General features: G+C 48.1%; 1 protein-coding gene and 1 long non-coding RNA gene across 3 annotated transcripts; one reads left to right on the plus strand and one right to left on the minus strand.

Annotated features, from left to right (window-relative positions):
* Positions 1–8793: 8793 nt before the first annotated feature.
* GPR20 (G protein-coupled receptor 20) lies at positions 8794–36612 on the minus strand. Its single transcript, XM_080581695.1, has 2 exons — positions 36477–36612; positions 8794–14099 (listed from the first exon to the last, which is right to left on the minus strand). The coding sequence occupies exon 2, from the start codon at positions 14082–14084 to the stop codon at positions 13017–13019; it is 1068 nt and encodes a 355-aa protein (XP_080437821.1). The 5' UTR covers positions 14085–14099; positions 36477–36612; the 3' UTR covers positions 8794–13016.
* A 20688-nt stretch (positions 36613–57300) lies between these two features.
* Positions 57301–68271, plus strand: LOC308190027. Of its 2 annotated transcripts, none has more exons than XR_013946783.1 (3): positions 57301–57380; positions 65261–65476; positions 67409–68271. It is a non-coding gene; the product is annotated as an uncharacterized lncRNA (long non-coding RNA). The 2 variants fall into 2 exon arrangements; XR_013946784.1 differs by lacking the exon at positions 57301–57380 and adding an exon at positions 58482–58650.
* Positions 68272–71038: the final 2767 nt, after the last annotated feature.

Consider the following 71038-nt stretch of genomic DNA (forward strand, 5'->3'; position numbering starts at 1 on the left):
CTTGTCCTTGGCTATGTGTGGTCCTTTGCCAGCTTTGGGCTGGAGCTCGGGGATGGAAGAACCCACCAGGGGTTTCTGTGGGATCCAGCACATGAAGGTGTGCATGAGATCACCCTCAAAGCTCCTCAGGCTCTTTCAGTGAGGGAAACAGCCCAAAGTATGTCAGACAAGAGAACAACTGGCATTCTGAAGTTGAAGGAGGTTAGTGCAGTTACCTAGTCTGGCCTTCAACTGAATGGGGCCAGAGACTTCATCTCCTCCCCATGGCTAGATCTTGGTGTGCCTTTGAGAAGGATAACCAGGCTTGTCTTATTTTGATGGAGACTCCACAAATTCCCTTAGAAATCACTTTCGGTGGGTGATTCCTCTCAAATGTAGTATGTTCCCCATGTCTTTACCTATTTGGATGCACTTCTGTGGTAATTCTCATCAGAAACTTTTCTCTCTTTCTTATACGCTTGCCAAAATCCTTAATCAGCATGGCTGGTAGAAAGGTATCAATACAAAACAAGTTTGATGGTGAGCACAAAATAGCAGCCTTACGTAGTGATGTGTACTTAAATGCACTGTAGAGATGCAACCCTGTAGCAAGGATTTGACATGAAAACCACAACATATAGGACTTTGGCAGAAGACTTTAAGGAGAGATTCATGATCTAATATAGGAGGGGGTTGTTCTTCTCCATCCTCCCAGCAAAATACGATTTCAGCCGTAATTTTCTGGCCAGCTGGATCCTTGGGATCTCTGTGGGGACTTCGGACTGTGTTCAGCAGAGGGCAGTGCTTGGTTTGGTCACTACTTGGCTGGCAGCGTCAGCCCTCTTAAAGAACTGCCACAGTCTGGGAGCCTTTCTCTGTGCCTGCGCTGTGAGCCTTTGCTGTTTGTTGAAATCCCTCTGCTGCAGAGTATCCGAAAAAGCTGTAGAAAGCAGTAGTGGAGGCAGACCCTCCCTGCCTTGCAGCAGTGCAATGCAGCAGAGATGGTTGTGGGTCAGCGAAGTCTTTTGGGGAAATTTAGCAAACCTCCCTCTTCCCACCCTGTGGCATTTTACAGAGCTAAAAAGGATTTCCAAGGAAAAAAATATATTTTTCCTTGACCTGGTTTAAATCTACTGATTTACTAATGCTTTTCTAGGAGTTTGGCATTTTGTTATCCCCAAGTGTTTAACTGAAATAAAAAAATCCTTAAACCTGCTGGTTGTGTTTATAAAATTTCCCTAAACAGTGTATGTAACCAGTACTGCTCATGTGAGCGAAGAATACCACGCAGCATCTCATCGTCCGGGCATCCTGTTCCCGTGGGAAGGGAAGAGACACGAGAAAATGGAAAAATTCCTGCAAAACAAGGATACCAGCCACCTGGACTGAGCAAGTGAGTCGTAGGTGGCCTTGGGAAAGTTCCTTAAACGTAATAAAATTGATGCGGGACTGCTCTGAGCTGCTCCAGAAAGCCTGGGAAGGGAATGCTGGGGGACAGCTCCTGTGACAGTCCCTCGGTGGCTGCTGGCACGTCAGATGATAGCTTTAGGATAGATTTAGGATCTCACCTCTGTGTGGGAAGGGCTGGATTCTGGTTCACTGACTGACACTGGGCACACTGGTGTGAGTAAGGCTTGAGAACAGAATGGCTGTAACACTGCTAATAAGGCAGAAAAAAAGCTCGTGGGGATCTGGGCAGACTGGGAGGAATATGAGTGGAGAGGTTCAATGCTTAGCCGTGGTAAGCCTGCCTGGCCTTGGCCCTTCATCTCACTGTGTGCTTGCCATGGCCCTGTGCCCTTCCCCACATTGGCTGAAAGATACGTGTATTTTTCAATGTATTCATTTAAAATGTAGGTCAAAATCCTACTCCAGAGCGAGCCAACCCTGCCGTTTGTGCTGACTGCTCTGGGACTGGGCATGGCCCAGCTGAGCACCTTTTAGGGCACAGAGGGAATAGGTCTCGATGGCACAAGTGGCAGTGTTACTATGACTTATGGGGACAAGGCAGAAAATCACAGTTCCTTGCTCCCACAGCTCTGCTTGATCCTTGAAGGAGAAAAGGACCAGGACTGATGGAAAAATTAACTGCGTATGTCCCAACTGGAATGAGCTTTGAGAGCCTGGAAAGACGGAGGGGCCCGACATGCATGGGAGTCCTGTTCTGATGTAACGCCCAGGGCCAGATCCTGCCCGGTGCTGAGTCCTCTGTTCCTGGCAGGAGAGATGAGCCACTTCCTAGGCCGAAGCCTAAAAGTCTGAAAAGAAGCAATAGAATATTTATGGCTGCGTCCTGACAGCTTTTTCTATTCTCCGGGCTGTTTCCTGTGATTTTACGCTCCACTAGGTGGTCAAAGAGGCTCCTCTGGACAGCTATTAAAGCGTATTTAATCCATAGAGGTGTTTTGCTGATTGCGGAGGAAAATCACCCTGTCGTGAATGGGAAGCAAATTGTGTCCTTGAGGGGGCTGGAGAGAGCACGAAGAGATCTCCTGCCCCTTTGGGCTTGCATTAACCTTGCTTTAATCAGAGCTTCTCAAGGTGCCGGGGTCCTCAGGTGTTCAGCCAGTTGTTCAGCTCTCTCAGACCCCAGGGCAGGGGACCGGGAGTGCTTTTTCTTTTGAAGGCACCAACTGCAGCACACAGCTGGAGCAGGTGGGAAGGACTTCCAGGAACAGTCCAGGACAGACCACAAACCCTTCACTGAAATCCTCCCTGGCTGCCAGTGGATTCTGGACCTGGGTTTGGGTGATGTCTGATTTACATCACACAGCAGGAATTTGCTGGTGTATTTAACAGCCCACAGACTCCTGCTGCCTTACACAGAGGAGAGGATTGCCCTGCCTGCAGCTGTCTCTGCCAGGCTCCTTGCCCTGTTTCTCCATCACCCCGTTCGAACTGCACACACACACAGGATACATCACCACCTATGCTTGCTCTGCACACCTACGCCTCTGTGCAGCTCTCCTGCCCTGCTTTCTGTGTCTCTCCCTTCTCCTCTCTTTCTCCCTTATTCAGCATTGCTATCAAGTGACCCTCCATGATACTCTTGGCAGAACCAATTGATTTTTCTTGCCCCCAGGAGCTTGCAGGACAAACAGCTGCTCTATTGATCACCAACACTATGCTGCAAGTAGCACACCCGCATCCCCTGTCCTGGCAGCTGCTCCTGCTGGCATTAAACGTGGCAGCTGTAGAGATGACGTGCAGAGAACAGCCCTCCGCAGTCCTCGTGGGCTTGGAAGAGCTGCACTCGTGGCTGCCGAATGCAGAGAACGTGGGCTTTGCAAAGCAGGACTGGCCAGGTCGTGTAGGGGCTGAAAGGATGCTGTAAATGTCAGGGATACGCATTGGTGCTGGCAGACACGGAGCTCTGGGTGGTGGGTAGGGAGACACCATGCTCCTGTGGTCCTTGAGTGCCAGCTGTGTCCCTCGGTGTCTGTATCACCCTCGTATAAAGGAAAGATTAAACAAAAATTAAGTCAATTGAGGGACTAACACCCATCTGTCCCTCATCTCCATCTTTCACTGATGCCCCTACCTGGAAAAGGCAGCTGAAGCGTCTGAAGAGACTCAGAAGACAGCCACCAGAAAGTCTGACCGTGGAAGTATACCTCATAGGAAGAGACAGGGTCATTTAATTTTTTTTTTTGGAATGCAGGAATGCATTGCTGTTTACAAATACCTTTTCTGGGACAAAGAAAAAAAAAATCTGGCATTGTGGGGTGTAGTAATCTGTTAGACAAAGACAAAGCAAATATCCGTGGTTGGAATGTGACGCTGCAGAGACAAAGAAGGTGCTTTATCTTTTGTAAACGTCAGAGAAATGTTGGAGCAAAACTGGAGGGTTGTCTAAAAAAGGGCTTAAAAACCCCCAAAGAAACCCTAAAAAGGGGTTCCAGTTTAAAAGGGCTGATGCTGGGATGATTGCATGAGGCTTTCTCGTCTCTGGTAGGCATGCAGTAACCTTAAGAAGAACTCCTGGAGGCTTCCAAGTCCTGCCAACTGTGGGAGGCAGCAGGGCTTTTGTGCCTAATTTTGATGTTGCGTGGATTTATATACCCTCCAGTACTTGCTGAAACCTCTGCAGGCCAGGTACGGCGTTAGCAGTGGCAGAACTGTTAGGATTGTATAGATAAGCCACCCAATAATTTGCTTTAATTATGACAATACCGATTTGTTTGCTTTACGCAGTGTTTGTCATAGGATGAAACATAGTTACCAAAATTATCGTGTAGACTGGTTTGTGTATAATAGCAGGCCAAGAGGTTAGAAGAGGAAGGGTTTCCGGGTTGGGTAGGAGGCACAAAGTAAAGCTACCAGATAAACAAACCATAACTTCTGTCAAGAGCCTATCAACAGATTCCCACCGCATGTGCTGCAAACGGGCAGCTGTACGGAGGAGTCCGTCTGTACCAGCGTCTTGAGCACCGCCGTGTTTTCCGAGTGGTGCTGGCAGGACGGCATTTCCAACTCTAAATAATATCAATCAAGAGAGGCCTGCCCTTGGGAACCGGGATTTGGGCAGTGTCTGAGCTCTCCAAAACGTCAAGGGGCTGGATACAGGGCTTTGGTGTAAGCTGCTGTCTAACGAGCCTCATGAATGAATTTATAGGGGTCCTTCTCTGGCTGGAGAGGTGCTGCCTGTGAGATCAAAGGAAGGATGAGCCAACTTCTGGGCTCCGGCCCAAGGCTTTTGTTCCATGCCCTGCTCTGATATGGACTTCCCCTGGGCAAATCTCTTGGGGGAATCTGTATAACTGACTTGCAGCAATCTTTTCTTCCCCTGTAGAGATGAACAACCATTTCTAGGCCTGTTTTAGACATCTGCTTTTGGAGGAGATGGAAGTAAAGCCACTGCGAGTAAAATCTTGGGTAGTATTTTGAGGTGCTTTAACCAGGTAAAGGAAATTTTGCTTGGTTGCTTTAAAGTCATGTCAGGAAAGTCCTGTTAGGGATTACTGAGGTACCAAGGGGAATACTAAGGGTCTGCTGCAAGGGAGAGAGGAGAGGAATTCTCAAAAATGCCTCTTGTGGGGCTGGAGCTCAGACTAGTGCTTGCTCTTTGGCGCTGCCCACTGAAAAGAGCAAAGGTGACATGGCTGGAGAAGGAGATATGTTTGGATTAGAGCTCTTGATTGACCTTTTGACAAAATAAAACCTATTCCAGCAGATCTGCCCATTCATGGTGCATTGTACATCTCTACATGGCTGTCAGCTGGTGTTTGCGTATACATCCCCTCATGATCCATAAAGGAACCAAACTGGATCACATTTGCCCATAAAGGCATAGCACTGCAGTCCATTCTGACCTCTGCCCACATTTATCTACAATAAGCTTCAAGTGAGCTCTCCAGAAAACTCCCTGAAGTGACTCCATTTCTTCCTTACAAGAGGCTTACATGCTGTCACGTACCTACTTGATCACATCTTGTAGTCAAGAGCACAACACTCAAAGAAAATCAGCAATTCATGCCCCATTCAGTACTGCAGGTGCAAGTCAGATGCTGAGGGGGTTTTACCCAGCTGGGCAGCTGAGCTCCACCACAGCCGCTCTCTCATTCCCCATCCTCAAAGGGAAAGGGGGAGAAAATACGATGGGAAGGGCTCAAGGGTTGAGATAAGGACAGGGAGATCGCTCAACAACTATTGTGACAGGCTAAACAGACTCAGTGTAGGGAGATTAATGAAATTTATTGCCTGTGACTAGCAGACTAGAGCAATGAGAATCTCAAAACAAACTAAAAACACCTTTCCCCTCCATCCACTCCCTTCCACCTCCTCCTCACAAACAGTGCAGGGGAACAGGGAATGGGGGCTGCGGTCAGTCCCTGAAGCTTCATCTCCGCCGCTCCTTTATGGCGTGGGCTGCCTACAGGCAGCAGCTCTTCAAGAACTGCTCCCACACGGCTCCGTCCCACGGGGTCCATCCCCCAGGAGCAAACTGCTCCAGCACGGGTCCCCCACGGGCGGCAGCTCCCCCCAGACCCCCTGCTCCTGCGTGGGCTCCTCTCCACGGGCTGCAGCTCCGGCCCGGGGCCTGCTCCTGCGGGGGCTCTCCATGGGCCGCAGCCTCCTCCAGGCCACATCCACCTGCTCCACCGGGGGCTCCTCCACGGGCTGCAGCGTGGAGATCTGCTCCGTGTGGGACCCGTGGGCTGCAGGGGGACAGCCTGCTCCACCAGGGGCCTCTCCACAGGCCGCAGGGGAACTGCTGCTGCGTGCCTGGAGCACCTCCTGCCCTCCTGCTGCACTCACCATGGGGGCTGCAGGGCTGCTTCTCTCCACATTTCCTCACTCCTCTCTCTCCCAGCTGCTGTTGTGCAGCAGTTTTTTGGTTTTGTTTTTTCCCTTTCTTACCTCTGCTTTCCCAGAGGCCCAACCAACGTCACTCATGGCTCGGCTCTCGTCAGTGGCAGGTCCCTTTTGGAGCTGACTCTGATCTAACATGGGGCAACTTCTGGGCTCTTCTCACAGAGACCACACCATCAGCCCTCCTGCTACCAAAACCTTGCCACGTAAACCCAGTACACGTGCTTCTCCACCTTATCCCATTGTTACATTTTTCCTTGAGGTCCTAGACATGTTCCATTTTTTGGTGAGCTGTTGCCAAGGCAGCCTTACATTGTCAAGACAACGAGGAAAGCAGACCAGAAACGGCTGCCAGTAGTTTAATTTCCCACTGTTAATAGAATTTAATCTAAACATCAATGGCAAATGTTTACCTTTGCTTTTCTGTGGCCTGGTGTTGAAAGGTGACGGACAGCACTCTGCCCTTCCTAATACGAAGACGTGGGTTTAATAAGGCAAATATAAGGGGACAGGAGCTGGGAGAGGGCTACTTACTTTCTGGTTGGGGTGGTAGAAGCTCCTTTCTGCGAGTTTTTGCTGAGACTGCCATGAGGTGAAGGTTTCTCCTACACATAAACTTGGCTTTATTTAATCTGAGATGCTCTTTTCTGATGCATGGGGAGCTGGAAAGGGCAGCCCTGTGTTGAGCAGTTAGCTCTACATATGGCTGTGAAAGAAAAGTAAAATCACTTGTGATAGAAATCAAACCCGTACCTAAATTAATCTGAGCTCTGACGCTACAGTCAAACAGCCTGAAGAAGGATAGTCTTGTGAATTAAGGCCTTGATATCCTGCCAGCACTGGCAGATTGCAAAAACGCTTAGGAAATTTCATGTCTCTGCCAGTGAGGTTTGGGTGCTTTTTGTAGCATCTGCTGGGTATAGGGGAGGGATGGAGCCAGACCTGAGCGAAGCCAGTTCTTCACCCATGGTAAAGGACTCTGCTGGTCCAATGTCCTCGTCTCAGCTTGGTATTGAACTGTTGTGTTTATGACTATATGGAAGGCCAGCAGTCAGCAGAGGAAAAAAAGAGCCTGAACAGCTTAGAGAGCAGATGACTTGTGGCTACATGTCCTGTGATAGAAAAAGACAGGCTGGCAGAGCTGGGGTCTGATCTCTGGGTAAGGCCTGGAGACCCGGGGACATGCAGGACAAGGCAAAAGGCAGGAGGGAACAGGATGGAGCAGGCTGGGGTCTTGAGGAGAAGGAATTGCACAGGGTGAAGAAGGGATCAGATAGATGGGGAGGGAATATTGCAGGGGATATTCTCCCTTGTTTCCCCCATCAGATCCCGGTAGACAAACAGTACCCCCTGCAAAGCACTGAGGTACTATGGTGACGTGACCACTCGTTTCCCATGCTCTTGGACCTGCTGCAATATCCCACTCTGCCTGTGCCTGGGGTGCCCCGTGGGGCACGAGACACGTGCTGTGATGGTGGTATTCCAGGTGGCACCATCCAGCAGAAACATAACCCAGCACTTCCCTTGGCAATCCTGCTCATCGCTTAACCAGTATATACAAGATGGATGCTGCTACTAGCCCATGGGCACACGTGGCATACCAGGTCCCTGCCTGTACCCCCTGCACCCTTTTTCCGTGGGTGTGGGGGACAAAAGCCCTCTTCATCTTTCCCAGCACACGGGAGCCCAACCTGTCCTCTACCCCAAGAACAAAACAGCTCAGACCGCTGCGGGGAGATCACTCTTGTCCCTTTGCTGGGCCTCACCTTGGGAAGAGGGTACAGTGCTCTGCTTTTAGGCTTTTTCTTCCTTAAATGGGAGTCTTCCAGCTCTGATCCAAGCACTGGAATCCTCCCCAGAGCTCCTGTTTCAGGACTAGCGATGCCCTGATGGGGAAAAGCAAGCCAAGCCCTCCCTAGTTTTCCTGTGTCATCCTATGCTGAATATCAGTTCCCCGTGTTCCCTGGCCGCTTTCCCTCCATTAGCTTCCTCGTCCTTGTTCTCACCAGCCCTCCCCTCTGCCGAGCTCCACTTGTTTAACCCATCTTTGCCCTCTCCTTCCCTTCCTCTGCTAATTCTTTGTCTGGGGCTCTGGTTTGTCTGCGATGTCATCCTCATCTTGCCCTGCCCTGGAGCAGCTGTGAGCATCAGACCTGCCTTCTCCTCCCAGATCCTTCCCCTGGTGACTCCTGCATTACAACTGGAAGGAGGCAGCCAACAGGGACATCATCAATGCAGGCAGCACGTCCTGGTTAGCCGTAATATGGGCAATTCCACTTCCCCGAACTTTCCTGTAAGTCAGGCTTGCACCTGCTAGCAATACTCAGTAATGCTGATTTGGAGGACTAACGAGACTCTTGTGCTCCCATCTGAGGGGCAGCAAAACCCAGAGGGATGAACAGGAGGGAAGAAATCGCCTTCAAGCAGCGCTGTGCTGGTTCCCCTTTGCAGTTATCAAGGCAGTTGTGGAGCGGGGGCAGAGCTTGCTCAGAGCCCAGGAGGAAGGCGATCTGGCAGACAACCCCACATGTGGAGGCAGGGGCTCCTTTTCTGGCACAAAATTGCAGATTTTCATCATTGCTGGGCCCAGCTGTGTTTGCACTGTGACCTAGGGCTGGCTATTCTGCACCTCTACAGACATCAGTGACTCAAGCAGGCGAGCTTGCTATTAACAGAGATCTCTTGTCCCAGGAATGGCTGAGACCCCAAAAAACACGTGAGATTTTGCACAGTATCTTTTTTTTTATTTATTTTATTTTATTTTTCTAGCCTCTGGGCAGCTGGTAGAAGAGGATATTTCTAATTCACTTCATAGGATTTGAGATGTGCAAGAGAACTACGGTACATCAAAGGGGAATGAACGATGTAATTCCCCTGAAAGGCTGGAGCTTTTTACAGAGCTCTTTATTGCTGTTAAGCTCTTTAGGGAACACTGTATTCTGTCTGCCACGGACTTGGCGGTGATAGCATGCTATGCAATGCCATCCAACCCTATTAATATTTCAGCCTTTGGCTAATGACTCAGATTCTCAAAGGCTGTTAAGTGTCTGATTTTGTTTGAGATCGTTGGGCATTCGGCATCTAAATCTTCAAATACTCAACATAAAAGCTCGCCCTGCAAAAGCCGTCTTGTAGGTGCTCTGCCTTCGCAGCCTCTGAGTGTATTTAATGGTGCATGGCGTTACTCACGGTGCCTGTGGAGGCTTTCCTATTGTATCCTGTGCAGCTTCTGATGTGCTGCTCTCATCAGAGGAAGGGCAGGTTGGGGTAGGAACAGGACTATTGCAATCCCGTTGGTGGTCGCAGAACCCCAGACTGGTTGAGGTGGGAAGGGACCTCTGGGGCCATCTGGTCCAGCCCCTGCTCAAGCAGGGCCACCTCCAGCAGGGTGCCCAGGACCACGTCTTGGTGGCTTTTGAAGGTCTCCAAGGAGGTGACTCCACAACCCCTCTGAGCAACCTGATCACGGGGAGGCAACCAAAGATGAGACCTGAGCAGAGGGATGGAGAGGATAAGGGGCAAGAGACTTGGCCCCAGCCTAGAGAAATCTGGGAGAGAACTGAAAGGGACTTCAGCAGCAATGAGAAATGCCAAGTGGAATGAGCCCAACAAACCTGTGCTATTGGAAGCTTATTTCCTATGATAGCCAAATTTTTGGTACTGATTTTCTACATTGTACCCTGAGCAGAAAATTCTGACTCTAACTAGGACAGAAGTTTGGCAAGTGCTGTACCCTGAGGAAAAAATGACATGTGTAAACAATATGGATTAAACGGAGAGCACAAAAAGTCGCTAATAAAATAGGCTAGTTTGTGAATTATTTAGCAGCTTGCCAGTTTTTGGAGACTGTGTTCTTGATAAAAGACCTGATCCTGCTTTGGAGCTAGGAGGAAATGGAAGAAGGACCATTGAAAGCTCTAGATAAAGCAACAGGCTTTACCAAGTAAAGAGAATTATTCAGTGTCAGATGGGTCTTATGGGGAGTGAATAATACACTGAAAGTAAAGGGAATTCAGCCTACTGCAAGTTAAGTTTACAGCAGAAAGAGAGATTCAGCTGAGACACTATTTAGGAACTTAAACATCTAAGCAAATAATCTTGGAGGTTTTATACTGGCCACAAAGAAACAACTGCACTAAGAAAGATGTTAAAGCATTTCTGTATATGGCAAAAACCCCGCTGATAGCAGAAGAAAGGGAGGTGTGAAATTGTAGCTTGTTGGAACAAAGAACCCAGAATAAGCTATGCACCCAGCCTGCACTTTTGCTCCAGTTTCTCTGAAACAGTCTTGGCAAAAGGCAGTAGTGTTAACAGCTCTGTATACATGAGGCACAGTTTCATTACAAACAAGTTAGCTGTAATGAGAACGCGGTCTGAGAGCACGTTGCGGGTTGGTGGGCATGAGTTTTGGGGGTCTGCATGGAAGTGCAGATCCTTGGAGCATATTTTCTCAAAATGAGGGGCTGGTGGAAAATGGTGGCAGAAATGCGAAGTGGCTAGCATGGCCAAGAAGCGAGAGCCTAATCTGTGGGTGCTGAAGCATCATTTGTCGGAGACCAGCCAAGAAGGTGACCTTGGCTGTTAGGTGCCTCATCAAAGTCAGTAATTTGCAGATGAATAAAGAAATAGAAGAGGCAAAAGGAAAACAGAGTACCATGGGAATACTCACCATGGCCATGTCTAGAATGGGAAGCAACGGCCAGGACAACAGTCTTACACCCCGTGGGATGTACCACTGTGTTGGTGGCTGCCATCCCAACCTCTAGGAAGGGAAAAGTCCTCTTCAGAGGAATAGAGGTCCCTTTGCTAAAGGGCACTGAGTCACCTGCATTGCTCAGGAGGCCTTCAGACAAGTCACATCCCCAGTAGTGACAAGCTGTGCCCCAGGACCCACAAGAGCCCGAGTTAATGGTCTGGCTGAAGCTGACCGTGTCATGCTGGTCCTCAAGGGGAGACCTGCAGGTCCCTCAGCAGCTAAGTGAGCACTGCCCATTTGTAGACTATAGATATATGGTTTTATTTCAGGCAAAGGACTCAGCTGTCCAAGCAGAAGTGTCTGTGCCTGGGGAGTGCTCTGGGATACTTGAAGATCATAGAATAATTCAGATTGGAAAAGCCCTCCAAGATCATCTGGTCCAACCACCCCCCTACCACCAAAGTCACCCACTAAACCGTGTCCCTAAGCACCACGTCCAACCTTTCCTTGAACACCCCCAGGGACAGTGACTCCACCACCAGGATAAGACTGTTGGCACTGTGCAGGACTTGCAGGAGAACCACGGTTTTGTGCAGCAGGAGCTGGAGTAGTGCGGATACGCTATCATGCCTACCATGGCACTAGGTATGGGCTTTTTGGCAGCTGAATCCTTCCCTGGGCACTCGTTGATGCAGCGTTAAGAGACATATGCGTGAAAGTGCCTGCACATGCAGGCAGTGTCTGGGTGCCTGTTATATCCCTGGGGACCTAGGCAATGTGGAGGTCAGGGTCACTCCTTTCAGTAGACTTGATGACTTCAGAGTAGCCTTCCAGATGGAGGGGGAGTAGCCATGACAGTGAGGAGAAATGGAGCAGCAACAAACATTATTGCCATTCACGCTGCAGGCTTTGCTCTTTTCCTAGGATAATTTTAGTATTGGCATTGTTTAATTGGTAAAGTCCAAATGAGGACATTTACCCACTATTGTGGACAGAATTTCCTGGCATCCATATCCCCACATACCTTTCAAACATGGCTCCTAAATCATCCTAGGGGCTTTATGCTGGGGTGAGTTTGGACCTGGATGCTTGAGATGGAATCTTTTTCTGTCCCTGGAAGCATCAGCCTTTAAATGACTGAGTGGATGAACCGATAGAGGGAATTAGGACTGCGAGCACTGGTTTCACAATGTGCCAGGAAGAAAACTCAGACACGGGTAGTATAGCATCACAGTCTGGTTCTGCTTTTCATCTTGGCTGTTCTTTAGGGAGAGAGAGCCGAGCAGCAGAGTTTGCTGGAAAGCACATTGGTTTTCACAGCTTTTTTTGTATGCTCATCTGCAATTTAGGGGATTTAGGGATCCAAATAAATGTGGAACATATCCTTAACCTCTCCCCAAGCCCAGAAAATGTGCATGAAAACATACACACCCACATATATTTTTTTCTTTTAGCTTAAATAGTGAGAGGAGACATTACAGCTTGACTTCACAATCTATCCCCTGAGAAAGTTCAGACTTTTTTCAGAAACAACTGAGTAGTTACTGGGGATAGGTGGGTTAGAATAATTCTGCCCCGCTCCATTGGCATTGAAAATCTTGAATAGCTCTGGAAACATCACTTTTATCCTTTACTCTTAAGCACATGCCCAAGACCTGAAAGCTTTCATAGAAAACAGAGGGATTTACTGCTTTCTAAGTCATAATAGGACTCGTAGTCGTCATTACAATGTCAAACAGGAAAAGAAAACCACAGAAAGGAATTCGTTGCTAGCAAAATGTCTGTATTAAAATACAAAGAAAACATTCCTGTTGGGAACAGTAATTAATAATCTCTCTTTTGTATTGGTACTAACCACACTGCAAGTTCTATTTTCCAAACAGACCACAATGTTTCTGAGGAATAAATTCCGCCACCGTCATTCTGAACCTCACCCTAAAAAAAGATGTCAGGCAATGGTACAATGCACCCTAGCAATGTTCCAGCATCATTATGCCGGCTTCCTGCAGCAAGTCCCCTTGGAAGTAGGTTAGATCTGGACACTGCTTGGTGACGGCAAGCTCACAGGGCTTCCTATTGTGTTGGAGAATGCGATGATTGCGTTGGAGCCCTTGGAGTTCTTGTTTGTGCCCAGAATGTCCACGTTGGCTTGCTCTGGCTCGGTTTTCCTGAAGATGTTTTTCATGGTTGACTGGAAGTTGTTGGTGACAAAGCAGTAGACAATAGGGTCCATGCAGCTGTTGAGGCTACTCAGAGTCACCGTCACGTGGTAGACGAGGAGGCTGACTTTATGGGACATGTTGGAGTTGATGGAGATGGCTACCTGTCGCACGTGGAAAGGAGTGAAGCAGATCATGAAGATGATGAGGACGGTGATAAGGAGTTGCACAGCCCTCATTCTCCTCTCCCGGCTCTGGTGCATGAGGCTGGGCTTGGAGAGAGCACACATAATCCTGGCAGTGAAGAAGATGATTATGATGAGGGGGAAGAAGTACTCACAGACCATCAGGACCAGAATCTTGGAGAGGCAGCACTGGGCAAACTGTATTGCCGTGGTGAGGATGGAGAAAGTCACTACGGTAGCAAAGATCCAGATGAAGACACAGATCCCCTTGGCACACGTAGGGTTCCTCCATTTACGTGAGGCCTCCACCTGTACGATCGCCAGGTAGCGGTCAACACAGATGCAGGTCAAGAAGAGGATGCTACAGTACATGTTGACAAAGTAGCCAAAGATATGAACCAAAGAACAATGCAGGCAGTCCCCTGCACTGTAGAACATGATGAGCCGGACAGGCAAGGAGAAGCCCACCAAGAGATCAGTAACAATCAAGTTGATGGTGTAAATAACAGAGGTGGTTTTTGTCTTGGTACGGAAGCAGAATACATACAGTGCCAAGCTGTTCAGGACGACACCCACCAGGAAAATGATGGCATTGACCACCATCAGGGCAATCGACAGGCTGTAAAATTCTCTGTACAGGTCTTTGTCAGGGTGGATGAACATGGAGAACAAGTAGATGCTGGAGTTGGGTTGCTGGGTGGCATTGATATGGTCAAGAGCTGGCAGTTGGGTGGAGGAGGTCGGCATGGTCATTGCCTTCTCAGCAAGCTGGAACAAAAGAAACAGAGGGTTATTGATGGATATATCACAGCTTAAGGCTCAGAATCTTGTCCTGAGAACATTTTAACCAATGTATTTGCACATCCTCAGTAATTATATGTATTGCTGTACTCTCTAGGCAGCTTATCAGTCAATACACTAAGTGGCAGGTTGGTACTTGCTAGGAAAATATCTGCTTTTATATCTGCTGTCTTCCGGTGGTTCCAGTGTTTTGGGGAAGATGTGCGATCCCCACTTCAAGCGTGTTTTGGGGAATCCCAAAACAGTGCAATCCCCACTTCAAGTTGCTCTTCCCCTGCTCTGTTCAAAACTGGATTTAAGACCTGAGCAAGAAGAGAGAAGTGAACTGTGGCAAGGGGGGCAGAGAGGAGAAGGGAAATTGAGGGGTTTGGGTCATACTTGGGCCGGCCACATGGCCAATGGCCCGGAGAAGTGGACGGGGTTGCTGAGGGTAAGCAGGGTGCATTGATGCACAGTCCATTTGCTGCTGTGGGAGGGAGGTTCAGACCAGTATGAGAGTCCTACCAAGTCTTACTTCCTGAACAAGGCACTCATCTTTTGAGTTCTTTCTTCATGGGAGCAGTTTCTTCCTAAATGGGGCCTCTATCTGCCCTCCCATGGGAGCAGGATAGTGCTGTCAAGCAGAAAACATTTGCCCAAGCTATTAGTATAACCAAAGCCCCACCCTCTGACTCCTAAAATATCCCATTCCTTCTCTTAACCAGGTGATCCCATTAGAGAGTTACATGCAGCAGCATCTTCAGGAATGGTGAGACTTTCCTAAAAGCAAAGGGTGGCTGAAGTTTCCAGGAAAACGAAAGCAGGTTGTGTGGCATTTTCTAGAGATCTGCACTCACAGCAACAGCAGCCGGGAAATTTCAACCAAGGGTGTCAGCCACCACTCCTGCCAGGGTCTGACAGTTTAATTTGCAAATCATTCCTGACTTACACACTATTTTAAACTGATTTGTATATTAAAAAGATAAAAAAAAGCCCTATATATACAGAGACTTGGCTGGTTTCAATAAAAATAAATGGTTGAAAAATGTCTGGAATATCTCAAAGCAGCTGAGCAGGACTGTGAGGTTAAAAAAATCAGCTTGAATCAGCAGAGAATGATGTTGAAAGACTTGAGTTATGAGGGTTTGAAATCCCTGTTACCGAAGAGCCAAGTGCGGAAGGGCGAGGAGACAAGGAGCCGCAAACACATCTCCCAGGGCTCGCAGGAACCGCGGTGTGCCTGGGCTGTGTGTCTCAATGGGGAAGGCTCGAGATGCTAAGGGGGTCCTGATATCAAGCTCCTCCAAGCCTGCCACATCCTTTGGCAGCTGATTTCCTATCTGCACTAACCCTTTTTGCTGCTTCTGGGGATCAGGAGGATGACCTGAGGGTGTCCCGTTGCCTTCAAGAGGTTTCAGGCTGTTGGTGGCCAGCCACCAAGAGCTTGTTTTTTGGGCTAATGAATCACAAAGTCCTGCTATCTGGAATTCCTTGGGCTGGACTCTCTTGAGTGCCGAGCAGAGGAGATGGATAATCTCCCTTGACCTCCTGGGAATGTTCGTCCTAAGGCAACACTAAGGGTGTTGTCACAAGGGTTTATTGCTGGCTCATGTGCATCTAGGTGTCCACCAGGACCCCAAGTCTTCTGCACAGCTGCTTTCCAGCTGGTCGGCCCCAGGCCGTCCTTGGTTCCTCCCATCTGGTAACCCTCTGCTGTCTTTCAGCTTTCCCCTGAACACAGTTGAACCAAGCTGGACACCTCACCAGTGCTGAATTGTTGGAGGCAATATGTCCCCTCGATCTGCTGGGCATGATCCTCCTGTTGTAGCACTGTCTTCACTTTGCCTTGTCTGCAGTTAGAACGCACTTCTTGCTGGCTTTTTTTCCAGCTTAAAATCCACTATAATCACAGAATCACAGAATGGTTTGGGTTGGAAGGAACCTTAAAGACCATCTAGTTCTACCCCCCTGCCGTGGGCAGGGACACCTCCCACCAGCCCAGGTTGCCCAAAGCCCCATCCAGCCTGGCCTTGAACACCTTCAGGGATGGGGCACCCACAGCTTCTCTGGGCAGCCTGTGCCAGGGCCTCACCACCCTCAGAGTAAAGAATTTCTTCCTAATGTCTAATCTAAATCTACCCATTCCCCCTTGTCCTATCACTACACTCCCTGACAAAGACTCCCTCCGCAGCTTTCCTGTAGGCCCCCTGTAGGTACTGGCAGGCTGCTGTAAGGTCTCCCCGGAGCTTTCACTACGCTGAACAACCCCATCTCTCTCATCCTCTCCATAGGAGAGGTGCTCCAGCCCCCTGATCATCCTCTTGTCTCTCATCTGGACTTGCTCCAACAGGTCTATGTCCTCCTTATGCTGGGGGCCTCAGAGCTGAATGCAGGCTCCAGGTGGAGCCTCACAAGAGCAGAGCAGAGGGGGACAATCCCCTCCCTCACCCTGCTGGCCATGCTGCTTTTGATGCAGCCCAGGATATGGTTGGTTTTCTGGTCTGCAAGCACACATTGCTGGCTCAAGTTGATATTTTTCATCAATCAAGACCCCCAAGACCTTCTCCTCAGGGCTGCTCTCAATCCATTCTCCACCCAGCCTGGATTTGTGTAATGTCCAGGTGTTTTCCAGCAGAGAAGTTCTGATCCTGTGCTGACGAATAGAGTCAGGATATGAGCAGGCAAACTTCTGGGGAGGACTGAATGGCCAAGGGGAGTCTGCTTTCCTGCTCCTTCTCACCTGGGAGAGGGTTGGGAAAGAAGCGTGTTTGGTAAATGGTCAGCCCTTCAATGAAGAGTCCTCATGGGATGCCATAGACAATCGTGTTTTTTCTGTATCATTCACTGAGGTGATCTTAAAGCAGACTATTTGTTGAGCAAAAGCAGAGATTAGGACTAAGAATTTAGGTCTGCCATCAAGCTCCCTCTGGAGATGTTTGCAGAATTGACTTTGCCATCGTGAGGTCAGCCAGCCTGGGGTCTGGTGGCTGCCCTAGTTTCTTGCCTCTCATCTAGTTGGTGGAGGTGGAGGAAAAGAAAAGCTGGGTTTTAGTATCCTTGAACTTGGGAGGATGTTTATAAGCAAATGGCAATTTGTCATGTTTAGGTAGCTGCTCAAATCCATGCCTCTGGGTTGCCCACTGGAATGGCTGATGCTCAATCATAAAAACCCTCCTGAAATCAAGCCCAGTCCCAAATTATCCTGCAGAACTGAGATCCTGAAGCCTGGTGTCAGACGTCCCAAAGAGCTGCTGGGCAAAGAGGAACAGCCCTGACTTCTGTCCAGTTTTGCACTTAGGACATCTCCATCAGCAACCAGATGTTGGAACATGTGTTTTGGGAGTGGCTGGGTTACCTCCCCCTGCACTGAACTCCAGCGGCAGCCAACGTCGCACACGTGTTCACGTTATTTTGTCTGGGTCTGACTGAGCCTGCAGACTCCTGGGGAAAAGTCTTGTCTCTTCTGACTTTGTGCCAAGGATGCTGATGGTAAGTAACAGGAAAAACTGGACCCAAGACTGGCTGAAGGCAGTGGAATCGCGAAGTGTGGCACCTGAGAAAGACGCATGGGAGGGATGTAGAAAGTTGGCCCGTTTTCTCATGATTTTCTAATATTCTCACCATCTGATCTGCTCTGTTTGTTTGTGTGGCTCTTTAATTACAAACACAAACTGAAACCAGCAGATGCCTGGATCTGCTCCCAGGCTTCCCTTTACAGATGCTGTCATGGGGAGAGCTGCTGAAGCCACTGCAACCGTGCAAAAGAGGAAATAAAGACTCCATTGCCTCTCGAGCGCAGCATGAGCTTGTATATCTGTGTTCATACAGGTAGGTGAGCAAGAGGAGAAGACAAAATCACCCATCCCACCCCTTAGGAGGCACTCATGGGTATTGACTTGCGTGTGCATTTGTCTTCCTATTGTAATTGTAAGGCGTTGGCTGTTTGCTCTGATTTTACTGCTTGCTGTTAGCTTGCTTGTTCTGCAAGCTTTTTCCTCAGTCTCAGATCCCTTTTCAGGAGCACCTGATATTCGTCTTTCATTTTTCTTATCCTGCTTCAGTGAAATAAGTAACTTGAATTGCCTTCAGATGTGCCCCATCCTCACAATGCTATTGAGGTATGTAGGGCACTTTAGCCTAATAGGAAAGTATCCCGTAAGAGTACTGCCCGTACACAGAAATGAAAATCATCAGCACATACAGTGTGCTGGCTTACATAGTCCCCTCTTCGACTGAGCTCCATGTGCAGTGAAATAAACTCCAGATATTGTAATCACCCAAAAGAATAACAGGCAGCACTTTGCCAAATTGTAATGGAGGAGCCGTGTTAGAGCTGATGTCTCTTCCTACTCTATCGCTGCCCCGCCTGGGCTCACAATACAAGCAGTTACATGAAAGTAACCGTAACAAATGTAAGTAATTCTGAAGATTTCCTCACTGGCAAGCAATGGAAAAGCTGCTCTTAGGCTGCAGGGGGAAAAGTCTTCCTCTAATCAAATTGTTGCTGATGGACATTCGGGTGAATGGCCTTTTACCTTTTTTTGTGGGATTGCTCACAAACAGCAAGGATGGAGAGCTTGACTGGCAAAGCAACAGCATTCTTCTGAGTGCTTTTAATGAGATGGAGCTGGACCAAACCCTTGGTTAACAGCTACTAAGCATTTTTCCATTCTGGGTCTCCAAGCCCTTGACAAAGGTACATTGCCCCTTTTTGCAGCAGGCTGAACAGAAAGGCAGCGTGACCTCGTGTCTGAGGAAAAGCGAACATTTCCAAAGGTTTCCAATTCTGCCCCCTTCCCTGCATTTCTGAATCCAAAACTACCCCAACCAGGTCTCCCTGTCTCGGCCATCAGAAATACTTATGCAGGTGTTAAAGTGGGGTCAGTTCAACTACGCATAACCAAGGAGTAGTCAGTGAAGGTCATGGATAAGCACATGAGAAGCTTTGCAGCCTCCAAAAACGTCTTTTTGCTATGGTACCTATTCACGGCGTGCAGCTCTAGCATGAACTCATGAAGAGCTCCAAGAACCGTAGTCATCTTTTCTAGCAGAGTTGATAACCCTTGTGCCACCCTGCTTCCTAAAATGCCCACAGAGATTGGAGCTGGACTTCTCCATGCCTAAATCAGCTCGCAGCTCCGCAGATTTCCATGCAGTCCCTGTTCCATGGAGCTGGCAGTCTGCAAAGTCCATGATGGGTAAATATCCTCCCATCGGAGTGCTGTCTGGACACGCCAGTTAGCTTGTGCTGTTATATTATACCTCTCAGGCTGGATTTTGTCTGGCTGGCCGTGAGTAGCATTTCCTTAAAAGTACAGCAGGCATCTGGGTAGGAACGGGATAAGGGGAGGGATGGAGACTGGGGGTTGACCTGGCTTCCCTCGTTCTGATAAAGGTCCCTGCTCAGCGCCGGGAGACAGGGACCTGCTCTGAAATACTTTTTCTTCGTTGCATGACGCAACCAATTCCATCGTTCTTGGGCCAAATAGGAAACAGATGGTCTCTGTGCTGAAAGCAGGACCTGCTGCCTCTTGTCTTGCTCGCTTGCTGCTTGGCATCCCTCTTGTTCACTTAGCACGGGCAGCTCAGTGCTACATATACCCCAGGAGGATATCCTTGGCCATCCTTTATTTCTTTCCACCCGACTTTTAGCTCTGCATCAGCCCTAAGCCTCACCCCCTGCTCGCTGAAATCAACAGGAGTTGCTTCCTTGACCCGGAGGACTTTTGGATCTAGCTCAGCAATTCAAATAACGGGATACAAAAGAAAAGGCAGGTCATGCAGTGGAGGTTTGTCCTAACCACTCTCCAAAAGGGTTATTTATTGGTGTGTGCAGATAGCATCTCTGCATACAGAGAGAGAACCAGAGAGCCACGCACTGGGATGGGAAAGATGAAAAGGACATTAGTAAGTGAGAGCAAGCGTTGTTTAGTATAAACAGCTTCAGCTTTCCTCATCTCCCTGTCCTGAATCTGACCATCTGACCTGGCAAACTGGCTCCTCCGTCATCCCCCTGTCCCCCTCACCCTGTCCTGCCTGCTAACCTTGGCATGGCAGCAGCATGTGTTTAGCTTTGCAGCCTCTCCGTGTTTAAAGTTCCCTAGGTGATTTATCATCCTATTTATAAAAGAAGGGTTAAACTCACTCTCTTTCGGTTTAAATTGTCTGATTCTCCTTCTGGCAAGCTCTCACTCAACTCGGGCTCAAACTGGCCAAATATGGTGTTTTTGTGCATGTTGAGGACCTTGCCCTATACATGGTAGGGCTCATTCTGTCAGCCTGGGGAGGGTGGGTTTGCTGACAGTGGGAACGGAGGGAGAAAGGGAGAGAAAGAGAATGAATCCAGCTGCCAACAGGGAAAAGCTGGTTCCCATCTAGCCCCCAGGCTGTGAGCTGATGTCTGGAGGAGAAAAATCCCACCCCAAAGCAGAAATGGGGCTATTCCCAGGGTGGGGAGGATCCCGTATTTGAGGGCATCACATCTCTGCTCTCACTTGGTTCCTGGGCACTGGTGAACCCCCTGGTCTGAGGGTGGCTGGACGGAGTGTATGAAACACCTGGCTGTGGGGGAATTGCAGTCGAAAACTGTCAAACCCAGTCCAGGGTAGGATTATTCCTCCTCCTCCAAGGCTGTGGAACTAAAAGGCGCTTTGGAGACACAAAACACACGGCTCTGTGAGGGTCGGATGATGACACCTGTTTTCTCATGGTTTCATGCCTTGCAGTGGCTCAAAGGGTTGGACGAAAGCTTTCCTCTGTTTAAGATGCTTATTAATAGCTTTTTCCCATGTGGACACCCGGCTGCCTTAATGAGCATTCACGTTCCAGCTATTCCCTTGGCTCCAGCACTTGTTTAACTTTCTCCTCTCATTGCTGCCTAATATCCTGAAAATTGAGGTGATCTTTCCCTGCTGCCAAATTTTAGTTGAAATTAGCCAACAGATTGAAAAATGCTGGGAGGACAGAGGAAGCCAGAGCTGAGAAACACACAACTAGGCACTGAGCACAGCCAGATTACCTTTGTTTCCTCTATTATGAACCTGCAAGGAGTTTACTAGCACTCTCCACCACACATCCTTTCATTTAGGTCTTCTTCCTTGCAAATTCACAATTGCTTTGGCATCGAAACATTGCAAACAGGACCGAATGGCTTCTTTTAGAGTGCTTTGCTTGCCTCTCATTTTTTTTTGCTTGATATTAAATATTTTCAGATTTAAAACAAATCATATATTCCTTATGGCAGAACCAGCCTGGCTGTGGATAGATGGTAGCTGATTGCCTGGTGCCAGCACCACTCAGCCACATCTTGACTGCCCTTGACTTTTGCAGCTCTCTAGTTGCTCTTGAGAATCAGATTTACAGCTGGCTGGAGAAAAAGTTTGCATGTCCTGACCCAGGCATGGCCAGATGCTGTCCTTTAGGCTACGTAATGCAATATTAGTTGGCAATCCTGGGATGCTGTTGAGCCATTTGCCTCCTGTCTGATGGGCCCAGCAAGACCACCCATGGTCCTCCACCTCCAGTGCCCTGCTATGGATGGGCAATGGGTGTTGCCATGAGTTGTGATTTGATTGGAAAGGTTGGACCTGGTGCTTAGGGACATGGTTTAGTGGGTGACATTGGTGGTAGGGTGATGGTTAGACCAGATGATCTTGGAGGTCTTCTCCAACCTTAATGATTCTATGATATTCTGTGATATTTCTACCCCACCCTGTTGTGTTCAATGCTGTTTGTGCACACGGGTGTACCCCACGCTTCCTAAAAAAACCCAAGGGCAAAATGAGGTCCTCTGTGAGCTGCCTGGTTCTGCTGGGGACAAGCAGTAGCCTGTGGGTACCTGCTCAATGATTTAGTCCAGCAGGTCATCCAAGCTGATGAAGGATCCCTGCTGGTTAGAGGAGGGGGAACACAACTAAATTCCTCTTCTTCCCGGAGCAAAGTGACTAGGAGGGAGGCTTCTTAGCTCGATTTGTCTGCTCTCTGCATTTGGGCTTGAGTTGACTGCTTAACACCAGGTGATGGATGGCCCGTCTGGGACACCCCAGAGACAATCTGTTTTAAACCTGACAGATCTGCATGGTTGTCCCCTAACCATGATCTGAGCATGCATGGAAAATATGGGACGAGGCTCCCAAAGATACACAGAGCAGGAAATTCACATGCTGGCGGAGTTCTGCACAGCTTATACCTCCTCTGTGCCCATTTGCAGCACTAATGCCTCAGACTTTGAAAGAAGGAGCCCAAACGTACAGGTACAAGTGAACAAAGTGGGATTGTTCATACAAGCTGCAGGTCTCCTGCCCCTCCAGACCCACACACGTGCACCCAGCAGTGATGGGCATCCAGAGGTCCTTCAGCACGTCTCTTACAAAGCTTGCTTGTACAAGTCACCTTAGAAGTGCTAATCATAGACTCATAAAATCATTAAGGTTGGAAAAGACCTCCAAGATCATCTGGTCCAACCATCCCCCTACCACCAATGTCACCCACTAAACCATGTCCCTAAGCACCATGTCCAACCTTTCCTTGAACACCCCCAGGGATGGTGATGCCACCACCTCCCTGGGCAACCCGTCCCAATGCCTGACTGCTCTTTCCGAGAAGAAATGTCTCCTCATTTCCAACCTGAACCTCCCCTCGTGCAATTTGAGGACATTCCTTCTTGTCCAGACGTCTCAGGACAACATTTAGATGTCTACAACAACTTATGGATACCGTAGCATATTTCACAGCCCTCTTTTCTGCTTTACCAGATCCTGGCCTTGGAGTGACAGAATTGCTGTGTTTTGGTGAATGCCCTATAAATCATGCTCTTAGCACTGCAAAGATCAATATCTTGTAGCTCGCCAAGGCTACTACCAAGTGCCATCTGTCATGAGGAAGCATGGTCTGACATCTCTGCAGCAGGTACTGAGCATTTTTAGCTCTGTAAGAGAAATCAGAACATGACTTCTTGCTTGGATCCCTCTCTGTCCTTAGTGGACTAGTATAGTAGGAGGGGAAAGTACATCTTTTTTTTTGGGGAAAAAACAAAACAACTTCCAAGAAGTTTTAAAATTCTTTTTAAAGCTAAATCTGGAAAGAAGCTAATGGGCTTGGAGTTTTGTAGGTCTAGCCAGTAGAGATGGATCTGTGCCTGTCTTCTTGGGAGGCTGCAACAGTACAAGAGAAATGCATTTGATTTTTTGGGGGATTAAAGTAATCCATCTAGCATTTCAAGGGTATCTGGGACACAGCGCTACAAATGTCAGTTTGGAATAAAAGCTGTCCTGGCTGTGTCCAAGGAGAGCCCTGCAGTGAGAATTACCATATAGGCACATCCAGGAACTTCACAGGCATGTACAAAACCATGATGGGAGTTTAAACTGAGCGACATCAGGCCTGTGATCTACCCCTTGTTTTGGAAAAGGAAGTTTTTAATTGCAAATTTAGCTATCTACGAATACTTTTCCCTCTTTCTGCCTCCCGCTGCCTGCTGGCTCTGTCCCGTGGCAAGAAGCCTGAGCAGGATGCTGGGGAAGAGCAGCAGCAGAGTTTTGCCATGGGGCAGTACCCGCGGCTCTGTATGGTACAGGACAGAAAAAACCAAGCTGAACACCCACGGAGTAATGGAGGTGATGCAAATACAGGTGGGGATAAGGGACTGATGGAAAATTCGGTGTGCTCGCACCTCCCCACGAGCAGCAGACCAGCCCAGCACAGATGCACCTCTGCAACCCAATGCTCACTTCAAGCCATGCTGCTCCCTTGGCTGAGGGGGGAAACTGAGGCATGGAGCCATGATTAACCCAGGGAGCAGACTTTTTTTGAGGAATCGCCCGATGGATTACCAGATCTTAACCCTTTGGGGACTGGCTGCTGTGGTTTCCCTCCCTAGGCATGTACGTCACTGCGCTGTGCAGACAGCTCCCCACCCAGTGCCTTAAGGGGTTTGCAAATTCTGGATTAAACTGGAAAAACATTGAGGTGCTGAAGGGTGCGTTGCTATGAAAGCAGAGAGCATTTCTGAAGAAGTCTGTTAAGGATCTTGGAGAGAATCTGCTTCTCCTTAGGCTGACCCAGCAAGATGATTCAGAGAAAGAAAACAGCATCTTTCCTAGAGCTGAACTTGCACCCTTCTGCACAGCCAGGGATAAAACATCCCCGGTCCCCCGAGCCAGGCAATGCACTGACCTATCTACTGGCTTCGAAAATCTGCACAAATTTATTTTCCCCAAATTTCATTACGCAGACACAAACAAAACAGCCCCCAACTTTCAGAAGAGCTAGCATAGTACTTTTAACTGAGGGGAAAGCCAGCACCTTTGCATGCCTTTCATCACCCCCCATCTCCTTGGAAAACACACAAATATCATAGTACAGCCCCCAAACCCCACAATGGGAAGCTCACGATGTGAAAAACCCCTTGCAGCCCAGAGCATCCCCATGGTGCAGCCCAGGCACCTTCTGGTGACCTTCCACACCTGCAGCAAGGGCAGAGCCATGAGCTCTACGAGTAGCTCATGCACGTATTCGACAAGGTGCCCTTTCCACCTCGCCCTGCTGGGGCTCTTTGCCATGATAACCACAATTTCCAGGCTTGGGGTCACATCTTCAGCAACTCCCTCCTGGCCCCCTCGCTGCCACCTCCCCGATCACTCACTCCCCCGTTTGGGACCGACATCCCAAAGCATCTGCTGGTCTATCCCTCCACGATGGACTGACTTACCTCTGGCCCGATCTCCCTTCTATGTTAGAGGAGCTGCCGGTAAGAAAATTTCCTCGTGGACCTGACTGCTATCACCCCAGGAAAGAGACATCTGTTCCTACAAGCAGAACAACTGGAGTGACTACAGAACATGAAGAAATGCCTAATCTCTCTTGCGCGCTCTCTGTCTCCCCCCCCTCTTCTAAATATAGCCTTGCAACTAATGGGAAAAAATACACACTACCAAAAAAAAAAAATATTTCCACTTGTCTTTTAGTGTTCAGAATTTCTCCCCGAACATCTGGCTCCTTGCCCTAAATCTCTCTGAAATTTATGAAGTGTTGGAAACGCTAAAGAGGGCTCCAGCCTTCCTCACTGTGCTAATGCCTGAACATCTCTAGTGAACTAATAGTGACGTTGCTGCCCACCCTGTCCCCTCCCCAGGTCTTTTTTCCTATGTCTCTGTGGGAACAAAATCTCCTTGCTGAGCATTCAGTCAGCTCAAGGCCACTGCCAATTCACCGAGCCACCACTGTGTGACATGGGAGGGAAATACCTCTCTTTTTGACTTCTCTGCATGAACTGGGGTTAGACAGAAACATCCCTGACTCTCGCAGGAAGGTGCTAGTCCAAAGACACAATGCCTGGGATGTGCTTTGAGCCAGCCCAGCTGTCCAGACCCTAAGAAAGGACCTGGCAGAGGGAGATGAAGGGTGACTTTGCACGCCTTGGTGACTTCTGGCTGCAGTCATTTGAGAGAGGGGTTGATCAGATCTGTCTGTGGACTAGGCTGAAGTGGCTGAGTGGAGGCTATTTGAGGGTGCAAATAGACAGCCTAAGGTTCCCTAGCACATTTGTCCATCCTCACACAGACCTCTCCTTCTGGTGCTAGAGTCACTGTAGGCATCAGATCCTGGAGCTGAGTTTTCCTTCACCCTTGGCCGCAGGAGAAGAGGTGAGATTGGGCACAACATAATGAAGTGTCACCTTGCTGAGATGGGCTCAAAGCACATGACTGGACCAGCTTTTGAGATGTCTCTGTTGACCAATACTCTGAGGACCCAAATCTCCCAAATCCCTGACCCCTCCTCATGATGGGATGTTTTCTGGTCTAGACTAGGTGCCAAAAAAAGCCATCTTCTGAGGGTTAGGCGTCAAAGATGCACAGATGTTGTTTCCACGAGGCTTTACAGGAGCTTTAGGGAAAAAGGAGCTTTTGGGAAAAAAAGGCAGAAAAAAACAGCGAAGCAAAACATTTCATGAAATGTAATTATTTAGAAGGACAGGGAGAATGGATAGGAATTTAGTGCCAGCCCTGGGCTGCTGCCTTGCCGCACCATTTAGATAAAGACCACACCGGTGCCAGCACAACAAACAGGCAGGATATGGCCCGTCACAACACAACAAGATCAACTGAGAGGCATTGAATTCCAGGTCAAGAGGGCAAATCCATAAATAGAGGAGAGGTAAACTCCACACATGCGTGTCTCGTTGGAGCACAAACAGTAGCTATGGATATTAGAGAAGGTTGACCTCATTTTCTGGAATTAGTTTTTCACCCTTGGATCTTTCCCAGGAAGTCTGAGCCGATCTCTTTTGTCTGGTTATTTCATTGATTTTCTATTTTGAGTTTCCTCAGAATGAGGGGCAGATTCTTCCCCCAGTTTCAGGAACATCCCCCTTGACTTTACGTGCTCCCTGATGCAGCCATCCCAGCCTTTCACGACTGACCTCCAGCTCAGGCACGTGCCTGGGATCTCATCTGCTTTTCACTTCCTTATGACTTGGAAAGCAAGTGTGATTGGAAGGCCTCCGTGAGTCATCTCTGGCTAATAAAATTGCCTTCACTTCCTTCATTCTTGGGAGCTGAGCAAGATGAAGAAAGAAAGAGAAGAAACCGACCAGCGTTGGGTGAGGAGGGTGAACTTGGACCCTATTGTTCTTATTGCCTATGGTAGCAAATGCTTAATTTTCTACTAGTGTGTCAACAAACCTGATATATTTAGGGAACAGCTCTGGAGTTACAAATACGAGACTGAAAAAAACAAGGAGACTTTTCTTCAGGATGAGGTATTGTTAGCTATGCTCTGTTCACCTGCTCTGGGACTTCCTGGCCATTCCTAAGTGAGGACCAATTTAGTTGTGTTCTCCTGTGTGATGCACAAGAGCTTTCTTCCCATCCCTCGTGCACAGGATAACGAGTACCCCGCACTCCCCCACTGTCCCAGCCTCTCCCTCCTTGCTGAATTTAGAGCTAGACTTGGAGTGGCAACAGCTGCAAAGTTTCAAGTTGTGCCTGAGATAGTGCAGAGCACGCCTTGTCGGGAAGCAGATGCTGCTCTTAAGGTGGAGGAGGTCCGTCCGGGTTCTGGGCCACGCTTTGGCCCAGACACTGTTCCCACACTCAGCTTTGGGAGGAGTTGTAACCATAGCTGATGAATGAAGAGCTTCCATCATCTCTCAGTTTTCAGACGTTCATCATGCTCCCGAAGGGAGGGGGGAAAGCAGAAAAAAAGGGAAGCTTTAGTAAGTGGAAAATTTTCGAGCTTGTTGGCTCAATATCATAGAATCATAGAAGCATTAAGGTTGTAAAAGACCTCCAAGAGAATGCAACAATATTAAATATTGGAGTGGATGCCTTCAGGGTGTAAGTGGAAGAAGGTATTGGATCAGCTGAAATTAGCACTTGGGATAACAATAGTCAGGGTATGGGAGAGTGCTGCTGGCCCATAATAACTGCTAGCAATCCCATAGCAGTGGAGATGAACGTGTCTGAACATGCCTGTTTTTGTCGGGATGTTGAATTTAGCCTCTGTTAGACTGAACAGATCCTCAGAAATTCATTCTTTTCTTCAGTGCTGAAGGAGAGCTTCTACCAAAGTAGGCCCTGGACCCAGACCTGATGCAACAGAGCCCAAAAAGTTGAGGAGCCTTTATTTAGGGTCATGACTTCATGGAGATACTGAAGGATAGGATCCTCACTGCATGGAGGACACAAGAAGAGTGGGATCTTCACTAAGTGGTCTGGGAAACCTCTTTTGATTAGCTGCTTCAGAGAACATGACCTCGCCTGCCCATAGCCCACCTCTCTTGAGCAATTTCCCATTTTTCCACCAACACAGGTGTTCATGAAATGTTTGTCCACTGTCTCACTCCTGCACCAGGTGGCAGGAGAACCAGAACGGGAAATGGGAAAAGGGAATGTCACAAACACAAGCCTGTCCTCAGAAGGCTGCTTTCAGGGGAGGTTGCCCAGTGGATGGAGATGCAGGGTTGATGAAGAAACGACATGGATGTGGTCCGCTCCCTGCCACGTGAGTAAATCCTTTACCACAGCAGGAAAAGTTAACAGCATGGAGGACAGCCTACATCCATTTTACCCTCCCCAACTCCTCTCGTAAACCACACAACATTTGGTTTAGGGTAAAATCTGCGGACACTGAGACTAGGAACATCCTTCTTTGCAGAGGGGCTTGGTCAACTCCATCGCACTTCATTGCCATTAACGAGTCGGACGTGCGTTCCCTTCCCCTGGAAGGAAAGCCTTGGACAGCAGTGTGGGAACGTTGTCAAAGGACGAGGAACAAAAGGCTGGCTTCTGTCCCAGCCCTGCTGCAGAGCCTCATGGTGCTGAGTGGGGTCCGACAGGTGCTGAGCTCCTGCCTGGTGGAAGAAAGCACCTGCCCTAACTTTTACTGCCCTCCCACCCCCCTGAGAAGTGAGAATAGCAGAGAGAAGCAGATATTTGGTGGGGACAACTTGTAGCCAGACAGATTTTGTGGGGCTGAGGAGGGCCAGGAAGAAACCCTGACTTCATCCCGTATCCAGCTCTGGTCCTGCTTGTGCACAAGGGTGGGAAACCTTGTGGGCAGGCATGGGAAGGAGCTCAAGATTTGTCCCTGCTGAGCTCCGTTTATTCATTTTGAGTCAAAACTGATCCCATCAGGGATGGGTGCAGCAACCCAGTGGCAGACACGGCGGCTTGGGTAGACCCAGCAGATCGCGCAGGGGCTTGGGGCTTGGGGTTGCTCCTTGCTTGGGTCTGTGACCTTCCCCCCTTCCTGCTCCGTCACCAGTGCAGAAGGAGAAATCACACTGACCTCGTAGGTCACAAGCACCAGCTTAGGAAAGGCAGCAGGGTGGGTTGTGAAGGCGGATCTTTTGCCTCCCAGAACTTGTCACTCTCCTGCAAAGCTGGGGCACAAACACTAAAAGAGCAGGGAAACCTGAGCTTTTTCTGCCCAGAGGAGGAGGACATCCGACCGCTTCCCCTCATCACGTTCAGCATCCCGTTACCTGCCTCTCAGCATGAGCAACAGAGGCTGCGGTGAACTATAAAAGACGATCCAGCTGCCCCTATAATTACCTCTCAGCAGGGCCCAGAGGCAGCTGTACCTACCTGACATAAGAGGCTCAGCAGACAGCAGTCATTTTTTCCTGCCAAGGCACTGCTCCGAAATCACAGGCACTTCCCAGCACCCGCTGGGCTGTCACTCAGCATCCTCAGAGCACAGCAAAGGCCAGAAGGACCCTTAGCCTCCGAACAGGCTCCCCATCGGCGTGTTTACACAGGGAGGGAGATCAGACAGTGACCGTACGGGGGCTTCTGCTGACGGGATGCAGCCGTGCTTTGTCCATTTGATGAGGAACAGGGAAAGAAAAGTGGTTCCCAAATGATGTCCGTGGCTCCCAGTGGGTGAGTCAGGCATGAGGGAGAAAGTGTGCAAGAGCCCGTTTCCTGCCTGCCTGCTGCATTTTTAGGAACTGACTTTTCTGAGCATTTCCTCCCCCTGCGTTTCTCTCCCCTGGTCATGGTGTTTTCGCTGAGCTGAAAAATGTGAAGGCATCTGCAGGGCACAAGGAGCAAGCCGCTTCTCCGGGCGACCCCAAGGTCTGTCCCAAATGACTGGTGTGGAGTACATCGGTCCTGCCTGTGTCCATTTATTGCATGACAAGGGGAGTAGAGCTGGATGTGCCCTGTCCTGCTATAGACATACCCTGTGAGGGGTCAGGATCCCCTTTCCCAGCCCAGTCTGCCCAGACCACCCCCACTGTCACACCAGTGAGGTTTGTGGCATGGATCCTCAGTCAAGGCACCGGCAAAAAGAGCTGGAGAGACCCTTCAGCAACCCAACAAAGCACGTCACATCTCAACCACCCCTTGCTATCCATCACCATTTGGGATCCCTTGCAAGGTCTCCCTCTAACCTTTATGTCCCCCCAACCCAGCTCTGGCCAGCAGCCACTTCTTGCATTTTTTTTTCTTCCTTGCTATTTTTTTCAAAGTTTCAGGACCTAATTGCCAAGAACACAACGTCCAGTGTCACAACCTCACCGCGGAGCTCTCCCCATTCCCAGCAAAGCAATCCCTGCTGGATTTGTTTGTCGCTGGGCGCACAGGGACACGGGTGCTTGGAGGGGAAAGCTACGCAGGCAGCCGGGGCTTTGGCATCACTTGGGCACACGTGCTCCAGAAGGTCAGGGACGGGCCCCGCGGAGTGGCTTTTGCCCAGCTCTGGCTCCAGGCCTATAGAGAAGGAATTAGGAGGACACTGGGCTTGGCTGCATGGGGATGTAGCTTCAGGGTGGTCAACAGAGTCCCCAAGCAGCTCTCGGCGCTCTGCTCTTGTGTTTGGGGTAGGAGGAAACACGGCATGGTAGGGCTGAGCCAGAAAACCTCAAACCGAGCTCTGGAAGTGGTATTCCAGAGGGGTTTTGGAGTCTCCCCCTTGGAAACCTTCAAAAGCCACCAGGACGTGGTCCTGGGCACCCTGCTGGAGCAGGGGCTGGGCCATATGGCCCCAGAGGTCCCTTCCCAACTCCAGCATTCGGTGAACCCAAGCTGAGCCCGTAGAGGCGGGGTGCAGAGGACGGAGAGGACATTCACAAACACACGGCAAGCAAGCAGCAGGGACCTTAGGGGACCCATCTGGTACCTCCACCTGCTCCGATTTAGCAGATGCTGCCAGGACCATCTGCTCAATGCTGGGCTCCTTCGCTGTGCAAGCAGCCGAGCCCATGCCCCGGTGCCACGCGGAGTCGCAGCAACCAGGAGGCAGGACGCCTGCGAGTCAGAAAATCTGCTCTTTGGCTCCTTTCTCCCCAAAAGGCTTTTACAGAAAATCACATCCCCTCCCTGCTCTTTTTTCTCTGCAAGCTGAACCCGTGCTAATCCTCTTCTCCCATCCCCTTTGTTCGCCTGCTTTGTGGAGATTGCGAAGAGCTGCCTTTTGTTAGAGGCACGCGGAGCTCAGTGATGTTGTGGTCCGAAACAGGGCAGCATAAATCTGGTGGATTATGGTAGGAAATTCCACGGGGATGAAAAACCCTATAGGAACATGAAGAAAAGAAAGGGCCCCATTTGGAAAAAAACAAAGCAAAACAAAACAAAAAAAAAAACAAAACAAAACACCCAACCCTGCTGCTGCTCGGTTACAAGTGATTCCTAAAATTGCTGCCTCTGGAAGAAGCTGGTACATTTGCTGATTTTTTTTGCCTGTTATTTTGGAGTTTTTATTTTTTTTTTCCCTTTGTGTTTTCAGCTGTTTGGAATTACAGCTCCTGTCCCTGCAGGCGGGCCCTGCTCCCACAGCAAGCTCTGTGCAAGGGGCCTTGTCGGGGAAAAGCTGCTGTCTGTGAAGGTGCCTCAGTTTCCCTATTATCGAAATGGCCCCTCTAAGAATGAGGTGCAGAAATACCCTTTTCCTGCTAATTTTTCAGGAAGCGAAGGAGGAAATTAGTATGTGATATGAGTTTCTTGCAAGAAACTGCAATGTCGTAGTCAGTTTTTCTCTTGGAAACCCATGGATAGGCAGCAGAATCCAGCAGGCGCTGTTGGTCCTGTTGGTGGGTTTTGCTATAGGATTGCTACAGGATTTCATCCCTCACAGGCGGCATGGGGGACCTGCAGTGGGCCCGGGTCAGGTGGAAATTTTGGGGAATGTTTTCTCTGCTTTGGATGAGGTTATGGACAGGAACAGGTCATCACTACCAGTTACCAAGGAGGTCTTCAACTCATTGAGGCAATGGGTGGTAGGGTGTATGGGAGACCTCCAGTTTGTGTTTTTGGCCTCAAAGTGAATTTTTTATCAGGAGCAAAAGCTCAACCTGTCACTGATGAGTCGTTCCTCTCCATAACATCATCTTGTTACTCATAGCTTCTGTCTTTGTTATTTTAGGTGGTGCTGCAAAGTGCCATTTGGCACCCATGCCCTGTGGCCCTTTGCATCGCCTGGAAGGATTTTATCCTGGAAAAGCACTACTAGATGTAATAAATAGCGTTAAATGGGCTGATGAATGGGTATGTGCATTGGAAAAGGCTCTGCAGGTGAATCCCATGGCTGTACCACAACCCAAACGTCACCTCCTTACGGGCACATTCTGCTGGCTTCTTTAAAGCAAAAATCCAGCCTGCTGTGGTTGCTAAATTGGGCTGTGCTTCTTTGGGTGTCTTTCCATTTTCCAAGAAAAATAAACCGCAGGCCCTGTATTTTTAGATATGCCACCCGATCACGGCCAGTCGTTTATCAGTCCCAATAACATGAGTCGAGATGCTGAGCTCCACGGCTGAGCTCCCTTGGGCAAGAAGTGGTGGCTCAAGCCCTCCTGAGTGTATTAATAAATCAACATGTGTAAAATAATCGGGCACTTTCCTAGGTAAGCTGCTCACGAGGAGCCACACCGTCGGGATTTATTGCTGCTGGTGTCTTAGCAGCTCTGGCTCCTTGGGCGAACTTAATACCGTGGTGAGTGGGAGGCGAGCAGCCCTGGTATGAGACATCCCTAATCTAGGCAGGGGCTGGAGGCAGCATGACTCCCCTTCCTCTCCCCACCAGTGACTCTGGCTCCTGATGTCTGCTCCTTGCTATTTCAGTCCTGGGCATCCTCCGAGGCGCCTGCCGCTTGGTGGCTTCACGGGACGTGGGGCTGTGACAGCTGAGTCCGTGTGGCTGAGACGGGGTAGGATATGCAAAGCCTGTGCACCTCTCCCAGCATTTCTGAATCCATTTGGGGGCGGTGGGAGAAGGGGTAGCTCGGGGGCAGCGTGTTTCCCTGTGCTTCTCCTTGTGCAATCCTGCTCCATGCAACCCTGCCCCGCGCGAGCTTGCCCCACGATCGCTACCTGCTCAATTCACCCTGCACAGCACTGCACGAATGTGATCAGTGTCCTAGAAAGCTCTGCCCCTTGCTGACTTGCTTCAGCTCCCAAGTCTGTCTCTAAAACAAATGCAGTCTGCAGACAATTTGGTGTGTTTGATCAAAGCTGCAGGAAGCCCTGAGCCTGGCGTGTGAAAAACGGGCTGCCGTGCTCCTGCAAGTTTGTTTGCTGCGCTGCTTCGTCACTCTCACGACAATCAATTTATCTACATAACTGGTGGCTGAAGACAGCGTGACGTGCCTTGGCAGCCTGAATTTTTCCTGGAGATGTATTGCTTGGCTTATTCGAGCAGGGGAAAAGGAGACAGCCTGCCTTCTGGGGGACTGCCACTCTGCAAGTGCAAGCAGGTAAAGCCCGGCTGCAACCACCCAGTTTCCCCTCTGCGTCCTGCCAGATGAGGCCCTTGGTGTCCTGGACGAAGCAGAGAGCTTCAGCAAACCTCCCCAGCCTCATCCACGAGGCCAAAGCCTACCTGTGACAGCTCCTCTATGGGGCAGCTCCCCAGGGAGACCCAAATCCATCTCTCCGGGTGTCCTACAGAGAGAAGTGGCAACCCGAGTGCGCTCAGTGATGGGTGCCATCAGCTTGGCCGCTGCACCAGGAGCCATATCCCATGTTCGGTGGCTTTAGGGCATGTCCCAGAGCCCCAGCTTTCTGGCAGGTATTTGCAGAGCAGGTGGCTGGAGCCATGAAGAGGAGGGGACATTTGCCAGTAAATCCTTCTGTAGTGACGTGGAAGAGGTCACCCTGTCTGTTGAGTGACAATGGTCACTTAGGCTGCGATAGATGACTTGCACATCTTTTATGGATTATGTGTAAGAGGCAATAAAGAATTCAGTCCCCTGGGTCTACACTCTAATGGCATATTGATCCCCGTAAATATCACGTTGAGATCGAACAGCAGTGCCCCTGGTTAGTGTCATCCCAACAGGTGATGGCAATTTGGTGTCACAGCCCAGCTCAGCCCAGACCCATCCGCCCCAAAGCTTCACACCTTGCTCTTCACCCCTCACCTCAGCACAACTTCTTCGACCTCTGGGCTTTGTCAAGCATGGCCGGACTCTTCTGTGTCTCCCTAGGACCTACTGGAAGGGGAGAGTTTCTCTGCTAAGCACCGAATAGGATTTTCTCTCTGTGGGTAGCCTTAACCGGTTGTTTTGAGTGAAATGCCACAAATTAAAATGCAAGAATGAAAACTGGAGGGGAGGTGAAAGAGAGAGCAAATAGAGGTGTCAGGATCCTTACAATATTTGTAGAAGGGCTTGCTAAGAAGCAGCAGATGTTCCTCAGATGGGGCTGTAGACCTGACCTTAGATGTTACAGGAGGTTTGTTAAGATGCACATTTAGGTGATACATGGTTTTACCTCCCCTTAAACCCAACACCCGGGTGTGTAAAGAAACCTGCTCTGGTGTAAAGAAAAGTCCAAGCAATATGTGTTTTGTGTGTTTGTCTGAGTGTGTTTGTCTGAGTGTTACTCCCATGGGGGAGTTCTGGCTCCCGCTTTAAAAAAGGCTTGGGAATGTGGACGTCTGCATTTTTAGATGCTGGGGCTCGCGTCTCCTTAAAGGGTGAGGTTTCCCCAAGTGTGCTGAGCACCTGCCTGCTGAAAATCCCCATCTACATGTCTCCATCCCGTTAAAATGCAGACAGCCAACCTCCCTTCTGACTAGCTGGGGTGCAGGATTTGGCCTTTCCAGCCCCTGAAGGGAGACACAGGGGGACATGGGGGACAGCCCCACGTCCCTGCAGGAACAGCATCACCCCAGGGTGCACCCCTGTGCTCGGAGGGCTGCGGTGCACACGTGGGGGAGCAGCGCCGCGGCGGCGTTGTACGTGCATGGGGTGGGATTTATTGCTCTGTTCGGCAGCCTCCCCCATTCCACTGCCTGCGGGAGAACGTGCCGTGAGGGATGTTTCATGTACAATTCCTTCCTTGGCCTTTGCCTCCTTCTTCAAAACAGGGGGAAGGAAGACTTGTAGGGCGCTTTCGGCGCCTTTGCGCTCCGCAGGGAGGGAAGAGATGGCTCACTCCCTGTGTTTTGTCTCAGCACACGGGGGGAAGGCAAAGGAGTCTCAAATGGAGTTAGGAAAAATGTGCTGAAATTATTAATTAATTAATAAATACGGTAAGTGGCCATGTGTCCTTGTAAGAAGAGAGGGGGGAAGAAGGGGATTTGCTGTCCCTTTTGTGGGTTGGCAGAGATTTCTGCAGGCAAAGGAGACAGAAAACTGTCTTTTCTTACTAAAGAGTTTCCCACTGAAGGTAGTGCCTTTGGATGCTCTGACATGGAGGTGGTGGGCATTTCTGCCTCTTTTTGTACATGGCATTCTAGTTTTCTTCCAGCTCTGCTCAGGGCTTGCAGCAGGAGCTGAGATGCAGCCTTTTGCATCTAATATTGGATGACAGAGGCATTTGCCCCGGTGGTTTTCAATTGGGACTGTCAGGCACATGTAATAGGGATTAAACTTTTATGCCCACTGCCTTTTACTTTTGAATGGGGTAGTTTCAGCTTTGCTGGAGGAGCGGCCATTTCAGGAAAAGGGACAGCTTTTTGCTGAAGGAGAGAAATTGGCCCTGGCATGTGAGAAATCGTAGGAAAGAAGGCGCCTCGTGTTACCAAAACACAGCTGAAATGGGTCCAAAGAGCTGCATTTCCAATTCATCACACTCCGCCGCTGACTATGGTTTGTGTACACGACAGGAGGTGCTCTCTATATGATGTACTGCAGCCAGACACGTCTCGGCCAGCTGCGCGCGGGACCATTCATCCCTCTCACCCACCAGCTGCTTCCCCCATTCAAGAACATCCAAAGCAAGGGTGCTTTCCATACCATTTTCCTGGGGAAAGTTTCCTGCTTCCTAATGGTATGTTGCAAAGTTCATTTTGAGCCCTCTCTCACTTTTTCATGGTCTGAGTGAAAAAGCTCTATGTCTAGCTCTGCATCCCTACACAGGGACATCTGCAAGATGTGTACGTGTATACGTAGCCGGACTTGACAGAGGTAGTCAGAATAGGGAGATACACCAGAAATATTCATTTTTTTTTTTTTTCACACAGAATCTCTCAGATAGCACAGCCTGCAGCCTGCTTTATACACGTCAAATGTGCATCCACACGCACATGTACCTGGCTAGAAGGTGGACCAGCACAAATTTGGCTTTCACCTGCACCAGTTCACCCACATCTCCCTCAATGAGACTCCCTCTTCCATTGCAGCAGCATGAAACTCTCCAGCCCTCCCCTTCCCCTGCAGCACCCGGTGTAGGAGGTGCTCCTCAGGAGATGCTCATCAGGGGATGCTCGTTAGGAGATGCTCCTCACCAGCCCCGTTCCCATCCGCGTGGAGCCAGCAGCACCCAAACCCATGTGCTTTTTGCTCCTGCCCCGGGTTGCAAGGACTCCCATCCCAATCTGCTTGCCTCCAAACTCTCAGCCCAGCCAGGGCTGCCTTCCCGAGCTGCAGCTGGTAAATCTCCCTCCCTCTCCCCCTCGCTGCACGTCCCCGCCGGTACTTACAGAGCTTGGATGAGAAAGCTCAGCTGCTGAGCCTGCTCCCGGATTCCTCGACCGAGCGACAGCGTGCTTGCTCTCCAGCGCTCAGCCCGGCACAGCGATACAGGAACCAGACCTCTTTGGTTTACTTTTACATTGACGTCAGTGTCTTTCCTAGCCTCCGCGGCTCCTTTTGGTCAAAGGATGTCTTCAGGGTGGAGGGGAGGGCTGGGGAGGGAGAGGAGCGAAGATGAGCTGGAGGTGAGTTTTCGTGACATAGGCAGTTTTAGGGGCTTGTGGTAGATGAGAGGGTGCTTCTCCAGGCCAAGCTGGCCCCACGTGTTGATCACCACCTGGACATGGGGATGTTTGGAGGCATGGCCCTTGGATCTGTGCAGAGAGCTGCTTTCTTCCTCACCTGCACCAGCAAAACCCTGCCTTCTCCCTCCAGCTGTTCAGCCCCATGTGCTGGTTCAAGGGAGAGGGACGGAGGCGGTGCAGAGGGACCAAGGGGTGTCTGTCCCCCTGCCCAATGCCACGTGGACACAGCCACCCAGTTTTGCTGCCTCCATGCTTGGGCCAAGGCTCTGTCTGTCTTCAAGGGAAGAGGAGGCGCAGATTTGGGTTGCTTTGCCCATCACCAAGGGTGGCCTTAAAGACGTGGGCTTCATGCGCCATGAAGTTGTAGATGTGTGCACCTGAGTGTACCTGTGTACACACGCAGGTCAGCCTTTTACGCATTTACACGTCACAGCTTCTTGCGTTCAGGTTCAACACCTGAATAACCCACCTCTCTGCAGACCCCCAGAAGGCTGGAGAATACTCGTCTCCTGGGGAGATCTCACTCTCTCCAATTAAAGCTCAGAATTCATCTTGAGATTTCTGCTACGTGGCGTGCACATGCTTCCTCCAGCTCCGTGCAGTGGACATGTGCATGGACACGTGCATGGGACATGCACAAGACCAAGGTCTGTGAGAGATTTGGAGGATTTGGAGGTCACCAGCGGAAACGGGAACCTGTGAGTGCGATCGTTAATGCTGAATTATTCACAGCAGATTAATTACACCTCTGTTTAGGGCTCCTTTCTGCCCGGGAGCTGAGCCAGATTTCTTTGCGTGGCCAAGCTGCTTCCAGGAATTCCAACGTAAGGCTTTCATACCGTTAATGCTGGTAGTTTTCTCTTAGATTCATGAGTACTCATTCACTTGGGTGGTGTGATGCAAGCACTCGAGCACTCAGATGTTAGAGCCACACCTGAAGGTGAATTTGGAGCTTGAAATTTATTGTTGCACAACCACAATTAAACCCATGCTCTTCTTGGGTTTGGCATCTTTTTGCATCATACCTTTCTATGATGCACTTGTCCAGCTCTTACACAACTGGTCTGTCATCTGCTATTTGATCATCTAGGTGATACCATGATGCACAAACCCTAAAAGGTAAGCTTTTGGGAGCAGGTGTTGAGATTAGTCTGTATGAACTAGAACAGACCCAAGCACCTGGTGATAAAAACTTAATTGGGCTAGCCAACCCTTGGAAACTGCATTAACAAAACTTTGCAGGGAGAAGGGAATTTGGGAAAGGAAATCTCGTCTGGTACCACCAAATGATTAGGCTGTACTGAAAAACAGCCAGTGAGAAAATATTTTCTGTCCCTGTGTACCACCACTCCTGAGAATAAGAGACACAGAGAGGGGAAGCTCTTGGGTTGCTCAGCACACCCATGGCTGAGCCAAATAATAAGTCCAGTTTGTTGCCCATTGGATCACACGCTTTATGTCATAAATATTAAAGTCTTAAAGATTCCCGGTGTTCTTGTCTGAACCAATATATCGTTCCTTGCTGGAGAAAGACAGTCTTATAAAAACCAGAAAAAGAGGTTCTCATAAATCACCATGTCTATACTTAGAAATGTGTTAAACCTTTTAAGCTCCATTTGAGAACACATAAAGTGTTTTTTGTTTTTTCTTTTTTTCCGAGTTAAAAAATCCATCCAAAGGTCAGTCAGAAACAGGAATATAGCTGTCTTTGAAATCTCAAGCTGCCGTAATAGCATTTTTGGCAGTGAATGATAAACTTGAACAGTTGAGGTTTACACGGCAGATCAAGTGAACATGTATTTGTCTATACATTAAATGACCCAGCAGTGGCCCTTTTTCATTCTGTCTCCTGACCTATCAGCTTATTTATAGGTTTTTACTACAAATGGACCTCCTGAACAAAAGAAGGAAGACCATCTAGCTCCGAAGAACCCATCACAGTTGAGGTATGCCCATAAGCCATCACGCTTCGGCAGGAGTCCCATTTTAGCGATAACCTCCTAGGTAGCAGCAATATTAACCCTCCATTTACCTGGCAGGGATTTTTAGAGTCTTTCACAGCTTTTGAAGGGTGCGAAGTGTTCTTCAGGAAGAACTTATGACCCTGGAAGTATTGGGTTGAAAGAGAACTGTGGATGTTCTTGAGGATGGCAGGGATTTGGGGTTGCTTCTCTTTCAAGCCTCATAGTTAGGAAACTCTTGCTGAACACCTGTGTTTCAGTCCTTGCTTTGTTAACTCTCGAGGTATATATTCAGGGTCTTATTTTCGAGAAATAGTTTAAAATTCACTAGAGAGGGGACTGCCATGACCTCTCTTCCATGACCCTGTGGTACCCTAACCATGCCAGGCCTCAGTTCTGGATTTTCTAAGGTGTTTTTTCCTCTTGCCTTGCAAAAGCAGCTTTTTGTGTTTCCGAGCTGGTCCATCAATAAGGGAAATGACAGCTCATAAAACATAGTGGCCAGTCTGGGGCCTTGCCAGTGTTTATTATTTCTCCTGGTGCATTTTCATCTGAGCTGAACGTTGTGCTCAGAGGTGGCATTTTCTTTGCTTTCCTTTTTAACAGACCCCTGTGAAAGGGGTTCACTGTAACCATGGAAGGAGCTCAGTCTGTTCTCATTTCCCTAGGAGCTTTTCCTTTCTCTCCTTTCTCATTTTGCAGAAATTTAGGTGGTAGCCCAGATCCAGGGAAACAAGAAAACATATTGAAGGTGTTTACCAGCAACAATGAAAACGGAACAGCAGGTACCTGGATTTATTTTTTCCTTTCTCAGTGAGCAAGTGAAGTAGCAAATTGCAACCAATCTGCATCTTTAACCTTCCATTCCCCAAAATAACAACAGCCACATCCAAAGCTGAGCAGATCTTCAGGAGTCTTTCATTTGGATCTACAAAAGGATTTTGCTAAGTGGACACACAGGACAGCAGTGCCGCTGTCTAAACAGAATATATCATGGAGAGCCTGGTCTCATGCGGTGCCTGGTTGTGTAATGGCACGTGTCTTGCTTTCTCTTGTGCAGGAATACATGTTCCCTCCCTTCTAGGCTTGTCTCAGTAAATAGAGCCCTGAGAAATCACCCTTCTAACACCAATAAAATCTGTTATTTTTATTTTTATTTTTTATTTTTTTTTAAAGCGGTCTGTTTCAGAGCTATTTCTGGGAGCTCTGTCCTGTGTAAAATTCCATGCTTGTTTCAAATACTGTTGCTACATTTCTTCCATCATCTTGCTCTTCTATTCCAGCTAGAATTAAGATTAAAAATAAAAATAATAAACCAACAACAATGTTCTGTACTGCCCAAAGTGTCTCAGACAAACTGGCACAACACAGCAGTTTTAAGGCTCAGTGGCCCAGCCTTCAGAGCCCATGAAGGTTTAACTTTCCATTAGTCAACAGGACAACTCACAGAGGTCCTAGTTCAAGTGGCTGGAGAAGTACACACATAACTAACTGCCTGATTTGAAAATGGCAGATGATCTAGTACTTGGGAATTTTCCATGGTTTAACCTTTGATGGAGGAGGTTGTGTTCTTGAGGGAACTACTGGCTCCCATCCTCGCAGTGCAATGAGATGGGTGCCCCGTGGCACAGCAGCAACGCCAACACCAGCTGCTCCGGCGTGCAACTGTTCCCAACCTTGACAAGAGCTAGCTTAAGCTGTCTACCATGGGAACACCACTTTGATGCAAGGCTGGCTATTTATGCCCTAGCGCCTTGGCTACTTAAAGTGAGTTTGAGAAGTAAAGTGCATTTGCTATGTAATAAATGCTGAACTTTGACATTTGGGGATTTATCTATGCCAGAGCAGAAAAAGGGGGGAAAGTAGCTATTACCTTTAATTTTCAGCATCACCAACTCAAGCCCTACTAGCTCTGCCCTCATTAAAAGTGTCCTCCTTTTTCCTTGGCCAGCTTGCTCTAAGGGTGAAGTGAACTCAAAGATTTTTAGCTGGAATGAGCTGAGATGTTTGGAAAGAAAATAACACGCTTGTTTTAAGAAAAGTAGTAGAGCTGATGGAAGAAAAGTCAGGACTTTATTGGGCCAAAGTCAGGACTTTACTGGGCTGGTGTTAGCTAGACTCCCAGGCAGTGTAAATCTCACCTTGTTAAGGAGTGAGAGTGTAAACAATTTGAACATTAATGTTTCAATCAAAGGAGTTAATCTTTTAGTTCTATTCCTGTTAAAATTGGTGGGAGTTCTGCCTTTGGGTCCTTCAGCTTCTATGCAGGACCTTCAACATGAACTATAGAAGGTGATCTATAATTTGTATATCATTTACTGTGACGCGAATACAGGAGCTGCCATGGAACTTTATGTGTCTTTGCATGACATGTAATAGCTTTTCCTTGCCTTCTCCAGAAATTCTCATTTTGGGTAAAAGACTTACCCGAAGCCATTTGTGAAAAAACATCCAAGACCTGAATCATAGAATAGCCCAAGATGGAAGGGACCCATAAGGATCATCCAGTCCAACCCCTAGCTCCACACAGGAGCACCCAAAAATTAAACCACATGGCTGAGAGCATTGTCCAAACACTTCTTGAACTCTGGGGGGCTTGTTGCCATGAACACTGTCCTGGGGAGCCTGTTCCAATTTAAAATGGTCTGTCAAGTTCTTGTATGAATACACAAAAACAATGACATGCTATGAGTTAGGTGCAAGCAATGAGCTCCTAGAGACAATTTCACTTTTGAGCCTGATTCTGAATTACGCAAAGTTTCCTCCGATGACGCAAAATAGACTAAAAGTGGATGTAAATGTACTTTTTTCTTGTCTGCTTTGGCGGGGAGCAAATAAAGATATGAACAGAGAAGCTCAAGAGGTTCTGATGGCAAAGTTACCACTTCTGATTGACTGTTCTCCAGCCTGTAGGCCACATCCCCCAGAGAAAACCTGGCAGAATCTACTTTCACTGCCTTTTGGGCTGAGCCACAGGAACTTTCTCTGGAGTAGATGGAGCACATTGCCATGGGATGCAGTTGGGTGGGAACAAATGGTGGTGACAAACGTTGGCCCTCTCTGAAATCACATCTTCTGTCCCTGGGTGAGCAGTTCAGCTTTGGATTATCCCCTGTTGCCTTCACCTGTGTTGGTCATCTCTCCGTAGTCATTGCGTCCTCCCCTTCACCCAGCTGCACATTTCTCTGCCATGTTTACACCAGGCAAATACTGGAGTAGCTGCTTGGGAAATGACTCAGAGAAGTGATGTGAAAGGGTCTTGGATGAATGAAACAGTGCTTAATCCCATGCTGGATCAGTTTCCCGATCAGCCTTTCTGCTCAAAAAGAGCGTGGGAGCCCATGACTGGTGGGAAGGTCATGGAGGGTGAAGCAGGGCTGGTCCTTGCTGCACCAGCATGGGCTCACGTTGACTGGAGATGACCACAGAGCTGTTGGTTGGGAAGGACACAGGTCCTTGAGCCACTACCCTCTTGAAGTCAGAAAATGCTTCTTTTCTGATGTGCACTTGACCTCTAACAATGCCATCTACCCTGTGGTACCAGCCTGTGATGGGGCTGCGTTGTGCAAGCCTGGTCGATGCTCTCTATAGAAAAAGTGCTACTCTCTCTCCATCCACTTACATGACTAGTGGTACCCATCAGGCTCAAGCCCATAAAGAAGATGTATTAACACAGAAGGAAGCAGTAAAATGTTTAAGGAATAACTAGTTCATTGATACATTTTATAGCTTTTTAATTTACACCCTATAAAGCCTTTCTGTGTGTTTGAGCAATGAGGCCAAGGTCTTTCCTATAGGAGTTTCCTAGGAGCTGGCACACATTTCATTCCTGGAAGTGAGTACAGGCCTGTTATTGATTTGTTTGTATTGATGGCTTTTGGCAAATAACAGGGAATGTAAAAAAGGGGGAAGTAAGGAGATTTCAGCAATGTATTGTTTTGCTTCCATGCACCCAATGGGCCACAGATTAATGGGAAAATGATGCTGTTAGTTATCTTTGGCTGCCAGCACAGCTCTGAGGCAAAACTCTATCAAGCATTGATAAACAAAAGTGGGTCTTGTGTCGGCTCTGAGGTCTTCCAAGGTTACTTCTGACCATTTTGGTTGGGCCGCGATGAGATAAACATGCCCTCCTGTTTTGATTGTATTTGCCATGACCTGGGTTTTGTGTCTTCTCTGATCTAATTAGGACTCTTCCGACCCCACACTATTGGGAAGGATTTATTTGTAAGTGATGCTCAGCTCAGCTTTGCTCTTGGTTTCAGTTCATGGCTCAGTCAGAAGAAGTCTTAAATCTCCTTCCATGTGGAAGGGCCACATGTGGGATGCACAGAACCTGTGCAGCTGCTGGATTGCCTCTCAAAAGGGACAAAAGGCAGGAGCAGGTGTGGGCAGAGGAGACAGTGGAGGGATCAGCAGGTGTGGAGCCTGGCTGTGCTGCAGAACCAGCTTACTCTGGTCCTTCCCAGCTAACCTCCTGCTTTTCCCTTCTCCTACAGGGTCACTATGGTCTTATACCAGCCTTGACATTAGCAGAAGTCACTCTGACATGGATGCTTGAATAACGAGGGAAATCCTACCCCTCTGAGAGTATCTGGCTCCAAGAGGGGGTGGAAGGAGTCAGTGTCTACCTGTGGCTTGTTGCTCATCTCCTCTCCTGGGTTTGGTAGCTCAGTAAAGATGAGGAGTTCTCACCCAGAATTTGTCCGGAGCCTAAAAACCAGCATGATCTTGGGGGTGTCTGTGGGAAGGAGAGCATGCACAATCCCAGCTCTAGGATGTGCCATTTACTCAGCTGGGTTTTGTGCTCTGGCCAATGAATTTATTGCAGAGTAAATGTACTGCATGCCAAGTGCCTGACTCACCGCCTGCTTTGCTTTTTATGGAGTCCCCATCCTATGGAGCTGGGCTGCTTGGCCAGCCTGAGGGCATCTCCCAAGGTGGTCAGATATTGCAGAGCAGCACAAAACCTTCTTTTCACATGTGGAAAATGGATTTCTGCAGAGGGCAAACAACTAGCCAGTCCCGAATCACACATCTCTATCTGCCTTCAACAGATAAAGTCATCGTCTCTGAAGGAGGCAGAGCACAGTGCATGTTGCCTTCTCCCCCCTGTCCATCAATCCGCTCTGGCCTGAAACAAGAAGACCGATAACCTTTTCCAAAGTACTGAAAGGAGCAATCTGAATCGCTTGAGGATGAGTCAGGTTTGGATGGCTTCCTCAGGGGCAGGCCTGGCTGCTCGCCTAGCACCCTTACAAAAGGATTAACCAGCCCTATTCAATTGCAGCTAGAGGGGGAAGAGCTTTTCTCCGGGTCACTCATGTTTCCAGACTGGAGTCAAACATATTTTACGCAGCGGGCAGTGCTTGAGGGTTGCACATCAGGTGCCAAATGCAATGGTGCTGGCAGTCCCAACCATGGTTGGGATGCACGTGCTTGAGGAGGAGGCTGAGGTGAAGGGGGCAGTGGCCAAGAGGAAATTTGGGTAAACTGTTTTTTTATGTATGTGTGTGATATTCACCTGCCTGTGCATTTTCCATCACCAAAGTCTATGACTTCTGGTCCTCTCCTTTGAGGTCAATGAGAATTTTGCTGTGGACACCAAGGGAAGCAAGACCTGCCCAATTCTGGATGCTGAGCAGCCAGGTGTTGCAACCTGAGCCAATAAGTCAGATAGAGATGCTGGATTTGGGAGTATGAGAAGCTGGTTAGGCATGGTACCGGTACTTGAGATGCCCTTGGCAATATTGCCTGGCTGGTTCAAAAGGCCGCAGGCCTCCTGCAGCTTCTGCGGGACTTAAATCTGCCATCCCCAGGTGGACCTCTTAGATACCCTGGGTTAGGCTGAATGGTGTGAGACACTTCTGTATGGTAAAATGGTTGGAGAGGGCAGAGGGAGAGGGAGACAGTGGCTTTTGACACTGAAAGTGTTAAAGATTTTGGCCCTGTTTGGGAAGATTGAACTAACGCACAGGATCATCCTCTGAGATGTCTCAGCATGTCCCTCCTGGTCACTCCATACAGCTCTATTAGGGAGTCTGAGGCAGGACACTCTCATTTTCCATGGTTAGGGGATCTATTTTGGAAATGCCAGATATATCCTTTCTATATGTAGTACCCTCCAGCTTAACAACCCTCCTGGTTGAAAGGCAAGTACTAGTGCACACTTCATGGTGTCAATACTTGCTCGTTGGGCTCCTCTTTTCTGGCTTAAGCTCTTCCACCTTTAAAGGGATTGAGCCTTTGGGTTTAAAGATGAGCTTTCCAGGAGCTGTGTCAGGCAGGTCCAAGCCACAAAACCTGCTCTTCCCCACCCAGCTCTTGCTGGGTAATATCTGTGGACCCCATACCCAATGAAAACCTTTGGGCATGTTGGTGGGAATTCATCTCACCAGCTCTGGGGTGGGATTCAGCAATGGATAGGGACTGAGACATGTAGGAGCCTCCATGTCCATGTCTCCTTGTGTATTAGGTTTCTAAATTCCCCTTATAGCCTCTGGAGAGCTAGTTAGCAGAGACCAGCCAGAAAGGTCTTGAATCAGTGGCTGATGTGCAGATTTCTAGCTCTCCAGCATCTCACTTGGCCTCCAGCTTCTCCCCAGGCCATGGGTTTTCCAAAGTCCTGCAGCACATTGACCTAAACTTTCCACTTCTCTAAAACATTCCCATGCCCAAGAAGCAGGAAAAAAACCCACCCAGGTCTCTCTGAGTTTCCTTCAGCTCCGAGGAGCCAAGGGACAGCACAGCCTGATCCACTTGTCCCCCCTCAGCCCCAGCTCTTCCGAGGGAAAGTCGTGGCCTGTCCTTCCACACTGTTTTGTGACACCAGTTTCTCCGAAGGCAGCACAACCGCAGGGCAGAGGCGAGGCACATTCCTGATAGGACCAAGATAGCTTTTTCCCATAGCTCCCAGGCAGTGGGAACGGGGCACTTTTTCAAAGGACTGCTGTGCCTAAAGTTAAAATAACAGGAGGGACAGAGGGGGAGATCCAGGCTAGATCATAGCACTCGGGGCTTGGTTCCTTCAAATTAAAAGAGAAAAGAGAAGACAACGAAAGGATGCACTTGGGGAGCTTCCAAAATATGTCCACGGCCACTCTGATATCCCTTTGGTCTCACAGCACCATGGGAATAAAGTGCTTGCCTGATTCCATCTTATAAATACAATCTGCATTGCAGCTTTGTTTTTATTAACAGGGATTACCCAGGCCTGTGGTTTTGTTGTTGTTTCTGAAAGACTTCTGCTGTTGGAGTAGCTGGGTCCTTCTTCCTACCCCCCCCCCCCAACGGAAGAACAATATTGATATAAAGTCTAAAGCATTTAAAATCACATGGGCTGAATGTTGTTTTACAGCTTCGAAGCCCCAAGCTGTCTTTGTCTTTCTGATTTTTTTCCACAAGTTTACAAGCCATGGAAAATCTCATCTGTTTTCAGCTTACAAATCTCCATCAGCCAGGGAAATATCAGGAAATAAATACATGGGTACGCCGGGGCCACTGTGGTGTTGTAGGTGACAATCTTTGAAGCTCTCACAACCGAGCCCGTGCTGCCTGCAAGAGCAAGGAAAGGGGAAAATTGCTGCTGAGTATTTTAAAGCTACGTCTTGAAAAACAGGGACTCGTGCCAGAATAGTTTATTTTGGTTAGAGCTGAGTCGGGCTGCAATTCCCTGGAGGCAAGCCTGAACTTGAGGGCGCAGAGCAGGAGAGAGACACGCTCGGAGGGAAGGGAGCATTTAATTGATGTTGAGTGATAGTCGAGGCTTGGGAGCATCGGCAGCAGGGGTGGGTCACTTGGAAAATGTGATCTTCTCCCTGTGTGTCCAGTGGGGAAAAGTGCGGAGTACCTTAAGTCACCAGTTGAACCCACCTTGCCCAGGACCCCGACGTCACTGGAGCTCAGTCTTCATCCCGTTTTGGTCTCACCTCTCATCACTGCAGCCAGAAGGATGCACAGGGTATTTAAATTGTAGTGGAGCATCCCAGGGACCAAAATGTGATCTGTACAGTTGACATCAGGACAAGCTTACAGGCTGGACTTGTGATTGGGTTGCACCAAAAACGCTTTGTTGCATTGCTGTCAGCTTATCCCTGTAGGGCTGGACCAATCCACTGCCAAGGACGTGATGGAGGAATCCAACCAGGGCTGCAAATAAACACCAGGTCATGGGGCATTTGGGTAGTTCAGGTTGGAGGGACCTCTGCATCTCCTCTGTGCTTACAGGGGAATTAAAGCTCTATGGTATGTACGTACACCATATAAGAACAGCAAACATGCTTGAAGCTTTTCCTCTGAGTTCTTTCCCTGACCCAGTACTTGTGCACTGAAGGTTTTTGGAGCTGCACTGGGTTTTACACATTTAGCAAGTCCCAGTGGACTTCTCTTTGTGACCTACTGTCCTGTTGACTCGTGCAACGTTTAGCACCCATGGAGTCCTGTGGAGAGGATTTTTACAGTCTGACCACACGTTGCACAAAGAAATGTCTTGTGTTTGCTTTGCAGCTTCCTCGTGTTGGTTTGATTAAAGGCCTAGTTCTTGCATTAAAAGAGGCCATGAAAAGTCAGCCTGTGCTTACCCTTCTGTGGTTTTATAAACCTCCATCATCTCTCCTATTGCTCATCTCTTTTTCCAGCCTGAAAAATCCTGGCATGCTATTCAATTCTGAGTTTCAGCCTGCCAAAACCCGAGCTGATGTTTTCATGGTGTGTCCAAAACCAAGATCTAGTTCCGGCCCATCATTTTAATCTGCATTTTGAAACCCCACTCGAGCTGTTTCCGATCCTTCCCATATGGATCAAGCTCGTTACTTAGGGCAGCTTTTTTCCGCACAGAGAGACGTGATCATCCTGTGAAGAAACGGAAGTCATCTGAAATAAATGTCAGTGGGAACATGTGGCTGTTAAATGTGAGCAGCAAAAGCAATAATCACCCAATGACAACATGTGTCACCTTCTCCTTGTTCACCTGCCAGGGACAGGGAAAAGGAGCAGCAATGTGGGGAGGCAGCAAGGGCTGTAGGATCTGAAATCACATCCAGGGTTTCGCAGCCAAGTCTCAGAAATTGCAAAGTCCAGCTGTGCGTGTGAGATCTGCAAACAGGAATCACCCCTGCTAAACCACCCCATTCCTTCCAGGAACATGACTCTGCAGCCAGGGCCCTGGGGATTTCTGTAGTGTCTTTCATCCCTCCTCAGTCCCCTGGGGATCTGGAGGAGCTGGCTTTGCACAGAGAGGGAGGAAGGCTTATCCTATGGGGAGGTAGCTGGGATGAGCACAGCTCAAAGCTACACGGAGACACGGCAGTGGAAAATGTTGGGGGCAGCAAAACAGAAAGGAATGAAGAAGGAAATGTAAAAAAATAAAAAAAGCAAATTGGTTCATTTTACCGTTTGGATAAGGAAGCTACAGTTCATTTTTCCTTTTGCTCAGCCTCTTCTTCCTCTTTGCAATGTTTCCAGTGGTCCCCCGACTTAGTGGGGCAGCCCCACGACACAATTCCTTAGAGATCTTCAAAAGCCATCTGGATGTTGTTTTGGGCAAGCTGCTCTAGGTGAGCAGGGGTTGGACCAGATGGCCTCCAGAGGTTCCTTCCGACCTCAGCCATTCTGTGACCCTGTGGCTCAGCGGGAAGGGCAGGGGGTGCTCAGCATTGCACAGGAAGAAGCGGGAACATGGTGGAGTTGTCCTGTAGGTGCAGAGCAGGCAGAAGAAGGCGTTTGTTCCAGCAGGGTGAGAAAAAGCATGAGTCAAGAATGGACAAGCCTTGCCTGAAATGACGGGTAGCTTTGTCACTTGGAGCACGAGGGACATTGGGGGAGAGCTGGATGTCCCCTTTTCTGTCTTCTCACCCCTGTAAAGTGCAAACACAGAACTGAAGGGCAACTGTTCAGCAAACCGCCGTCCTGCTGGGTTTGCGTGCATGCCTGCTGGATGCTCTTCTCATCTCCAATCTGTTAGTTTTTCCTGTTCCAGAATTTCTGCCCAGCTCAGTGCTACCCAACACTTGTTTATCCCTTTGTGTTCCCTGACTTTGGTCTTTATTTCCAGGAGAACCAGTTGTCTGGGGAGAACTGAAGTGTCTGAAGCTCTGCGTCATCTTGTATCCCCTCCATGGGCTTTGCTGTCCCTGGAGAGCTTTCCTTTCTGTGCTCTTCTCACCAGCCAGAAGAATGTTTCTGGGAATTGCCTTCCTAGTGCTGCCATTCCCTCTTTGCCACATCTGTTGCCTCTCAGTTCCCCTGCCTGCAACAGAACTGTTCTCAAGCTGCCTGCTGCAGTCAGGACCAACATCCTCACGTCAGGAAATTGTTGGGCAGGAAAGGGCCATTGAGAGAGTGAATTATCATCACAGATCAAAATCTTCCCATCAAGGATGCAGACAGCAAAAAGCACGTGGTCTAATAGCTCTGAGATTTAGCTACTGCACTCTTTCCTGGTTGCAATTATTTATTTATTAACATTTTATTTTATTCCTATTTTATTACATTTTTGCTCTCTAAATAAATGTTATAAATTTATTTATTTATTTATTTTCAAAAAGAGAATGCCTTATACCCCAGCATAAAAACAAAAAATAAATTCTGAGTTTGCTGCAATTAAAGTGTAACGAACATCTTAATCTGGATTATACATCCATAGGGAATCGCTGGTCAATAGGAGAAGAATGAGATAAAGGAAGGAAAAGGGGAAAGGCAACCTTTCTGACCCAAAACTGTGTGGACACCACTGACAGGGCAAGGACTGTTTGGGAAAAGGATTTTGAAATGAGCAGGAATGGCATTTCCAAAGGATGTACCCCCCCATGAGAGTGTGGGTTGAAGAATCTCCTCTTGCTGGGTTATCAGCTTTCATCCTCCTTGCTTTGGATATGGCTAATGAAACAATTTCATGTTTAGCAGAAGGAGGAGGCTGGGGAAATCGGGGTGTATCTGGTGCAGAGGAGGCAGGGAAGGCTCGAGCAGATGGCTTTCACTGTAGGAAAACATCTCCTAGGGAAATCTATTGAAATGAAGAAATCAATCATGAAGTCAAGAGGCAGAAATCACCCATAATAAAACAGGTGGAATAAATAGAAATTTTAATCCAGTTTACTTTTTAAAAAAAATCTTAAGGAGGGACTCGTTTCTTCAGTGGCCGATGTCGATGAGGTGTAAGAGCTCGAATCCCTGGGTTTTAGAGTCCGTGTGTCTGGCACACGTCTGGAAACGGGAGCAGAGGAGGAGAGTGGTGGGACGACACGGTCAGCCCTGTGGTATGCCCCGTGACACAAGGGAGCAGGGTGATGGGGACAAACGCAACCAGCTTGCTCGGGGAGGAGCTGGAGGGCGCTTAAAATAGTGTCTGTCGCAATTGCTTTCGTAGAAATGGTTCCACCTCGGCACAAAGGGATGGACCGGGTGGCTTCCAAGGGCCGATCTCGCCCTATTTTTAGCCTGGTTTCATAAGGAAATGGGCGTCCGTCCATCTGTGTTCCTCCCCGCTCTGACTCTGCAGTCTTTCAGCCACCTGGAACGAAGCAAATGAGAGGCTGGAGAAAATCTGCGGCCACGTTCCTCAGCGCTCAGTGCTACCTTCAGTACGTGGGGGGAAGGTGCATTGCAAAGAGCTGGGCTCTTTCCAGTGGTGCCCAGCACCAGGACCAGAGGCAATGGGTACAAACCGCAGCTGAGGAGGTTCCCTCTGGACATCAGGCAGCACTTCTGCGCTGTGTGGGTGGCTGAGCACTGGCACAGGTTGTCCAGAGAGGTTGTGGGGTCTTCTCCTTGGAGACCTTCAAAAGCAACCAGGACGTGGTCCTGGGCACCCTGCTGGAGGTGGCCCTGCTTGAGCAGGGGCTGGAGCAGGTGGCCCCAGAGGTACCTTCCTGCCTCATCCAGTTTGGGATTTGCGATCCTGATTCTGTGAATTCCCCTGTTGAGAGGCGCTGCTACACCACAGCCCCTTGCCCATGCCTTAGCAGGGGAGCACCCTTGCCACAGAGGGTGAGCCGAGAGCTGCCACCCTAGGGCAGCAAGAGGTGCCTTGGGGCTCCTGTGGCCTGGGGGAGGCCACGAGGAATTGGAGAATGAGGGTGTGGGAAGGGCAAAGCCCCTGTGTCTGGCTTCAGTGAGTATGGCCCCCCTCCTTCATGCATCCTTCCTGGGCTGCCTCCTCTGCATGTGCTTTGGGCAGGGTGACCCTAACACTGCTGGCAAGGAGACAGCTCGCCCAGTCCCCATCCTGGGGGACAGCGACCTGTGCTGATGGCCAGAGCTGACCCTGCTTTACGGTTGGACCCTGGAGGTCCCCTCCAGCCAAAATTATCCCATAATGATGCTGTGGGATGTGGAGCCCTGTGCTTAGTACCTGGGGGATCCTCGTCCTCGTGACCCCAGCTCAGCCAGCCCTGACCTCATGGCATCAAATCCTGCAACGGCCAACGTCTGCAGTGTGGTCCCCACAAACACCACGGTATCATATGACTGGTTTTCCTTCCACGCTGACCCGAAATTGTCTCTCTTCCCAAACCCTCTTTCCTGTTCGATCCCTCTCATTCATCAAGGCTAAAACCAGACTGTAAACCTTCAAAGCCGCTGGCAGACCTTCTTCTGACTTCTGCAGCCTCTGCGTTTTACATCATTGCTCGGTAAATCGCCCAAAAGCAATTTTGGGAGGAGCTATTTATCCTGAAGGCATCGAGAAGAAGTGAATCCACCCCTTCCTGTGCTGTAGTTTTAGTCGTTTATCATCCCCATCATTAAAACACACACACAATTTTTTCCTTTGAATTTGTTTGGTTTCCTAAACACATAACATGGAGTTTGGCCGTGCTGACACACTTTAAATCTCTCCTGCAGCACGCTGCAAAGGTCTGTACCGACCTTATCTCACTTTGCTGGTACACAGCCGACCACTGGGGCAGAACCGCTGATTTATCCCGATGTAAATCACCGCACACGCGCAGCCCCAGCCTATTTTTATTTGTCCAGGGGAGATTACTGAGCACAGCTGCAGTTACGTGGAAGCAGCGTGTGACCCTTGTGAAATATGGGCTGCTACGAGGCACGGATAATCCTGCGCGATGCTGTTAGGACTATCACAGCACCAGCAGGACCCATGTCGGGGACGCAAAGCCTGTGCAAGCCCTGGAGAGTCGTAGGTGTGCAAATACCATGAAGCACGGAGAGGTCTGGTGTTCTTATAGAGATGTTCTTATATCAGAGAGCTCTGATGTTCTTACATGTCCTTATGTCTTTTCTGATAGCTTTGTGTGCTGCACCCAGGAAAGGTCCGGTTTTGGAAATGCGCTTCCCACATCACCGTGCTCCTGCCTCCACCTTCTGGGCTTGCAGCCCTGTGGCTTGCACTCTGCCCAGGTTCAGTCCACCTCCATGCCACCTCCAGCAGCCGCATTGCATTTCCCAACCTCCTCCTTAACAGCTGGGGAGCCAGGGCAGGTCCTGGCTAAAAGCTGAGAGCATGACCTGGCTCCAGACAACTGTGATTTTGGCCTCAAAGAAGTGGGCATGAGCCAGATTTGCCCCATGCTAAGGCCTGAGCGCATAAATTCAGGGCCCTCTGCTATGCCTTTGATTTTTTTTTTCTTTTTATTTATTGCTGTTTTGAAGAACCTGGAAAAAAAATAAAAAACACATGGAGCTGCTGTTGTTTTCTCCAATGGCACCTGCCACAGAGCAGGATCCTGCTGCCAAGAAAAATAAAAATACTAATCCCCCAAAGCCTCTCGCTGCACTGGCTTTCAAATCTTGCCCCGCTGTAGTAAGAAACTACCCACCAGAGCCCAGGAGATGCAGTGAAGAGGCAGAAGTCCCCAGTTCCCAGCTTTTGAATAGCTCGTGTGGAGCACTCTGAAAGCTTACACTGCACCCACTCTTATCTAAACACGCCTAAGCCCCAGCATGCTGCTTCAGCTGCATTGGCTTTACACTTTGGGCTGTTTTGAAAGTGAATTTGTAAAGCCATTAACATTATTTAAACAGTTTAGCCACAGAATTACCCAGTGGTGGGATCCAGCTGCCAGAAACGAGACATGAGGCTCCTCTTTGTGCTGAGGATCAAATAAAATCCAGCCAAAGCACGTGCGCTTTGGAGGATGCCAGAACCAGAGGTGATGGGGGAGTGAGAGCTTGCTGGAAAAGAAAGCAGACTTTCCGGTTAACGGGAAATGTCATCAAGGCTTTTTTTTTTTTTATATTATTATTTCTTTCTTTTTCTTTATGAGCTGGTTTGGCTCCAAATCAGACCAAAACCAGACTTTTTTATTTTTTCTTTTTTTTCACCCTGAAGTTTCCGGAGGACTGGAAGCTGTCAGGCCCCTGGGTCTTCTCCTGCACTCGGCTTCCATTTCAGCTCATTTCAGCCAGCGGCTCCAGGCTCAACTTCAGGGCACGTGGGGAGCTCAGGACTTGCAGTCGGTGCTTTCTGTGCTCTGGGTCTTGTGGCAGACCCCACGAAGATCACCTCTCCTGGGGCAATCTCCACCAGATGCTGGCTTCCTCCACCCTAAGGCAAAGTTCTCTCATTCTGCAGAAAAATTCTGGGAGAAACACGTGCTAGTATCTAGGGGAATACACTGGAAACTGAGGTTTTTCAGACATTTTCAGATTATTTTTTTTCTCTGAGCTGAACACGTGGCAAAGTTAACATGGGTCCCATCAGCTGAGGCCTCCTCTAACCACCACGGCAAGAAATACTCCCTGTCCTGGGCACCTACAGTAAGGGTGGTCAAAGCCCAGGTGTTTGGAGAAACGGCGGCACGGAGAGCTCGGGTGATCTCTCCAAGGCTTAAAAACAGTTTCCAGCAAAACACAAGCTGTGTTCCTGCAAATCCCCACAGTACCTGATATTCAAGGCAAAATCTTTCAAGCTCTGATGTTTCAGGTGAAAGCAACTTCCCTAAAACATGGAAAGATCCAGGGGTCATTCTGACTCGGGAGTTTTGTTCTTGCTTGCCTCGTTCCCTTGGCTGGTGCCTTACTACAAGCCCTGAGATCTGCCTTTGCTCAGAATAAAGCATTATCTTAAGTACCACTATTCTTCCTTTTGAGTGCATTGCCTTAATTGGCTATTTGATTGCATTCCCCTGAAACTTGCAGACAGGCAGCTGGGAGAAACAATGGGTATTGTTTTATATTTAGACTGAGTGCTAGAAGCTGAAACACGCACAGAGACGTGAGCTGCTGGAAGGGCTCAGACCAGCAGCTCCCTCTGCTGACCTGCTCTGGAGAGAAGAGGCAGTGCTGCCAAATTTCAGGAAGTCTCAGGCTGAAAATGTGAAGAGTAAAGGGGCATCTGACAATATTTCTCTTGAGCAGCACAGAGGGGGAGGCTGGGGGGTGACTCTTCACAATCTCTGAAGTGGAAGAACTAGAGGACACCAAAAGAAGCTACCAAGGGACAAGTTCAAGACAAGCAAAAAAAGAAATGCTGGTTCACATAACATAAAATTGTAGAGCTCCTTGCTAAGGAGGCTATGCATGGGAAAGCTTGTTTAGGCTCATAAAGAGCCTGGAGAAGTCTGGAAGAGAAATTCATTGAAGACTACATGCAGAAATCCCTCTTACCTGGGAAATTCCCACCCCCCAGACTGTTGAATGCTGGGAAGCGTTTTAAGGAAATATTGTAATATATTTGTCCTAAGCCTATGTTCTTTCTTGGGCGTCCACTCTTGGAGGCAGGATGCTGACTCACCCAGCTTGTTCTCCTGTTAGTCCCAGGGGATGGCTGATGTGTCCAGAGGCAGTGCTTGGTGCACCGGAGCTGGGGAACAAAAACATTTTGGATGCAGGCAAGGAAACCCTTATTTTAGGGGAAAAAAATGGATATGGATGGCTTTTGCTATCATCTCAGCTTCCATACCCAAGGAATTGGCAGTGTAGAGACATCGGCACCAAATGGAGATGCTGCAACAGTGCTGAGGTTATACTGAGCTTGGGTTCAGCCAGCTGGGCAGCCTCATCACTCCTTTCTTGATGTCATTCTTTTTGAGATAGATTAGGCATGGACATTCAAATGTAACCTTCTAGGACCAAGAAGCCTGTAGCAAGCATGATGATCATAGTTTGAATGGAGGTCCCACCAACGCAGGTAAAGGCGCTGAAAGAATTAGGTGGGAAATGGTTCTTAAATGCCAAGAAGACCGATATACAAAGAACATTTCTGAACTCTGGAGATGAAGGGGTTGTATAAATATAGAACCTCATTGAGGTGGAGAATGGTGATTCTTCTGGGGTGTCTTCAGAGAGGTGAGAGAATATCCCGGCTGCTTCAAATGAAAACCCATTGGAACATACAGGGACACTTTTCTGATTATTATTTTTTTTTCTAATCTTTAATGTTAAATGAGCTTTGTGGAGGCCTTCCCACTATGGTTTAATATGTTCTGGATATCTGAATTAATACCTTTGCACTAGGCAGGTAGCTTGCAGGCTTGAAATCACAGAGATTAGAGCAGAAGGCATCATTATTATGGGAGGCAGTATGCAGAGTCTGAACAGACAGTGACATTTGCCTAGAGAAGGCGACATTTTTGTTGCCAACACTTTGTTCGGCATCAACAAGAAATTTAGATCATTCCCAAAGACCAGATGCTGAGGAGAACATCCAGGTAGCCTGAGGACATATCTGGCTACCTGATATGTCAATGTCATCAACTACTATGGGGAAGCTGTGGATGGGATTCAATTATCTAAATACCTCCTCATTTGAAAAGGACCCTGTTTCTTGTCTATACTAGATTCATGTGGACATCTTAAATGCCCTTGGGCATCTCAGGCATTTCTGGATATCTCCTTTCAGGAAAATGAATCTATACCAAACTGGGTATCTTCTGTAGAATGGGATGGGTTGAACTCCAGGTGCCAATGGCTCATGTGAAGTGACTTTGGTGGAAACTCACTCACTAAACTTACACGGGAGCAGCTACGTTTGTGTGTCACAATCTGGAGGGAATCTCAGCCTGTACTGCCTCCGAGGAGATGAATCAGGAGGTTGGTGAGGAGAATACAAACTATTTAATCCCTTTTCATTCCTCTCGGACCAATCTAAGATAAGAGAACACAACGTATGTTCATTATTCAGAATAATGCCCTTATCTTTGGCATCTTCTTGTGGTCCCACAGCCACACCATGCAGCTTTCGTTTGTACCCTGCACTTCGCAAAATGACGTGGGAGAGATGGCCTTAAGTACAGTCATCTTGGGGTTCTTCTGCCCTGTTGAAGAGAATGGTGGGACTCTTGTGAAAATATGGGTGATCAGCCAGGTCGCTGTGGCCATCTCAGGGTCTTTTTTGCTTTCCAAAGAGCCCTCTGGTCTGATAAGCAGGATCTTGGTTTGCCCTCAGAGCAGGTGGGATAGCTCTTGGAGTAACCGTTCAAAGAAGAATTTGCCCTTTTTGTCATTACTGGCCCCAAAATTGCTTAGTTTAACCATGGTGACGTCAACTGTGAGGATGGCTTAAAGCAGATTGTCCATCTCTGGATCTGCATTCTTTCCCTGTGAAGAGCACTGTAGAAAAATGCTCAATTCCCTAGGACATAAAGCCTTTGCTTGGCTGTTTAGACTTTTGTTTATACAAGAGAGTTGGAGATGAATGCCTGAGAATCCAATGCCCTAACACTTCTGACAGCCACAGCTCAGTAACGTGAGGGCTCATGTTGCACCTGTGCTCCTCTTTCATCTTAAAAAATATTTCTTCCTCTTTCCCCCTAGAGCCTGTCAAGACCTTGGGAAAAAAAAAAAAAAAGGAAAAAGTTTCAAATGTTGCCAAGAAAATTGTTGTATCTCAAGTCTGTTGGAAACTATTGTGTGCTGATTTACTCTGTGTGGTTTCCAGGAGAGGTTTTGCCACTAGACAAGGTGAGAAGCCATTTCTGCCCCACTGGGCTAATTACCTAGGTGATGAGCAAGGAAAATGAAGAATAATTACCCTTACATGTCAGATGGGATTATAGTCCACACCCTCCCATACCTGGGAGTATCCCGTGGGGCTGACGTGTCCTAGCTCCTATCAAGGTAGGCTCCAGTGGATGTCAGCCTGCTTCCTCCCACTTTACTCTGGTGATTATTGTGGGGGCTTCTGAGCAGAGTAGCATCTTGGTGGACATTCAAGGTGTTTCACTGGGTGAACTGCTCAGAGCTGGAGACTCCAGGACCCTTGCCTGGCAGGCTGCCTTGGAGCCTGGGCTCTATTCCCTTACCTGGGCAATAAAGAATTGGAGCAAAGCTGTATGTTGAAATAATATCCAGATCCCCAGCACCATCACTTTCCTCTGCACAGTGTCAGCAGCACGGCTTAACGCTGAGTTAGGGTAGCAATGTACACAGGCTCTGAAATCGACAGAGAATGAGCAAACATTGGAAGACGACGCTGCATGGCAATGCTGGGAAGCTCCCAGCCTGAATTCCTTCATCTCTCTCCTCCTGGTTCTGGCACGATGGGCTGGCATCGTCTGCGTGCACCTCCTGAGCACTACCCAACATGGGAGATCTCAGCATGTGGGACCACCCCTCCTGAGCAGGGCAGAGCTCTGGTGCTGGGCGGCTTGTTGATATCATCGCTCCTTGATATACGCTCGCCCTGCGGTGAGCGCTGCCCTGACCACCCACGCGCAGGCTGACGGCTGGAGATGACGGGGACGAGGTGAGCTCACACAAAGCCTTTGCAGATAGAAAGCCGGCACGCAAGAACATTTATGGCAAGCGTGAATTTGCTCCCTCTTTTTTTTTTTTTTTTTTTTTTTTTTCCACAAGTCTTTGTTTTGCTCTCGCTAAAATTGCTGGGCATTTTGCCACTGGCTGAGATAGGAGCATGATCTTCCTTTGAAGAGGCGTAGTCTCCATTATTGGCTAGAAAAATGGGTGCAGAGGAATGAAGCTAGCAAGCACAGAGTAACCTTAGTTCCTTCTACGATTGCTGCCTATACACAGTCTTCTGCTTTTCTCGAGACTCAGATAAGTGGATATCAGTTTCTCCCTCTTGGGACTGGTTGCTTTGGGAAGGGCAAGATGTTGTATGGACTAGACTGAAAATGTGACTCATGTCATTGCCATTGTGGACAGCAGGTCCACAATAGCTTGGCTTGGGAGTGCTGGGTAGCACCGTATATTCCCTGTGATAGCTTGCCTAGGACTGTGTTGAGATGTCTATACTTCTGTACTTCTGTGCCCGCCCTCCAGGTCAATGGGAGGAAGATGAGGACCATGCAGTTGTCTCCTCCTTACATGCAGTCATTCCCCAGTGTGGCCTTGGCCTTCTCCACAAATGAGGTTCTCATCATTGCTGTTTATTGATCTGCTTGTTATGGATGATTTCTGTAATGAGCTGCCAGCTCCCAAAGCCCACTCAGGCTGGGTGGAAGTCGAGGGCATGGTCCAGCCATGAAATACTGAGAAATATGACTGTGGACCTGGGAATAAAATACCTTGCTTTGCCAACAGAGAGAACTCAGCCTTCCATTTACAGGTCTGGGTGGAGGGTTGGGGATACTGAGTATTGGCACACCAGGACGTGGAGGACAGTCTTTTTATTGTCTTCTTTTTGGATGCATGATGTGGTGCTGTCCAAGATGGACACAAAACTATCCATTACAGGAAGGGTACAGAGACCCAGGAATGTCCCCAGGTCTTTACCATCTGTCAGGACACCAGGTCTACCTTTTTTTGACATCTTAATTTCTGATCCATGTGATGTTCGTTGGCCCTTCCAAGCGGCAGTATGCTGTGCCCATGTATTCATCGCCTTCTCCATGGACAGTGGCCCTGTGGAAAGCAGGCAGAACTTGGCAAATGGAAACCAGTGAATAGACCAGAAGAAGAAGATCGCCCCTCTTTACACCAAAAGTCCTTTATATCTCGTGCTGAGATGACAAGAAGTTGGGCTGAATTTCTGGAATGAATTTGGGCTGATCAAGGTATTTGTTATTGACTTGTGGGGATGGAGGACTATAAAATGTGACACTTCTGCACCAGAACCAGTTCATATGGAAGAGATGTGGGGAGTCCTGGCCAGGGTTCAGACCTATGTATGGTTGGGAAAAAGGCCGTCCACAACTTTTTTATTTATTTTATTTAAAAAATATAGTATCTATGTGTGCATATGAACTTTATTACACTTGGAACCTCTTGTTTTTCTCAGATGCCATCTTTTTGTTCAGCTAGATTTTTCGACCGTTGATACCTTGATGATATCTGACCCAGTGGAGTATGAAGGAGAAGGAATCCAGGGCACTGAGGTGTAACCCTGGGGGTGGTGGATTCCTTTATCTGCTAGTCAGAGGACACAGCATGTTGGCGTCAACATTGCTGTTGATCTTGTTAGCAGTGCCAGCACATAGTGAAGGTGTTTGTCTGGACTAGAAAGGACACCTCTGCCCCCAGATGTGCACTTGAAAAAAAGTAATTTTTTTGTAAGCATCATACAGTTTTTATTATATTTTAAGTTCCATTTTTATCAGTGTTTGAAAGCTGAATGCAAATAATTTCCAAATTCTCAGCAATTCACTCTGGATTTAGTTGCTAACTTCCATGAGATTGACTGAAATGTCTGTTCCAGGGCATTTTTTCTGGCTAAAATTATTATATGGAAAATGGAAATTTCATGTGTAAACTCCTGGTTTGACAGAAAATGGCTGATTTCAGTCAAATGAGTAGTTTCCCACCAACAATTGTTACCAGCTTTAAAATATTGTCAAACGCTTTTCCCAGATCGGACGGCACATAAAAAAAAAAAAAAAAAAGAAATGAAGGCTGAGAACGTAATTCAGTCAAATAACACATTCCAGAAATCTAGTCTCCTCTTCTGTTTTCAATTTGTCCCCTAGGGAATGAAGGTTTTCTTGATCGTACAAATTATTGGATATTATTTTTCATCTTCTTGTAGTAAATATTTTTCAGTTACTGACAGTTGCATGTCTGGTTAACTTTTTGTAGGGTACACAGATTACACAGTAATGTTTTTGATCTTTGATGAGATTAATGGCATTTAGAATAAGGGTTGCGCAATGATAATTAACCCTCCTGAAATATTTTTGAGAATTCACTTAGTGTATTCTCTTTATACCAAGTTTCTTGCCAGAAAACTCATCCGTTGGCATGCTTACTATACACTCAGCAAGAGGGTAGACATGTCAGATCCAGATTCATTTTTTCCTTTGCACAAATATTTGCAAAATTAGGCGTGTTCTATTTATTTATTTATTTATTGACATCTTTGCCCATTTCTCTAGCGTTGGCACCCCAGATTTAACCAAGACAGCCCACATTTCTGAGTCAGACAGCTGAGAAAAACATGGAAGTGAAAGCAATCCATACTTTGCTGGAAAAATCACATCATTAAATGCCAAGAGGGGCTGACTGAAAGGACTGAGAAAGAGGCAAATGCCAGGAATTGGCCCCGACACAATTTTATTTATAGTAAATCTAAGTAGGGTGAAGTCTAGTCTGCTGGGTTCACCTCTCAGGATCAGGCCCTGGGGTCTCCTGGGATTTGATTTCTCAGAGAACCACGGGGATGGCAGATGGGAAAGACTTGTTAGGTCATCCTGTCCACATGCCCCGGCAGGAGCAGAACGGGATTCTCTCTTTGTTTCATTCTCAAGTGCCCCATCTACATTTAAACAACTCCAGCCATAAGACTGTTATTGCAAGAAAATTCCACTGCCTACATGTACTTTTGCAAAACCGCTTTTTTAAAGCTCTTGACGTTTGTTTGTTAATTTTGTACGAAAAGCATCACCAAGGAGGAAAGTGAAAATATCTAACGTGACCTTGGGCAGCTCAATCCATCTGATAACTGAAAAATAGAATTAGAGTGCCTATCATAATGAAATGGGTTTTGTGGAGACTTGTTACAGGACAGAGTAAATATTTTTGGTTATCCTACTTTCACGTTTCTTTATATTAACGTTTGCATTTCTTTAAATTTAAACTTATAGTGAATTCCCAATGTTTGTAATACTTTGTGGTGTTTATATTCTGTAACATATTTACCTGAAAACTGCTAATATGCTTTCAACCTTGACTCCATCTGGGTTGAAGTTATTTTTAATCTGTGGTTTTATCTCCTGTTTCCAGGCTATCTCTGACATGAGCTACTTTTACTAGTTATGTGATTATATTATGCATGCTTGGCCCTTGCTTGGGTAGGAGAGGTTGCAGAGATGGCTGTGTAAAATCAAGGATAGGCATATGAAAGACCAACAATTGCAGTCAGACTTACTCAGATTATCGTGTGTTGCTTGTTTCTTTTTTTCCTAAAGTAAAAGGGTCATGGGAAAATGCTAATTCAGAAAACATGAAATTCTCTGTTTGAAAAAAGCTTGGGTTTAAAGAGATTTAACTGACTCCAAGGTTGGACTTGAGTGGAACCTGGCCAGGATTATGGGCCAGGAACTCTTGAACCTGCTGTTTTTCGAGCCCTGGTTGTGTTCACACAGCGATTAACCCCAGGAACAGGGGAACGTGGGTGCTGCCTGCGGCAACGCAGTGCAACTGGTATCAATTTCTGTTTTGATGCTACTGGCTGTGGAACTGATAGAATGCCAAGTCCAATGGGTGTGCTCCACGTTTGGAAAGCTTCCAGTTTCCAGGAAATGAAAAAATATACATATACTGATTTGAATCCAATTTGGACAGGAAATTTTTTTTTCCTGTTAACTTGGAAACTGTGCTTTCCTGCCAATTAGAATCACAATTGTGTCATTCTCTCTGTGATGCTCTCAGCCTAATTAATATGAATGAAAAAAAAATGCAACTTTAGTATATTTGTTTAGTGTGCGATATAAATGAAAGTTATATCCCTGGAGATGAACTACTGCATTATCCAGGTATTTCTGAGCTGCTACAGCACCTTCTGTGCTTGTGAAAAAGCACTGAGAAATTGTTCCTAAGCATCTCTTTCAAGGAAAAGAAAAATCCTATAAACCAAGCCTTTCTTTTCCTGCAAGGAGCGATGAGAAATTTAGCCTTCACTTACTATAGCTCATATTACCTGGCAGATAGTCATAAATTTAAAGGAGGGTCTCCCATCTTTATAGGAAAATGTTTTTATCAGAAATATTTAACACCTTAAAAGACTCAGCTACAATACGCACGGGATGGTCTGTTCAGATACTAACAAGAGAAGAAGCTCAAACGATGGACCCAGATTTAGTGCCTAGCTGCTGGGTGCTTGCAGTGAAGAGAAATGAATTTTGCTCGTGCTGTTCTTGGAGCAGAGGTGTCCAGGTTGCTTTTTACAAGAGTTGGCTTCCTTTCTGTCAGAAAATGGCAATCTGCTGAAAGAGAAACCTTTTGTAGAAATCTATCTCCATGTCTTGGGGTCTCACTGAAATCTCAGCATGGCTTCTGGGATGGTGCTGTCCTCGTTGCCACGCTGGGGAGGTCAGGCTGCCTTTGGGACTGGTGTCCCACACGTGGTGGGGGGCTGGCAGAACATCCCCTCTGTTGCGAAAAGGTTAAAAGAAAGCTTTTTGGGGGGGGAATATAAGCAGTGAGAAGAGGAGAAGGTGGAAGCACAGAAAGGTGCAGGCTGGGAGAAAGTGTCTTGGAGCTGAGGCTGGGGTGTAAGTAGAAAGCCAGGAGCACAGCTTTGGGTGAGGAGGACAAGCAGGGAAACGGAGCTCTCTTGGACATAGAAGAGAACAGATTTGCAATTGGGAACTGCTTTGAAGAATAAGTTATGGCTTTTTTTTTTTTTTTTGTAAGTAAACAAAAACAGCAGCAAAGTTCTGGGTTGTAACACTTCTGGTCCCGTAAGAACAGTCCTACAAAGCATAGTTTGAGCAATGCTCAGGTCAGAAGGACCAAAGCTGCAATGCCAACTGGCCACCTATGTCTACAACAGTAAATTCACCAGTGTCAGGGAATTTTCTATTCCCTTGAGCTCAATGGGAATGATCTAGGCATGTCTGGACTGCTAAACTCTCCTTACATCCAAGACAAGGTGGCTGCATGCAAATTTCCTGGTGGGAGAACTGTGGTGTGGTTATTCTGTGGAGGATGAAAACCAGCATTAGCTGCTCCGACTGTGTATTTAGGGATTATTTGGATTTCTTTGCTGCAAATCTCACAAAGTGCAGCGAGGACAGACCGAGCCAAGGAGAACCAGCTGCCCTCTGCTGCTCGGGAGGTTTTCCCTTTGCTAATGAAACCCTCCTGCTCTGCATCTGTCAACCAAGGGAAGGATGAATTTTCCTCCGGATTTGACTTTATATGCTGATGTATTTCACATCGGTTGCTAGAGATGGCCTGGGAGAGGTGCGGGTTGGTCTCATGGTTGGGTGGGAGCGGGGCAGAGCAGCTGAAGGCAGCAGGGTCTCGCTGGGAATTACAGCGGCAGTTCCTGGCTCCCAGTTCAGGCTGGGGTGAACTAATGGACACCCAGCTAGAGGATCTCAAAGAAGAATAGAGCAGCATTTCAATTAAATCGTAAGTTACAACCCACCAGCCTATTATTATCAGTGACTGCTTCTCCTGACAGATAGCCTGGTTATTCAGAATAATTTTCCCCTTGTTCTCTGTAGGTTCCCATGAGCACGCAGACAGGCTCACGAAACCTGGCCCTTCTTGTTATTTTTATCCAGGAGCAGCTGACAGTAAAAGTGACAAAAGAATTGATGGGGGAAGTGGGCCAGAGCGTGAAAAATCCGGTCGTAAAAACCGGAGTGTTTGCAATAAAATATCTATACATAAAGGGAGGGGAGGGAGGGAGAAGCAGCCCTGGACACAAAGCAGAGCAATGAGCTGTGAGAAGTGACGTCTGGCCCAGATGGAGAAAGTGTAAATCCAGCTGTCAGTGCAGCAATATCCCTTGGCACCTCGGTCTCCTTCCCCTTGGGGGAGCTCACGCCCATGCTGGTGGGACAGTGGCTGGACCCAGCGGGCTGCTGAGGGGCAGTAGGGTGAGGAGTTGTGCCTGGAGCCTCCCAGGGTCACCAAAAGTCCTGGTTATGTCCACAAGGAAGGGTTTTTCCTCTTTAATATTGAAGAAGAGGGGTATCTGCAGGGTTTTGCATTTGGGAAGAGGGGTTGGGCCGCACCAGGACCCATCAGCTGCTGGGACTGGGTAGGAAACCACCGCAGGGTTGGCACAAGCAGGTCAGGAAGAGAAGGTTAATGCATTAAAAGTGTCTTGTTAAATGGTCGGGAAGAGAAGGTTAATACATTAAAGGTCTCTTATTAAATGGCCTCCACCTTTCTGGGGGCTACTCTGAGCACTTTGCAGGGCACAAGGCTGGTAAAGCCCACACGGAGGTAAAGTGCTTTTGTATATACATTAAAGAAAAAATTGGATGATATTGGAGAGCTGTGGACAATGTCATGGTGAGTTTTCTTTTGGTGCAGTGAATCAAATTGATGCTGAAAACTAGGCCAGGTGCCAGGGCACCTGAATTCTCCCCATAGGCTTGACCCAGTGCCCTCCTCTTTTATGGAAGAGGACTTCTATGGGTGAGAGCCCCAAAACATGCCTAGGAAAGGAGGTGCTGCCAGAGGTACCAAAATGGGAACGAAAGCTTCTGTGATCACAAAGCAAATGGACTTCAGAGCTGGCACTGGGGACAAGGGGTAGAGTCTCCAGGTATGAAGCACTGGGTTTTCAGGGGGTCCATATACTTGTACCCCTGACCTGTGCTACCTCAGAGATGCACCCATCTGCTGGGGGCAAGGAGAGCAGGCTAACAAACAACAGCGAGACCCTGGGATGTCTCCAGCTGCAAAAAGCCTGTAGGATTTGAAGGAAGGAAGGAAACTTTTTTCTTTTGGCAGCCCCTTCTGGACTGCAGGATGTTTAGCTCCCAAATACATCTCTGTTACTTGAGCTCATGGAATAGACTCGTCCAGCTGCTGGGCCATGAGCACATATGGGTGGGCAGGAAGAGGTTTTAGTGTCTGTGCCACCGATATCTGCGTTTTGGCTGGTGCGTGTGGCCAGGTGGGGTGGGATTCACCAGTCTGGAGTGAAGGGAAGCTGAAATGCCGTATAGTGTGGGCCATGCTCTTGATGTAGACATTTACAACTCCGTCTCATGCAGATGTGGTGCTTTAGAGCATCCTCTAGCAGGTATTTCCCTGCAGTGCCAATGGGCCTGCTGTGGCTCAGCCTTCCCCATGTACCCTGAGTGATGCCCAGCATCACCTCTGGGCAGATGAGACACCCAGACGACCTTCCTAAGAAATCCTAGATCCTAAGGATTTATTTGGTGCCTTCTGGCACAGAAAATACATAAAACTAACACCACTTCCTGAGGGCTGAGAGGCTTGTCCTTCTGGAAACGGCAAGAGCTGTCTCATATTTAAAGTAGTCCTGGTTGCAGCTCCTTCCTCACCAAGTGTGCAGCTGAACATGGATCTCCACGCCACAGGGTTTTGTAAATGCAGAAAAGGTTTCCTATGCCTGGACGAATCCATTCAAGGAGAATACAGTCAGGATCCTTAGGGAGAAATATAACTATTCTGACTGAAGTGGGAATATTTTGGGGGAGTTGTACTGCAGTTTGTCCCTGTTTGTACTCACTTTCCTAGGTGACTGCTGGCTCTGGTGGGAGATGGAAGACGGATGGAGCCAGACCTTTGGCTGTCCTCTGTGGGACAGACCCCTGGAAGACCCCTGCGAGGCTGACTGATAGGCTGCAGCTGATGAACTGAAGGAGGAAGTCCCACGTGAAGCTTGCTGGGAGCATAACACTTCCATTAAGGCCCACTGACTGTCTTTGATTTAACACAACCAAGGACCAGGTGGTAGGTTTTACCTTGGCACGCAGGCGAATTGTGTTATCACAGGCAAAAATAAAGCCCTGACACCTACAGCTGCACAGAATGCCTTCCTCACAGCATCCTCTTCATACTGCCCTGCCAATGCTTTCTGGAAAGCACAGCCTTTAGCAGCAATGTGGTATTTCGGTCTCAGAGGACAATAAGTCCCAAGCCGTTCATCCCGAAGCTTTTGGTAGCTGACATGAGCTCTGCAGGTAATTAACCCAGCAGAAATGGGGCTGAAATCACCTGTTCTTTATGGGCTGCCCCCACCTCAGGCTGACCCTGTGTCAACCAGCAGGAACCTCAAAACTTCCCAGCCCCATTAATATCATCGGCAGGCAACACTTCTCTCTGGTTGCCTACAGCAGCTCAGCCAGCTGGTGTAAATCCTTCAGAGCAGGAGCAGAGCTCGTCTCTACATATCATTTCCAGCCTCTGAGCTGTTGGCCGGGGATTGCTAGCAATTACTCTTGTGAAATAGGATATCATAAGGGGTGGGAACCAGGGGAGGCAAAGCTCTCGAGTGTTACGTCAGGGTCTGATACTGATCTGCGATACGGCCATCTGTCTTCTGAGCAGCTGGGATCAGTTCACATTATAGTTATTAGAAAAGTTTATTTAGCAACTTACAGGGAAAGAAACTTTATAATGTTACGAGATGGTGGCAATTCCTTTAGGACCAGATAGGCTGGTCCCATGAGAACGGGTGGGGGCTGCCAAATAGCCGCCCCTATTGTGCTGTCTATGCGTGATTTTTTATTTTTATTTATTTTTTCCTGCTGGAAAAATAATGTTTCTGCATTTGTTTTTGAGAAGGATTGGCTTGCATTGCAATGTTTAGCTTAACAGATATGATGTATACCTCCGCCCAGCCACCCAGCGTTCAAATGTCTGATGGATCCCAAGAGACGGACATTGTTCATTGCTAAGAAAAGCCCATGCTGCACTGAAAACCTCCCAGACTAGCTGTTCTTGAGGCACTTCTAAGAAATCCTTCTCTCCCTGCTGAAGGCAGTTCTGAAGGGACACGGGGAAACTCCTCTGGTCACCTTCAGCAAGCCTCAAGGGCTTTGCTAGGACCCTCTGCAGTGCAAAGGGAGCTCTTGAGGGCGTGCTGGAAACTCTTGTCCTATCATGTCTGAAAAAGACAAACAGGGCCAGATCCTTAGCAGGGGTAAATCTCCAGAGCCTCACAGATAAGTAGGAAGCTAGGCTGATTAACAGCAGCTGAAAATCTGCCCTCCACAGCCTGTGAAATAAAGGATTATCTCATTAACCCCCATTCTTTCCTTTCTACACTGGGCAACAAATGACAGTCTCTGTCGTGCATCTCAGTATGCTGCTTCTGACAGCAGAGCAGATGTTTGGGCTGAGAGAAACACAGGTGCCTAGAGTAACATACTTGATAGGCTTTGCCTTTGTTATTCGGTATTTTAGGGGCTTGTTAAGGCAGAAGTTGAAGCCAGATTGCTGTGCTAAGTTGTCCTGCTGAAATTCTCCATGAGTTTGAAGAACTTCTTTGTGAACCCATTCATAATGTTGTCCCCCATGACATCCTGTGACAAGTCCCACAGGTTTATTGTATGTATCACATAGAAGAAAAGACCTTTCCTTCTGTTGGCATCAAAACCTTTGCCTTACTCTCTTTGGGTACAAGTTGGGTTCTAGCATGGTTAGCAGTCAGCAATCATTCCCTTTTAGCCATGTGTGCCATGCTTTGCCCTTGCTGGTCCTAATTCAAGGAGCTCCACCTCTGCAATGACAGTGTTTCTGCAGCACAAAGCACACAATGAATTGGGAGCTGGATGTGGACATGTGCCAGACGAAATGCATGTTGTTTTCTCAGTTATTCTCTTTCAAAAGTCAAATGATGCTCATATTTTTTTTTTTTCTTTTTCTTCTTTTTTTCCTCAGGCAATTTGGTTTTCCGAGGACTAAACACATAAGAAGCTTCAACAAAAATAAGAGGTGTTTTTGCCAGTAATTGCTCAAGCGGCCTCAAGTTGAACTCTTCCCTTTTAGCTTTCTGACCACTCTGGGCTGAACGTATGCCTCTTCCATACAACAAGCGCTAATCAGTATTTTGCCATAAAACCATGCCCAAAAGGGCTTCACGTCTGCTTAAAGAATGAGCTCCATGCAATGTCCTCCTTAGGAAAGGACTAGGAACAACCCTGAAGGCAACACAGGCTGTCAGCTTTGCTCTGCTCCTAATCATCAAGCCTTTTCCAAAGAGGGATGTTTATTCTGCTGTTGAGGAAAGCAGGGAGTGACAACCTTTCAGGCAGAAATGCAGAGCACATGGACAAATGTTTCACGTAGGAGCAGGGCTGGACAACAGACACAACCATTGCAATACTACAGGAGCTCAGGCAGAAGGAACTTTATCCAACCAGGGCTCTGATGAACAGCTGATCCACAAACTGGGGGCATCAGAGGAACCATCCATGCCTGTCAGAATATTTTGTTTCCAAAGTCCTGCAACCCTTATTCATGGTAAAGGCTGGCTTTGTTTGCCATCAGAGGTCATTCAGGCTGAACTGGAGAGGTTGAGAAATGGTATCCTAAGAATCAAGGAACTTATGTGGCACACAAATGGGAGAATCATATTTTAATCACTGAAATTTCTGTCTTTACCAGTCATTTATGTTTGTTTTAGCCTACCTTTATCCAATGAATGAATGATACTGGGAGGAAGGAAGACGTTATTAAGGATTCAAACTCTTTTCTCTGCTGTGAAGAATTTAGAGATTGCAGTAAATATTCTTTTGAATCCAGGAGTTTTTTGTTTTGTTTTGTTTTGTTTTTTCAGCAAAACTAAGGAAGGTCAATGCTAAATCTCTTAGTGAAATAAAGACAGACACAATAAAATCATCAAGCCCAAACCTTTCATGTCATATTTCTACATCAGAAAGATGATCTCTGGTTACAACCTGAAAGTCCAGAGCCTTTCCCAAAAATCATGGTAATGAAGAAAAACTCTTCCATGAGTGTCTCTTTTGAGGTAGATATTAATAAAATTGTCTAGAACCGATTGAAATGCTTTCTGATTATTATTTTTTTTAATCAAAAAATGCAGGTTTATTTGAAACTGAGCCTTTCCATGGAACAAAACATTTTGAATGAAACCTTAGTTGAGAAAATTTTCTCAGGTCCCACAGTGAATCTGTGGTCAAAGCCAGAGAAGAAGGGACGCTGTACACAGTTTTATTTGAGCCTGATGGATAAGAAATCCTATAGCAGAGGGAACTTCAAATCCCTGCGCCAGTGAACACTAGTTCTTAACAAAACGGAGCAAATCAACACAGATGGGAGTCAGTCATGCACCCTTGCAGTAATGCAGATGAACCACATACTGGGCTGTTTCAGCAAGGACATAGCCAGCAGGTCAGGGAAATTGATTATTCTCCTTTATTTTGCACTTAAGAGGCTTCTGATGCCTAAAGGGGACATAGAAAAAAGCTGGAGCCGATCTTGTCTCAAAGGTGCAAGAGGCAACAAGCCCCAGTGTCAGCAAAGGAATTTCCGATGAGAAATCTTGAAAAAAAGTTTCCCCTGAGAGTGGTTAAGCACTGGGATAGGTGCCCAGACAGCCTGTAGCATCTCCAGCCTGAGAGATGTTCAAAGTTTAACCAGTTAGGGCTCTGAGCAACCTGCTCTGGCTTTGAGCCCGTGAACAGGGTTGGCAGCCTTCCAGCCCACGATTAGGCAATAGTAGGGGTAAATATTGTGGTTGGAAGTTGGGTAGTCGAGTTGGATGAGAGTGATACAGAGCTGTAGCTGTCATAGGGCATGTCAGTGACCTACTTATGGGCTGGCCAAGAAAAAGAAGTTGAATCTGCATCATTCACTCTAATTTTCTGTGAAAAACTCAACAAGTTTTTTTTTTTTTTTTTCCTTTTCGGTCAGAATTTCTTCAGAAGTTCTGAGAATAAGGAAACCATTTTATTACCTACCCCATTAAATAGAGCAGGAGGCATGGCCCTGGGCAAATACCTATCTCTAAGCTGCCTGCATCCTGCCCTCTGTGGTCCTTCCCTGAACTCTTTCCCTGCTCAGATGGTGCTCATCCCATCCTTGGCACCACCTGGAGACAGGCTGGAAAGATGAGCAGGGTCCTCAGTTACATCATGCCTAAATTCCTTGAGGGTTTCCAGCAGAAAAAGGTGGACAAATTCCCAGTGTGCTCTGTTACTGATTTATGTAGCTTGGATCCATAACTGCTAAACAATGAGTGATCAGGGGTTGTTTGCCAGCCTCTCTAAACCTTTGCACACATTAACGTTAGGACACATTTTCATTCCGATGCAGAATTCCCCTGGGATCAGGTTGTGCTTGCAGGGGCAAATGAGGGATTGAAATTTCTGTTGGCCGCAACCAGAGCTTTTAAATCACCATGACACAGAGCAGGTGCTCATTACTGCTGTGGGAAATGGCAAAAGCCATGTCCCAGTGAGGCCAGACTGGTTTCCTCATCTTCTCTCTGCCTCTACCCAGAGACACCTTTGGGTGGGGGGGAGGCCAGGCTCCTCTCTGACCAGATAAATCACATTCCCAGTGTTGCTCAAGTGGAAATAATAAGCTTAAAATGCTGGGCAGAGAAGGATCAGGCTGGGGAGTTGTGTATTTCAACCTATATGGTGCAATTTACATATCCCCAGTGTGACAACTGGGCCAGCCCTGGCTCACTGGCTGTTGCTTTTCAGGACAGTATTTCAGAGGTTTTCTTTCTTCTCTTCTCTTCTCTTCTCTTCTCTTCTCTTCTCTTCTCTTCTCTTCTCTTCTCTTCTCTTCTCTTCTCTTCTCTTCTCTTCTCTTCTCTTCTCTTCTCTTCTCTTCTCTTCTCTTCTCTTCTCTTCTCTTCTCTTCTCTTCTCTTCTCTTCTCTTCTCTTCTCTTCTCTTCTCTTCTCCTCTCCTCTCCTCTCCTCTCCTCTCCTCTCCTCTCCTCTCCTCTCCTCTCCTCTCCTCTCCTCTCCTCTCCTCTCCTCTCCTCTCCTCTCCTCTCCTCTCCTCTCCTCTCCTCTCCTCTCCTCTCCTCTCCTCTCCTCTCCTCTCCTCTCCTCTCCTCTCCTCTCCTCTCCTCTCCTCTCCTCTCCTCTCCTCTCCTCTCCTCTCCTCTCCTCTCCTCTCCTCTCCTCTCCTCTCCTCTCCTCTCCTCTCCTCTCCTCTCCTCTCCTCTCCTCTCCTCTCCTCTCCTCTCCTCTCCTCTCCTCTCCTCTCCTCTCCTCTCCTCTCCTCTCCTCTCCTCTCCTCTCCTCTCCTCTCCTCTCCTCTCCTCTCCTCTCCTCTCCTCTCCTCTCCTCTCCTCTCCTCTCCTCTCCTCTCCTCTCCTCTCCTCTCCTCTCCTCTCCTCTCCTCTCCTCTCCTCTCCTCTCCTCTCCTCTCCTCTCCTCTCCTCTCCTCTCCTCTCCTCTCCTCTCCTCTCCTCTCCTCTCCTCTCCTCTCCTCTCCTCTCCTCTCCTCTCCTCTCCTCTCCTCTCCTCTCCTCTCCTCTCCTCTCCTCTCCTCTCCTCTCCTCTCCTCTCCTCTCCTCTCCTCTCCTC

This window comes from Anser brachyrhynchus (genome assembly GCF_964034855.1).
Source record: "Anser brachyrhynchus genome assembly, chromosome: 2".
NCBI lineage: Eukaryota > Metazoa > Chordata > Aves > Anseriformes > Anatidae > Anser > Anser brachyrhynchus.

Excerpts from the sequence above, each read along its gene's own strand:
- GPR20 (XM_080581695.1), bottom strand. The coding sequence starts at position 14,084 with ATGACCATGCCGACCTCCTCCACCCAACTGCCAGCTCTTGACCATATC.